Genomic DNA, 72089 nt, shown 5'->3' with positions numbered 1-72089 from the left:
AATAAAGCCTAAAAGATCCGAGAGACCTCAGATCAAAGTACTCGAGCCCACAGCTCGGCAGAGTTTAAACTGTTACACTTCCACTCGGCATTCCGAGGAGAATTTAAGGCAGAGTTTGAAGGATTACAAAATACACTCGGCATCCCGAGGCAAGTTTTTTCATTCCTCAGGAGGAGGAGGACTGGCAGGAGCGACAAATTCATCCAAGTCAATCCCATCCGCGATGCGGGTAGCAGCAGCAATGAATGTCTCCATGAAGTCCTGGAAACTGTGCTTCCTCGTGTTGGCGACTTGGATGGTGGCCAGCTTCTCCTCCCGCACCTCCTTACAGTGGATGCGGACCAGGGACAGAGCCACGTCAGCACCACACCGAGCTGAAGACTTCTTCCACTCTTGCACTCGGTCAGAGATTCCATTGAGTCGAGTCATCAGAGACTCGAGATCATTCTGGAGCGTAGATTCTGGCCAAAGTGTCGGGTCGATCCGCGTCCTGGCAACCTTCAGTCTAGCCAAGTAATCCACGACGCCGTCAACACGAGACTCCAGATGGAGCACGTCCATTGCGGCCTCGTCCTTCACAAGAGAGTTAACAGGGTCCAAGCTCGGCTCCACTCGACTGGTCACCTCATCAAAATTCTGGCAAAACTCTGCATACAAGATTCAAGGATAAGACAATTTTCACAGAATGAGTCGACCCAAACACCAGTCGGAACTGAATGCGCACCTTCAAGCTTAAGGTACAACTTCTTCGCGAGGTCCCCCAAGTAGCTCTCCAAGTCGTTTCTCCCGCGAGCGAGGCCTTCCAGCTTCTCGCTCAGAGTGAGGTTCTCCCTCTTCCAACGTGAACACTCCCTGTTGGCTTCATTCAGAGCAGTCTTGAGCTTGGTATTTTCTTGTTCTAAGTGGTCGACCGAAGATAGCTTCTGTGCGGCCAGAGCAGTCTTGTCTTCAGCCTCCTTGCGGGCAGCAGCCAAGTCCTGATCCTTCTTCGCCAGAGCTTCTTTCAGTGTTTCTGCAAAAACGATGATTGAGTCAGAGAAAGCGAAGAAATACTAACCAGTTGACAAAAGCGTCTTACCTGCGGCGCCATCTCTGACTGTCTGCAGTTCTGTCCTGGCCAGCTCCAGATCAAGTTTCATTTGAATTTGCTGCTTCTCCAAGTCAGCCAAGTGGGTTCCAAGGTCACAAGATTTCTGAAGCCAGAGAGGAGGAGTTAAAATTTCAGTAAAAAGGAAAAAGCAACAAAGGCAGTAAACACTAAGACTACGGTCGACTGCCAGCAGTCCACCATAGTCTCGGGGACTACACCCAGTGGGTGCACTTAGCGTGCCCCCACCGGTTCCTATCCCACCCGACCGACCCCCGAAGTCGAGTCGAAGGCCACCCGACGGACCCCCGAAGTCGAGTCAAAGACAAGTTGCTTCCGAGCAGCTAAGAGATAATAAGCCTACACCCAGTAAAAAAAGAAGAGACAGAAAGCCGTCGACTGCCCGCAGTTGACGGGATACCGTTCCATTCGACATGGCCCGATCAGACAGAGCGAAGAAATTCAACTATGACTCAATTTAAAGACTACAGCCGACTGCCAGCAGCCGACCGTAGTCTCGGGGACTACACCCAGTGGGTGCACTTAGCGTGCCCCCACTCGTCAAAAAAAACACACACATACCCAGTGGGTGTACAAACTTAAAGACCTTCGGGAAAGAGAATCTTCAAAGGACATACCAAAACAGACCAAGTGTTGAAGTCGACTGACCTGGACATTGCTCTGAAGAGCCGAGCTTGCGTCGTAAGCCACCTGGCAAGCCTCCCGAGCCACTTTTACCTGTTCCATCATGACTCCAGCCTGGCGTACAGCCTCCTTCGCAGCAGCCGCTTGGTCCTCAGGGACGGGGTACGCAGCAAAAAGCGAAGACGGATCTGCAGTCGACGCTGAAGGCTGCACACTCGTCAAAGGAACAGCGAAGGTCACGGAAGCCCGAGTGGGTTCGCCATCATCCCGAACTGCAGCCTCAGGCGCGGGAGTGGATTGCGGAGTCTTGCCAGCCAACACCTTCTTCTTCCTCTTCACCCTCAATGGTGTGTCGTCGTCGTCATCCGGGAGGTCGATAACATGAGGAGGAGCTGCAAGGACAACATTCAATCGACCAACACTTCAGTCGACTCGTAAGCAGGACGGCAGTGATCGTACCAGGGTTGGAGGTGACAGCGTCCTCCATCTCTTGGTTGTCGTTCCTGGCAGAGACCTCAGAAGTTGCTCCACTACAAATCAGAAAAGATTAGTCAGTTGGCCCAGGGAATCGACCAAGGATCCGTCCACAGTCGACAAAGGAAAGCAAGTGTTGTCGTTACCCCGAAATGGTGGGAACAGCTATCTTCATCTTGGGCAAGGCCTTGGGCGGCTTAGATGGCGCCGTTCGTGGGTGCTTGGGAGCCTTCCCGGTCGGCGGAGGAGAAAAAGTCCGAGGGCGTTTCGACGATTGCCCGACAGGAGCGGTCGCCTTGCCACGTTCCTGCGCGGGATCGTGGGCGAGCTTGGATCGTCCCTCCGGGCGGGAGGGTTCAGCTTCCTCCTCCTCTTCACTGGAGAAGATGTCGTCGCCCTCCTCTCCCTCACCGTCGGACTCCCACTCGACCTGGTCGTCCCCGCTCTCGCCTCCGCTCCCCTCGCCTTCCTCGGTCGGCCCTTGGGCTCCGTTGGGCGTCGAGTACATCTCAGTGGTAGCCTGGAAGACAACGGACAGGACGAAAGTCAGTCGACTTACACAAAGAAGACTAATACAGAAGATCAGATATCCGACACAAAAACATACCTGATCCACTTCATATGAGTGGTCGAGTGGAATCAACCTTCTGGCTCCTCGGGGGTTGTCTTTATTCCCTGTGATTGCTTGATAACCACCCCTCCAGCATCTCATCGGTGACCTCCTCCGGGTGGATCCGAGTGGTGTCGTCGAGGCCAGAATACAACCACATCGGATGGTCTCGCACCTGGAGCGGTTGGATGCGCCTCTGGAGAAAGACCTCTAACAGGTCCATCCCAGTCACCCCCTCACGGACAAGTTCAACCACTCGACCCGCCAATACCTTGACCTGGGCGCTTTCCTCCGGCGTGACCTTCAGAGAGATAGGCTTCTCGGCTCGGTCGAGTGAAAAAGGAGGAAGACCGGTCGACTGCCCTGGGGTCGCCTGGTCCTGGCAGTAGAACCAGGTCGACTGCCAGCCGCGGACCGACTCCAGGAAGGTGATAGAGGGGAAACAACTCTTCCCCCTCGTCTGGATCGCCAGACCCCCGCACAACTGGATAACTTGCGTCTTCTCGTCACTCGACTTGGCCTTCTTCACCGACTGAGAGCGGCAAGTGAAGATATGCTTGAAAAGCCCCCAATGCGGACGGCAACCCAGGAAAGCCTCGCACATGGAAATGAACGCGGCAAGGTAGACTATGGAATTGGGGGTAAAGTGATGGAGCTGCGCCCCGAAGAAATTCAAGAAACTCCGGAAGAACAGATGGGGAGGCAGAGAAAACCCTCGGTCGATGTGGGTGGCGAGGAGCACGCACTCACCGTCGCGGGGTTGCGGCTCGATCTCCCTCCCCGGGAGACGCGCGGCCTCGTGGGGAATGGCTCCTCCCTCGACCATGTCGTCGAGGTCTTCCTGACGGAGCACCGATGGCATCCAATCACCCTGAATCCAACCCTTGGGCAGGGTGGTCCGGGACGAAGATCCACCTCGCGAAGACTTCTTCCCCTTCCCCGCCGCCGCCGCTTCTTCGCGCGCTCCAAAGCAGTGGTCTTGCCCTTCACCATTGTCGCCGGGGAGATCTCGCACGGGCTCGCGGCGCTAGGCTACGACCGAGGGTCGCAGAAGGGCGGACGAAGGAAGAGAGGAAGAAAGAAAGAAGGAAGCAGAAGAGAGCGCACGGCTTAGAAACCCCGAGCCGGCAACTTATAAGGGGCCGCTCCCGAGTGGCTGGCCGGTAGGCCCAGGCCATCCAGTCAAATCCTGCAACAGACGCGCGCGCAGTACGTGGCGAAAAAGGCGACACGGAGATCGAGGAACTTCCGCTTTATCGCTTCCGATTACTGCGGCCGCTCCCGTCCCGCGCGCTTCCCAAAATCCAAATCCCGTGACATCCGCGGGCCGCAGAACAACTTGCTAAAAAACAGAAGAGCCCGATCGCGCCGGCACTCGGTATGGTACAAACAAAGAAATTCACTCGACGGAAGGCCTGGAATGGATCAAGGCGACTGAAAAAGGTTGGCAACGTCATCCGTGACGATTGTCCCGAAATGAGGCGCTCACGTAGCCCGAAGAACCAGTCGGAAAGATCTCCAACTCTTTCCCCACTCTAACCTTGATCCATTCGGGGGCTAATGATGAAGACATGTACCTAGGGTAGGGACACGGGCCTGACCCAAGAGTCCTACTCTAGGACACCCCTGGGAGAAATCACCTTTCAATCGACTTGAAGGCGTCCCACTCGACGGGCTCAAGACACTCGACCAAGAAGCTATCACTCGACCAAGAAGCTATCACTCGACCGCCAGGAGATCAGCAGTCGCTCTATAGGCAAACGGTCAGCCGTTAAGTAGTCTTCATGGTCATTATAGCACTTTATTAGAGGCGTTACCAGTAACTCCCAATCTTAAATGTACTTTAAACCCTGCATTACTGAGGGCAGGAGGGGGCCGGCGAACTCTATATAAGCCACCCCCCTCCTCAGTAGGAAGGGTTCGCACCCCTGTAATCTATACACGCATAATCCAGTCGACCGCCTCCGGGCTCCGAGACGTAGGGCTATTACTTCCTCCGAGAAGGGCCTGAACTCGTAAACCTCGCGTGTAACAACTTCCCAATAGCTAGGATCTCGCCTCTCCATACTCACCCCCTACATCACTGTCAGGGTTAGAACCACGACAAGCGGTGCTTAGGCGAAGCCCTGCGTTGGTATAACATCATCAACGTCATCACGCCGTCGCGTTGACGAAACTCTCCCTCAACACTCGGCTGGATCGGAGCTCGAGGGGCGTCACCGAGTTGAACGTGTGTAGAACTCGGAGGTGTCGTATGTTCGGTACTTGGATCGGTCGGATCAGGAAGACGTACGACTACTTCCTCTATGTTGTGTCAACGCTTCCGTTTCCGGTCTACGAGGGTACATAGACAACACTCTCCCCTCTCGTTGCTATGCATCACCATGATCTTGCGTGTGCGTAGGAATTTTTTTTGAAATTACTACGTTCCCCAACAGTGGCATCCGAGCCTGGTTTTATGCGTAGATGTCATATGCACGAGTAGAACACAGGTGAGTTGTGGGCGATATAAGTCATACAGCTTACCATCATGTCACACTTTGATTCAGCTGTATTGTTGGATGAAGCGGCCCGGACCGACATTACGCGTAAGCTTACGCGAGACTGGTTTTACCGTTGTGCTATGCACACAGGTGACTAGCGGGTGCCAGTTTCTCCAACTTTAGTTGAACCGAGTGTGGCTACGCCCGGTCCTTGCGAAGGTTAAAACAACACCAACTTGACAAACTATCGTTGTGGTTTTGATGCGTAGGTAAGAACGGTTCTTGCTAAGCCCGTAGCAGCCACGTAAAACTTGCAACAACAAAGTAGAGGACGTCTAACTTGTTTTTGCAGGGCATGTTGTGATGTGATATGGTCAAGACATGATGCTATATTTTATTGTATGAGATGATCATGTTTTTAACCGAGTTATCGGCAACTGGTAGGAGCCATATGGTTGTCGCTTTATTGTATGCAATGCAATCGCCCTGTAATGCTTTACTGTATCACTAAGCGGTAGCGATAGTCGTTGAAGCATAAGATTGGCGAGACGACAATGATGCTACGATGGAGATCAAGGTGTCGCGCCGGTGACGATGGTGACCATGACGGTACTTGGGAGATGGAGATCACAAGTACAAGATGATGATGGCCATATCATATCACTTATATTGATTGCATGTGATGTTTATCTTTTATGCATCTTATCTTGCTTTGATTGACTATAGCATTATAAGATGATCTCTCACTAAATTTCAAGATAAAAGTGTTCTCCCTGAGTATGCACCGTTGCCAAAGTTCGTCGTGCCCAGACACCACGTGATGATCGGGTGTGATAAGCTCTACATCCATCTACAACGGGTGCAAGCCAGTTTTGCACACGCATAATACTCAGGTTAAACTTGACGAGCCTAGCATATGCAGATATGGCCTCGGAACACTGAGACCGAAAGGTCGAGCGTGAATCATATAGTAGATATGATCAACATATTGATGTTCACCATTGAAAGCTACTCCATTTCACGTGATGACCGGCTATGGTTTAGTTGATTTGGATCACGTGATCACTTAGAAGATTAGAGGGATGTCTTTCTAAGTGGGAGTTCTTAAGTAATATGATTAATTGAACTTTAATTTATCATGAACTTAGTCCTGGTAGTATTAGCATATCTATGTTGTAGATCAATAGCTCGCGATGTTGCTCCCCGTTTAATTTTTATATGTTCCTAGAGAAAACTAAGTTGAAAAATGTTAGTAGCAATGATGCGGATTGGATCTGTGATCTGAGGATTATCCTCATTGCTGCACAGAAGAATTATGTCCTTGATGCACCGCTAGGCGACAGACCTATTGCAGGAGCAGATGCAGACGTTCTGAACGTTTGGCTAGCTCAATATGATGACTACTTGATAGTTTAGTGCAGCATGCTTAACGGCTTAGAATCGGGACTTCAAAGACGTTTTGAACGTCATGGAACATATGAGATGTTCCAGGAGTTGAAGTTAATATTTCAAGCAAATACCCGAGTTGATAGATATGAAGTCTCCAACAAGTTCTATAGCTAAAAGATGGAGGAGAATAGCTCAAGCAGTGAGCATGTGCTCAGATTGTCTGGGTACTACAATCGCTTGAATCAAGTGGGAGTTAATCTTCCAGATAAAATAGTGATTGACAGAATTCTCTAGTCACCATCACCAAGTTAGTAGAACTTCGTGATGAACTATAATATGCAAGGGATAACGGAAACGATTCCCAAGCTCTTAGCGATGCTGAAATCGACGAAGGTAGAAATCAAGAAAAGCATCAAGTGTTGATGGTAAACAAAACCACTAGTTTCAAGTAAAGGGGCAAAGGAAAGAAAGGGGAACTTCAAGAAGAAGGGCAAGCAAGTTGTTGCTCAAGTGAAAAACCCAAGTCTGGACCTAAGGCTGAAACCAAGTGCTTCTACTGCAAAGGGACTGGTCATTGGAAGCGGAACTACCCAAAGTATTTGGCGGATAAGAAGGATGGCAAAGTGAACAAAGGTATATTTGATATATAGATTATTGATGTGTATTTTACTACCCCTTGGTATTTGATACTAATTCAGTTGCTAAGAGTAGTAACTCGAAACGGGAGTTGCGGAATGAACAGAGACTAGTTAAGGGTGAAGTGACGATGTGTGTTGGAAGTGGTTCCAAGATTGATATGATCATCATCGCACACTCCCTATACTTTCGGGATTAGTGTTGAACCTAAATAAGTGTTATTTGGTGTTTGCGTTGAGCATGAATATGATTTGATCATATTTATTGCAATACGGTTATTCATTTAAGTAAGAGAATAAATTGTTGTTCTGTTTAAGTGAATAAAACCTTATATGGTTACACAACCAATGAAAATGGTTCGTTGGATCTCGATCGTAGTGATACACATATTCATAATATTGAAACCAAAAGATGCAAAGTTAATAATGATAGTGCAACTTATTTGTGGCACTGCCGTTTAGGTCATATTGGTGTAAAGCGCATGAAGAAAATCCATGCTGATGGGCTTTTGGAATCACTTGATTATGAATTAGTTGATGCTTGCGAACCATGCCTCATGGGCAAGATGACTAAGACTCCGTTCTCCGGAACAATGGAGCAAGCAACATATTTGTTGGAAATCATACATACTGATGTATGTGGTCCGACGAATATTGAGGCTTGCGGCAGGTATCATTATTTTCTGATCTTCACAGATGATTTGAGCACATATGAGTATATCTACTTGATGAAACACAAGTCTGAAACATTTGAAAAGTTCAAAGAATTTTAGAGTGAAGTGGAGAATCATCATAACAAAAATAAAAGTTTCTACGATATGATCGCAGAAGCAAAATATTTGAGTTACGAGTTTGGCCTTCAGTTAAAACAATGTGAAATAGTTTCACTACTCACGCCACCTGGAACACCACAGTGTAATGGTGTGTCCAAACATCATAACCATACTTTATTGGATATAGTGCAATCTATGATGTTTCTTACCGATTTACCACTAAATTTTGGGGTTGTGCATTAGAGACAGCTGCATTCACGTTAAATAGGGCACCATCAAAATCCACTGAGACAACGCCTTATGAACTGTGGTTTGGCAAGAAACCAAAGTTGTCGTTTCTGAAAGTTTGGGGCTGCGATGCTTATGTGAAAAAGCTTCAACCTGATAAGCTCGAACCCAAATCGGAGAAATGTGTCTTCATAGGATCCCCAAAGGAGACTATTGGGTACACCTTCTAGCACATATCCGAAGGCAAGACATTCATTGCTAAGAATGGATCCTTTCTAGAGAAGGAGTTTCTCTCGAAAGAAGTGAGTGGGAGGAAAGTAGAACTTGATGAGGTAACTGTACCTGCTCCCTTATTGGAAAGTAGTTCATCACAGAAATCTGTTCCTGTGACTCCTACACCAATTAGTGAGGAAGCTAATGATGATGATCATTTAACTTCAGATCAAGTTACTGCCGAACCTCGTAGGTCAAGTAGAATGAAATCCGCACCAGAGTGGTACGGTAATACAGTTCGGGAGGTCATGTTACTTGACCATGACGAACCTACGAACTATGAGGAAGCGATGATGAGCCCAGATTCCGCAAAATGGCTTGAGGCCATGAAATCTGAGATGGGATCCATGTATGAGAACAAAGTATGGACTTTGGTTCACTTGCCCGATGATCGGCAAGCAATAGAAAATAAATGGATCTTCAAGATGAAGACGGACGCTGATAGTAGTGTTACTATCTACAAAGCTAGAATTGTCGCACAAAGGTTTTCGACAAGTTCAAGGTGTTGACTACGATGAGAGTTTTTCACTCGTATCTATGCTTAAGTCTGTCCCAATCATGTTAGCAATTGTCGCATTTTATGAAATCTGGCAAATGGATAAACAAAACTGCATTCCTCAATGGATTTATTAAAGAAGAGTTGTATATGATGCAACCAGAAGGTTTTGTCAATCCTAACGGTGCTAACAAAATATGCAAGCTCCAGCGATCCATCTATGGATTGGTGCAAGCATCTCGTAGTTGGAATATACGCTTTGATAAGTTGATCAAAGCATATAGTTTTATACAGACTTGCGGTGAAGCCTGTATTTACAAGAAAGTGAGTGGGAGCACTACAGCATTTCTGATAAGTATATGTGTATGACATATTGTTGATCGGAGATAATGTAGATTTATTCTGCAAAGCATAAAGGAATGTTTGAAAGGAGTTTTTCAAAGAAAGACCTCGGTGAAGCTGCTTACATATTGAGCATCAAGATCTATATAGAGAGATCAAGACGCTTGATAAGTTTTTCAATGAGTACATACCTTGACAAGATTTTGAAGTAGTTCAAAATGGAACAGTCAAAGGAGTTCTTGCCTGTGTTACAAAGGTGCGAAGTTGAGTAAGACTCAAAACCCGACCACGGCAGAAGATAGAGAGAGAATGAAAGTCATTCCCTATGCCTCAGCCATAGGTTCTATAAAGTATGCCATGCTGTGCACCAGACCTATTGTATACACTGCCCTGAGTTTGGCAAGGGAGTACAATAGTGATCTAGGAGTAGATCACTGGACATTGGTCAAAATTATCCTTAGTGGAATAAGGATATGTTTCTCGATTATGGAGGTGACAAAAGGTTCATCGTAAAAGGTTACGTCGATTTAAGTTTTGGCACTGATCCAGATGACTCAAAGTCTCAATCTGGATACATATTGAAAGTGGGAGCAATTAGCTAGAGTAGCTTAGTGCAGAGCATTGTTGACATAGAAATTTGCAAAATACTTACGGATCTGAATGTGGCAGACCCGTTGACTAAACTTCTCTCACAAGCAAAACATGATCACACCTTAGTACTCTTTGGGTGTTAATCACATAGCGATGTGAACTAGATTATTGACTCTAGTAAACCCTTTGGGTGTTGGTCACATGTCGAAGTGAACTATGGGTGTTAATCACATGATGATGTGAACTATTGTTATTAAATCACATGGTGATGTGAACTACATTATTGACTCTAGTGCAAGTGGGAGACTGAAGGAAATATGCCCTAGAGGCAATAATAGAGTTATTATTTATTTCCTTATATCATGATAAATGTTTATTATTCATGCTAGAATTGTATTAACCGGAAACATAATACATGTGTGAATACATAGACAAACAGAGTGTCACTAGTATGCCTCTACTTGACTAGCTCGTTGATCAAAGATGGTTATGTTTCTTAACCATAGACACGAGTTGTCATTTGATTAATGGGATCACATCATTAGGAGAATTATGTGATTGACTTGACCCATTCCGTTAGCATAGCACTTGATCGTTTAGTTTGTTGCTATTGCTTTCTTCATAACTTATACATGTTCCTATGACTATGAGATTATGCAACTCCCGTTTACCGGAGGAACACTTTGTGTGCTACCAAGCGTCACAACGTAACTGGGTGATTATAAATGTGCTCTACAGGTGTCTCCGAAGGTACTTGTTGGGTTGGCGTATTTCGAGATTAGGATTTGTCACTCCGATTGTCGGAGAGGTATCTCTGGGCCCACTCGGTAATGCACATCGCTTAAACCTTGCAAGCATTGCAACTAATGAGTTAGTTGCGAAATGATGTATTACGGAACAAGTAAAGAGACTTGCCGGTAACGAGATTGAACTAGGTATTGGAATACCGACGATCGAATCTCGGGCAAGTAACATACCGATGACAAAGGGAACAACGTATGTTGTTATGAGATTTGACCGATAAAGATCTTTGTAGAATATGTAGGAACCAATATGAGCATCCAGGTTCCGCTATTGGTTATTGATCGGAGACGTGTCTTGGTCATGTCTACATAGTTCTCGAACTTGTAGGGTCCGCACGCTTAAAGTTCGGTGACGATCGTAATTAGGGTTTTTGTGTTTTGATGTACTGAAGGTTGTTCGGAGTCCCGGATGTGATCACGAACATGACGATGAGTCTCAAAATGGTCGAGACATAAAAATTGATATATTGGAAGCCTATATTTGGATATCGGAATCGTTCCGGGTGAAATCGGGATTTTACCGGAGTATCGGGGGGTTACCGGAACCCCCCCCGGGGGGTTAATGAGCCTACATGGGCCCTAAGGGAGAAGAGGAGGGCTGGCCAGGGCAGGCTGCCCCCCTAGTTCGAATAGGACAAGGAAGCGGGGGGGGGGGGGGCGGCGCCCCCCTTTCCTCTTCCCCCCTTCCCCTTTCCTTCTACAACAAGGCAAGAAGGGGGAGTCCTACTCCCGGTGGGAGTAGGACTCCTCCAGGCGCACCCCTAGGGGCCGGCCGCACCTCCCCCGTCCCTCCTTTATATACGGGGGCAGGGGGCACCCCATGACACACAAGTTGATCTTCATGATCGTTCCTTAGCCGTGTGCGGTGCCCCCTTCCACCATATTCCACCTCGGTCATATCGTAGCGGTGCTTAGGCGAAGCCCTGCGTTGGTATAACATCATCACCGTCATCACGCCGTCGTGCTGACGAAACTCTCCCTCAACACTCGGCTGGATCGGAGCTCGAGGGGCGTCACCGAGTTGAACGTGTGCAGAACTTGGAGGTGTCGTACGTTCGGTACTTGGATCGGTCGGATTGGGAAGACGTACGACTACTTCCTCTCCGTTGTGTCAACGCTTCCGTTTCCGGTCTACGAGGGTACGTAGACAACACTCTCCCCTCTCGTTACTATGCATCACCATGATATTGCGTGTGTGTAGGAATTTTTTTGAAATTACTACGTTCCCCAACAACTAAAGGCCTCCCCCTTTAGTCCCGGTTCTTATACGAACCGAGACTAAAGGCCCTCCACGTGGCCGCTGCGTGGAGGTCCACCTTTAGTCCCGGTTGGTAACACCAACCGGTACTAAAGGAAAATTTATGATTTTTTTTTAAATTTCCCGAATTTTCAAATTTCTGAATTATTTTAACCTCTAATCTCTAATCACCCCTCATCACTGCTCCATTTAACCTCTAATATTTAATCACCCCTCATCATTCCAAATCATCTAACTTCCCGGATGCTCACCCATCCTCTCACTACCCTAGCCTGAGCACGCTTAACTTCCGGGTTCTATTCTCCCTCGCTTCCAAGTCTGCACTTGTTGTTTTCCTCACAATAGTAAGATGTCAATCCTATTAACTCTCAGGAGTTTAGCTTGAGCATGAAGTCACACATTTCACTGTTTGAGTTTGAAACTATCGTTCTAAAAAACAATAATTATTTAGTAACACTAATATTTCTTGAATAAGTAGTTTGACCATTATTTGACCACAGTTTGACCAGATTTGACCAAATTCAAAAAAACTGAAGTAATTATTTAGTAACACTAATACTTCTTGAATAAGTAGTTTGAACAGATTTAACGAAAATTCAAAAAAAACTAAAATTTGAGCATAACTTTTTTTCCTTTTAGAATTTGAGGATTCTAAAAATTTGCAAACAGGCTGTAGGCTGTCAAAATCGGATGCGGATTTTCGTGCTGAACATACGTTTTTTTCTGACATCGTATGCAAAAGTTATAGCCGTTTTACATTTTCCCTACACTTTTTGCAAAACATGTCCAAATTTAAGTTTTTAAATTTTCCTAACTAGTAGATGTAGTAACATAACTACATCTCGAAGGATTTTAACTTTTGAAGTTTTTATCATTTTCTTTTGCTTTTTACAAAACTGAAAAGGCGATAGAAGGGGGGGGGGTGTAGAATTTGAAAATTGCACCGGTACTAAAGGTGCCTCAACCCCATTTGTCCCGGTTGGTGGCTCGAACCAGGACTAAAGGTCTAACCTTTAGTACTGGTTCATGCCACGAACCGGTACTAATGGGCATTGCACCCTTTAGTCTCGGTTCGTGGCACCAACCGGGACTAAAGGTCCCATTTGAGCCGGGACTAATGCATGTACCGTGCCCTAACCGCTCGAACCGGGACTAATGCTCACGTTAGTCCCGGTTCGTAATGCAACCGGGATTAATGCTCTTTTCTGGCCGAACCAAAGCCCCGTTTTCTACTAGTGTATTTCTAGCTTTTGCGAGTCATGTTCCATGAAAATAATTGTGTCATGCGCGTATTGTAGTATGGACACCCCCATCCACAAGATGTGGAACTAGTCCTCCTACTTGGCTATTCTCTTTAGCCCGACCGTTAAAAATTGCCAACATATCCGCTACTATGTTGAATAGAACAGGAGACATCGGGTCTCCCTATCTTAAGCCCTTATGCATTTGGAAATAATGATCTATGTCATCATTCACCTTAATCCCAACACTATCTGTTGGAATGAAGGACTCCACCTGTTTCCTCCAGGCCTCATAGAACCCCTTCATGCATAAGGCCTTCTAGAGGAAGAGCCATTTGACCTTATCACACGCTTTCTCCAAATCCACTTTGAAGATAACCCCGTCCAGTTTCTTCGAATGGATTTCGTGTAGAGTTTCATGCAAGACAACAACCTCTTCTAGGATGTGTCTCCCTGGCATAAAATCAATATGAGTTGGTTGCACCACCGAATGGGCGATCCATGTCAACCTATTCATGCCAACCTTGGTGAAGATTTTGAAACTCACATTGAGTAGACGTATCAGCATGAACTGCTAAATGCGCACATCCTCCTCTTCTTTGGCAACAACATTGGTGAAAAGCTGTAAATGGCCATTGAACAAGTCATGGAACATAGGCATAGGACCCCCCCCCCCCCCTAATGATATGCCAACATTTCTATCCTTCAAGTCCAGGAGCCTTATTTTGTTTCATTTGTGTTACCGTGGCAAACACCTCTTCCTCAGTAAACGGACCAGACAAAATCTTGTTTTTCGTCTGTGTTCAGATGAGGTATGCCCCCAACTGCGCACTCATCAAGCAACATAAAATTATCCTTGGGGCTCCAAAAAGTTTTTTACAGTAATGGCTCAAAGATAGACAAACTCGATTTCAAGTCACAGGTCAAGATGACAATGGCAACTCTAACGCCGTGCATCAAATCACACGTGCCAAATGTTGAATGTGTTCGCGCATAAAGGATAGGAGAGTGCCTATCCAATCCTGTGCACCAAATGTCTGCCCACTTTTAAACTGATATCTCACAAAATAGACGAAATTCATGCAAGCAAGACGAAATTTAAGCAAGTTTCATACATTGTATGCAAACTGGATGCTATTTAACAAGTTCAACTTTTTTGAAATAATAAACCGAACTACGCGAGGTACCAGTGACCTCGTAGGCATGGCCGCCATGGCCGCTCACACATCCTCGCCTTTTGTTTCATCATCGTCGCTGATGTTGTTGTCATCCTTTCAACAACAAACGAGCACCCTAGGGTTGCGGCTGCTCTGATCGATCGGTGACGCGCACTCACGACGCATGCGATCGACTGCATCCTGCTGGAACGAAACGCGGCGAGGATTTTGGGTGGGACTGCTCAGACGGGTGCCAACGTGGCCAACGTGGCGGACGTCCGCAAATCTCCTACCGACCCACTTCTGGTTTGTTGGATTTCGAACGTCCGAAATTGGACGTTTGGTGAACGGCGTTGGACGACAATAGGTGTTCGGACAGGATGATCCGGGCGTTCAGAAGCGTTCCGGTGGACGCCGCCGGAGACCGGAGCTTCCTTCATATGACATGATGACCAAACGCGCGCCCGAGCGCTAGTTATTTGTCCACGTCCGACGAAAGCCCTCTTCCAAGAGTGTGGCTCGTGTGAGTGAGTGTGGTACCAGATTGTAGCTGTGGCACGCACAGTGATCCCGATCTTTAGAACTGCTCATGTGGCGCCTTTGGGGCTCGATTGAACTATTCCTGGAACATAAACATCTCTGGCAACTGAAATCAGCACACCAATAAGCTTTATGGGTCAATAAAAATGCTTGTTATCTCAAATAATTAAACCAGCACATCGTTAACCTTCAAACCAACAATTGCAATAGATGATGCAACCAAGGATACCATGCCGAATAAGGTGTGTCAATAGATGTTCCATTCACACAACAGTTGTTTTCCTTTTTGATTTTTGAAGAATGCACGCCACACTATGTTGTAATTTCTAAAAAAAATATGTGCGTGCGAAGGTCGAACTCGCGACCTGCAGGTGCGTGGCAGTGGATCAGACCTGTTACCACTGCGCTAGTACTACTGCCTGGCTAGCCAGGGCCTACTGGGAGTGACGGGTACCATGCCATTGGAGCATGTACCAATGCCGGGGCGCCACGCAACGGACGAGCGGGCCCCGCACCGCACGGCGATGAGAAAGAGAGCACGGCTGCATGCCGATGCCGGCCCCAGGACGGCCAGAGGGAGAAGCTAGAGATCTTCAAGCGAGATACGTACAGAGGAAAGGGAAAGATAAAGAGAGGGAAGCACTCTAGCTACCACCATAGCACAGGGAGAAGGAGAAGAGGATAGGAGAGAAGGGGAAGGGAGCGAGGCGAGCGAAAGGGAGGGATGGGGCGCGGCAAGGTGGAGCTGAAGCGGATCGACAACAAGATCAGCCGGCAGGTGACGTTCGCCAAGCGCCGCAACGGCCTGCTCAAGAAGGCGTACGAGCTGTCGCTGCTCTGCGACGCTGAGGTCGCGCTCATCATCTTCTCCGCCCGCGGCCGCCTCTTCGAGTTCTCCACATCCTCATGGTACCCAGCCACACCTAATTCCGCTCCGATTTGTTTGTTTCAGCCGAAAATCTTCGCCTTTTTTTTCCTGCACCACAAGATCTTCTCCATGCATGCATGTAGATGTAGAGCTAGGCCGCAGGCGGATGGTAGAAATAAGATTTCGCTGTTTCGGGGAGGGAAATAAGATTTGGCTGTTTCGGGGAGGGAAATAAGATTTCGCTGTTGCGTCTTTCTTTCCAATCATCCATCCATGTCCATCGCAGCAACCAGAGTTCGCTCGAAGGTCTCTTCTCTTTTTTTTTTACTGCACCACAAGATCTTCTCCATGCGTGTAGATGTAGCTAGGCCGCTAGGATGGTAGCCTCTCGTCATCTTCTTTTGCTGTTTCGGGCAAAGATTTTGCTGCTGCGTCTTTCCAATCACCCATCAGAGCGCTGGGTGTGAGATGCATGCGTTTCCCCTTTCCTCTTTTGGTGTTCACGCTCCAGATCGACAGATCAGAGCTATGTATGTGAAATCAGAGCTACTACTTGCTTGCCATAGCTAGCGTCTCCAGATCTGGGCAAACGCACATATAGTACTTTTTTCCCATTTCAGACCCGCCCGCACAAACTATTTCATTTCTTCTCTGCTGTCCTATTGCCTGGCTAGCTCAGAACACAAATCAGCTAGTTATTCTCTTGCATAATTGATTCATTTTATACTACTGTACATGTTTGATCTGATCTTCCGTCCATGCATTGCGTTGGGGAGTTCTTGGGAGACCTGGCTCCCTGTCCCTCTCTATCTCTCGTGTGTGCATCGTATCGCTCACTGGCTAGGAGGAGATTCTACTGTTCCATTGGGAGCCAATCCTCCGGATCCTCCAATTCTACTGTTCCATTGAGCCCTCGTCCCACTCCTCTATCCCCGTCTTGTCTGGGTGACTCAGGCCGTTCGCGCAGCACAGCACGCTGAAAACGACAATGCATGTAGTACATCGGTGTGCTCGTCACTTGCACAGAACCCATCAAGGTGCTGTCCTGTGGCCATGGAGGAGCAGTGCCATACTGCCATGTTCTGCGCATGTGAACCGACGAACGAATTCATCGGTTAGTAGGTACCAGCAGTGCGTTTTGGCCGTAGACATTTGGCAGACAGGCGTACGTACGTACCTCATCCCCGTCTGCTGGCGAGAGCTTATCGTCGTAGTACCGGTACCGCTCGTCCTTTCGCGTCATTATTATGCCATAATCGTATGAGGCTCTAAAAATAAGTGTCGTCGTTTTAGTTCGAACGGAAGGGAGTACATGCAGCTTTACGGTTGCGGGAGGAGAAATAATACCACCCATTCCTTCCTAGTTTTAGTTCTAACTACACGTGGCACGGTGTCTAACACATGTTTTTCGCCGTCATTCTTTAATATGTACATGATATTTGAGAAACTAACGAGGGAGTGGTAAGAGATACGGGGGACAAAAAATCATGGCAGAGTTTCATGTTTAGGAAAACATCCTAAACATGAATATGGATCGGAGGAGGTATCAAAATTATGTAGAGAAAAAAAACGTGAATAAGCTAATGTAGTATTTAGTTGTCATGATATCCGGAACCAATGCACATGGTTTTGCAGCTATGACCATTTGCACACCTCAAGTTTTTTAAACATGAATTAGAAGATATCAGAAAAGGTGCACATATCCCCCCCCCCCCCCCCCCCCCAAATATAGAAAAGGTGGACAAAAAAGGTAGAATTGTCATGACGTATAACGATTTTTTAAATAGAAATCCTAGGGTTGAGGTGTAAAAAATAAACCCATTATAATGTTAGTGTTATCATTACTTGTACCCAGAGGGTGTCCACATGTGTAGAAATTCTTGTGGTTATCATCCTGGATACTCTAGAAATCAATCAATTCCTCCTCTTTTTCTTATCGTTTCGCAGAGGGGCTTTTGTTGTTGTTTTTGTTGAGAATTTTGGCGAAAGATTTGTTTCCCTGTCATTTTGTTGGCTGGCTGTTTCCCCTTTCCTTGATGCTTTTTTTTTTGAGAAATTTTGGAGGCCTCCGTTTTTTGCTAACTAGCATCTCCGGTGTGTGTTGCTGGATCTCGTGTGACATGCATGCTTCGTTTTCGCTAGCTAGCTAGCTAGATTGCACTACTATTCCTACTGTTCCATTGGAACCACCCGTTGGGTCCCTCCCCCCACGGATCCAATTCTACTTTCTTCCCCTCGCAAAAAATAAAATAAAAATACTTTCTTCCATCGAGGCCTCCCCCTCTCTACGTCTTGTCTGGCCGGGCGCCGTACGCGCACGCGGCCGCAGCGGCCAGGGGAGAGATATGGACGGAAACGAAAAGTAATCCGAGAAAATGAGATGCATCGATGCGCTCGTCAGGGGTTATCCTCTCCTACGTTCTTCTCCTTGGCATGCATGGGAGCGGATCCTCCGCCGGCTGGTCCTATAGAGCTTTGCATTTGAGTTTGACAGACGGCAGGTGAAATGAAATGTGTAGCCCAGCGTACCCGTCCAGTACAGTCGAGTTAAGCAAAGTACTAGCAAACACGTCGAATGCGCACTGGAACTTACGAGAAATACTAGTCAAAGACGTTCTTATATTATGGAACGGAGGGAGTATTAAGCCCCGTAGTACCCTGGGTGCTTCTACTTTTTCTTTCGGTTGCACTGGGCACGTGAAATCACGTCACAAGCGTACGCAAGTCTTTTCTTTTTTTGAATGGCTAGATGGCATGACAGATCTGAACATGTTTTTCTCTTCCACCTTGCAAATGTGAATAGTTTTCTCTTTTATGTCCTAGCTACTCCCTCTGTTCACTGTTGTTATAAGATGTTCCAACTCTTTCCCGAATCAGATGTATATAGACGCATTTTAGTGTGTATGTTCACTCGTTTCGGTCCGTATTTAGTCCATGTTGAAATTTTCAAAACATCTCATAGGGGTATTTGTGAAAGGAGGGAGTAGTACACAAGGCTACACAAACTTACTGGCCTTTTTCTTTATTTCTAGAATAGCATGTACTTACAAAACAAATTCCGCATTAGAGGTCACGCTATGCTATAGCTGCCATGCATTTCTTGCGTACCCACAATGTGATGTGCCCAATATAATGTCCTAATTTTCTCAATTAAAATTGTTCCATGTCTTTAAATTTTCAGAAAATCGGCCATCTATTCGTTAATGAAAGATATGTTGCAATCTCTACAGTGTGGGCATGTTTGGAATGAGGGCTCTATTTCTAACTCGGTGATCCTAAATACTGATTCTTCATCTAAGGAAAAAGAGGCAGTTAAATGCATATTAATTAGGTTGCACACTTCTAGACCTAGGCCTCTCTGGAACACTGTACTGTAAGAAAAAAAAAAGCAGCAATTGGCTAATGTAGGATTTCTGAAACCAAGGCATGGGGTTTGCAGATGTGGATGGCCCTTTGGATACTTCAAGTCTTTTTAAATATTAATTTTAAAATGTTAGAAAGGGGCATGCATGAAGAATGAAAATTTAAAATTTTAAAATGTTAGGTAGGGGAATGAAACATGAATGTTGTTAGGGGTTTCATTACTTCGATCTAAAGGACCTCTATAGGGAAATTCCTGTGGATTAAAATCCTACAAATTCTTACAAAGCCCTTCAATCCAAAGGGGATCTACAGTTGCATACAATTGTTTAAGTGACATGGTGGCTTAGAAATTAAACGATCTAAAAATGTCCTATTCGTTTGGTCGTGTCACACTACAACGTAATGAAATCCCTCAGTCTATACAAATAGTTTCTTACGTTTATTAGGTTAAGGCATATTTCATGATTTCTCTTCTTTCAAAACTTTCTCTATATAATCCATTTTTCTTGTTGTTCAACAGCATGTACAAGACTCTAGAACGGTACCGCAGCTGTAACTTCAACTCCGAGGCAACTGCAACTCCGGAGACCGAACTAGTAACCTTTTCAACATATGCACTGGATAGATTTAATCTCTCTTTCTTCAAATAAGACATAATATGCCACAACATCAGATATGACAATAACTAATTAACACTGGAGAGGACTTATCCTCTAGTTTCAGTGTGATGTAAATACATTATGTCATGTATTCTAGTAAGATTAATTTGGTAGTACCTTGTAAACAAACGTACATAACTATGGTTTGTGCATAATGTTGTTGTGCATTATAGTCATGATTTCACTCGATTAATCAGTAGACTGTTAATTCTCTTATTCAATCTAGAGCAACTACCAGGAGTATTTAAAGCTAAAGACAAGAGTTGAGTTCCTACAGACAACTCAGAGGTATGTAGTCCCAAGCCAACTGTAAAGAAAATGTTGGAAATATCATATGAATCTTTGCTTAGGTGTTAGATATTTAATCTTGTCATGCAGTTTAGAGTTGAGTCAGTGCCTATAAGTCTGCCAGGGTGCATCATAGGTGACATGGAGTTAGCATGCATGCATAGAGAGAGTTTAGGAATTGGATAGAGCTTGGAGTGATCAGTGAGGAGCTGTGAGATGCAGCACCAACACCACAAAGTGCCTAAAATTACTGATCTTGTGCAGAAATCTTCTTGGCGAGGACTTGGGCCCACTTAACATGAAGGAACTTGAGCAACTGGAGAACCAAATTGAGATCTCTCTCAAACATATCAGGGCGACAAAGGTACATACATCGTCATAATCAAGTTAATTAATTGGTGAGCACATTTCCATATATGTACTTCTCAAGCAGTGGTTCAGAAGCATGCTGTAACATATAAAAATGTTTGAGATCAGATTTATTTAACATGTAAAATGTAATGCTGACCAGCTATTTCTGTGTACACTTGTACAGAGCCAGCAGTCACTTGATCAGCTCTTTGAGCTCAAGCGCAAGGTTACACATGTGACTTTATTGTTCAGCCTTCAGGTTTTGGTCTATATGTATCTTTCAGCATCTAGGCCCTAGAATTACCAATTGCTAATTTGTGCAGGAACAACAACTGCAAGATGTTAATAAAGACTTACGAAAAAAGGTACAATGCACTAATATGAGTGATAAACCTCATCTTTTCCGTCATGGTCTTTCATCATTCTATTTTATTTCCAGCATTGGTTTAGTTAGCCTGATTGTGCCATTTATACCCATACTCTTTTGGTTAATCCTCATTTGGATCTGCATGCTTATTAGGATTTCCATACATAGTACTGTATGTGGAAGCCTCACTGATAGAAAGAAAACATATATATGAAGGGAAAATTAGCACTAGCTGATGTCGTATTGATTTGGTTAGTCCAGTCAATCATCTAGTTTCTTTCTTCTAACTAGTAAAGAATATTCAGGTAGGGAGGGATCCACTGCCCCCGGTGACCGTTCAAAAAACTAATTAAAGAAAGGCCGTGCAACTAAAAATACGAGACATGGTGTGATTAGAAATGTCCTGCCCTTCCAACAATTTTTTTCATTATGTATATTTTTGTTTGTTCGATGGAAATGCACAAGAATCATAGAATTCTTGACAAAAGAAGGTATTTGTATTGTTGTTAAAATTCCATGACAGTTTTTTATGGAACGGTAAATTAACGGGTGAGTTCGGTTACATATCTTCAAAGGAAGTGTGATCAGCTATGCATGTTTCAACATTTATCCCTTTTTGTACCAGATACAAGAAACTAGTGCGGATAGTGTTCTACAGATGTTTTGCCAGGATGTTGGACCAAGTGGGTCTAGTGGCCATGCTAATCAAGCTAATCAACAGGAGTATTTTCATCCTGATTGTGACCCTTCCCTTGGTATGGGGTAATTGTTCTCTTGAGCTATTAATACAAAACTACAAGTATGATACCTACCTTATTAACATTAACTATGTTTTTTTTCATTTTAATATGAATTATCTCAGCAAAAAAGAAAATTCTTATCAGCAACTCATACTTTAGAAAAATATGAATTGATTTATAAACCTTCTTTTTGGACATAGTACAGTATATCTGAACTATAGATTGCCACCATGCAAATACAAAACTGAATAAAATGCAATGTGCATTACCAGCAGAAACTGAAAAATGTCACACTAGAACAGCTTGTGCAGAATTAACAAAAAGTTTCCTTCTCAAATGTGTTTTTTGTCTATTAAACTTTTGCATAACAAAATCTGTTAAAATCACAGGTATGATCATGCTTACCTGGATCACTTGAACAAGGAATGAATAGATGGATTAGTTGACGCCTTAGCGCAGATATCCTGCGCTGGGTCGACTTGATAATATTTCAATCCAATGCTCTCTTTTACCCGTGGTTTCTAGCTTAAACCATACTATTATGTACTACTAATCAGGAGCTCATGTTGTAGAATTACTTTAAATTGAAGAGAAGAGTTATCTGATTATGTTGGGTGCTCATTGGAGGACACAATCTCACATTCTGAATTTCAAGTACACTGAAAGGTGCACCTTGTCAGTGACAGTGCATAGCTATAAACAATAAGTCACCACCTAAGGCACTGACAATCATGCGATGAGATGCTGAGAACTGTTTGTAGAGCAATTTTCATCCTGAATAGACATGCGCGCAATTTGTTTTTTTAGAAAAGGAGGAGGACCCCCGGCCTCTGCATCTGGGCGATGCATACGATCACTTTATTAATTATTCTCACAACACCTTACAAAGTCATACAACAGTAAGACTAAAGCCACAAGCAACAACTGTCGCTACTCCTATCCAAATAATGAAGGGGTGCTGATAGTCTGGGCCTAATACCAAACAGACATCGCAGTCAAACCTAAACATCTAAGACCCGAAGTCCCAACCAGGACGCCTGCCGGGTATGGGGCACCTACCAATCCGACGCACTCCTCAACCAGGACGCCTGCCGAGTATGAGGCCGCCGCTGTTGTTGCCGTGCTGCCCTCGCCCTTGCTCTCTATGTGACGCCGTGGCTCGAACCAACAAGAAAGGGAGATGGATAGAGGTTTTTGCCCGGAGCACGAACTCCGCCCCACCGCGCGAACGGCGTATTATTTCTTCCCTGAGCACGTACTCAGTCTCCCGGCTACATGGCTTACAACACAGCTCCCCCGATACAACACACACTCGAGGCCAGGCCTTTTGTAGTCCCCAGCAGCGCAACGCCCAAGTTTTCCATGCGCACGACGCGGCCAGCTTCACCTGTGGCTGCTAACTACCGTGCATGGCTAGCCCACCAACCAACTGACTCCTTGCATGTAGGCTGCTAAATTAGATCCAGCCAACAACCTATCCAGAAGTCTATCCTACCGGTCATGCACTCACCTAGCTAGCTAAGTCACACCACCACGTCACACATGCGCGCACACACACACACATAGACATGGCTTGCTGCTAACATTTACGCCCCAAGCCATGACCTTGCACATGTCAGGCTCGTCGTCGACGTCGCGCCATGGCTGTCGCACCGCGCCGCTGAGGCCTCCGCCGCGCAGCACCCCACGTCCCGCGCTCCCAGACTCGTGTACACGACGCGCACGCACGCAGTCGCCACGGCCCAAGTCCAGCGCCCTGACGCGGTCAGTTCTCCGCTGCCTTCGTCACGCCACCGTGCCGCCGTGCCCTTCGCGCGCATTCCAGATGTCCTCGCGCTCCCGGCCCGCGCTCCCGCCGCGCACATACGCGATCTGCGCAACCAGGTCCAGCGCCTCGACGCGGTGCACTCCCGCGGTCCCGACGCGTCCGACGCGTCCAGTGCGCACCCATAACATGCACCGGTCACGTCCGACTCGCCGCCGCACTTATTGCCTTGCACCGCTGCGCCGTCAACCGCAGCACAACACCTCCACGGTCGTCGCCCCGAGCCGCCGCGGCCTCTGCGCCACCACGCAGGTCCTCTGCGACCTCCTCGTCTCCGTGACCGCCGCTGCTCGTAGCGCGCATGGCATCACGCCACATCGCCGCGGACTCGCCGCGCGTTGCCGACGCCACGCGCTCGCCGCGCGCACGGCATCACGCCACACCACCGTGGACTCGCCGCGCGTTGCCGACGCCACGCGCTCGCCGCGTGCCGTTGCCAAGACCTTCATATCCGCCGCGGACCGCGCGCGCCGCGGACGCCGCCGCGCGCCACGGCCGCCCCTCGAACCTTGTGGCTCTGATACCAATTGTTGTTGCCGCGCTGCCCTCGCCCTCGCTCTCTATGTGACGCCGTGGCTCGAACCAACGAGAAAGGGAGATGGACAGAGGTTTTTGCCCGGAGCACGAACTCCGCCCCGCCGCGCGAACGGCGTATTATTTCTTCCCTGAGCACGTACTCAGTCTCCCGGCTACATGGCTTACAACACAGCTCCCCCGGTACAACACACACTCGAGGCCAGGCCTTTTGTAGTCCCCAGCAGCGCAATGCCCAAGTTTTCCATGCGCACGACGCGACCAGCTTCACCTGTGGCTGCTAACTACCGTGCATGGCTAGCCCACCAACCAACTGACTCCTTGCATGCAGGCTGCTAAATCAGATCCAGCCAACAACCTATCCAGAAGTCTATCCTACCGGTCATGCACTCACCTAGCTAGCTAATTCACACCACCACGCCACACATGCGCACACACACACATAGACATGGCTTGCTGCTAACAGCCGCAGCCACCTGCCACCAATCCATCTTCAGTGATGTACTGCTGCACCACCTTGCCCGGCCTTTCTGCCATCAACGCCCCCACGACGGCTGATAACGTCACCCTCCTGCGCGAGTCTCTCGCCACACATCGGGCGCCGGGTCTCCAGTGCACCACGCCGCTGAGAAACGCCACCATTAATGTGCAGGATGGAACACCGCTCCACCAATTATTCCATTCACTGGTCCCTTGAGCCCGTGTACACCTCCAAGAATGACGCCACAAGAGGGAAACGACGCAATAATGCCGCCGTCATCCGATCTACTGATCTAGGGTACCCCCGGAGGTAGCAGATAGTGGCCTAGAACTTCTCAATAGCGATGCCTTCAACAAGGGAACGACACCGAATAGTGCCGCCATCGCCGGCCTCAGCTGCAGCCGCGAGCAGGTCTTCACCCAGATCTGTTCCAATGGCCTCCATCAAGCGTCTTGTGCACGGATCGTCCACCACGGCGGCCGCCGCGTCGCCTGTCACGAGTCCACAGCCGCCAACACATTCTCCGCCGTCCGGGCCGCCGCCCCGGGATCCAGCCCTCGCTGGCCACCGGAACGAAGCCACCGGGCCCCATCAAGGGCGGCCAACGGGGGCGAAGAAGCTAGATCCGGCCTCTCCCCGCGCTGAAGCCACTCCCGCGGCCCTGCATCTCGCCCGCGCCCGAGGCAATGCAGGCAGCGCATGCGCGCGCAACGCCGCGGAGAGGGGAAACGCCCCGCCGCCACCTTCCCTGGGGCACGCGCGGACTTCGCCAGCGGCCCCTCCAGCGGCGGTGAAGCGAGGGAGGGGGCAAGGAGGATCTGGCGGCGATGGCGCTAGGGTTCCCCCGTGTCCCCCGGGGGCGACGCACAATTTGTTCAGATTTTACTGTTTACCCGAGTCATAAGAGCTCCTGTGCATTTTGTAATTCCAACTGACATGTTTATGTTTATAATTGTTTGTACAAGAGAAATGTAGTTGACTAGGGCACATACAAGAGTAGCAATTCATGTCCACTTGCATATTGAAAACAGAAAGTTAAAATTAGATATTTAATATACCATAATAAAATGAGAAACATGCTTAGAACAGTAGTTTAATATATAATCAAACACTTCATTTTGAAGCCATACAAACACACATGGTCTTATTTACCGACTTTTATTATGTCAATATGCATTCCCATAATACATGTCCCATAATATACTGTATATAGAACATTCAGAAGGTTGTCATACTATATATAGAACACTCAGAAGGTCGTCATATTATCTATAAGTAGCATGTCCCATAATCACACCACAAGGTCGTAATATTACCTATAAATTGCAAGCATATATGATAATGTCACCGATCAAGTTCTTGCCCACTAGCCGCAAGTCTGTGTATGGGTGACCAGCTCAACTAGATGCGTCTCCTCCTTCACATGCACAGTAATTTCAGCTGGACCCCGTGTCACGAATGGCGATGATCCAGATTCATTGCTTACGAGTGTGTCATCACACCACGCCATCTCCATATCTATCTCATGGTCAATCTTAATAGTGTAGTCCATATGGTTGAAGATATAGTCCATGTCAACATCATCATCTATACTAGAGACTAACGCGCGCTTCGCAGCGCCATTCTTCACACGCATGATTAACTCTTTTGTATCTGGTAGATTATTGTGATCGGTTTTTTGTTTGAATTTTATCCTTGTTGGCTTGTGTTTTAGTTATGTTTCGGTGGTGTTTTTTCTCGTTTGTATATCTCATGTTAGGTAGCCTCCGGAGATAATATTTGTTCCGAGAGGAGAGTGGAGTTGTTTGATGTGTGATTGTGATTGTGATGTATTTACATGTTTCGACCTTGATATCAGTCGTTGGTGTTGTTTGGGCCTCTTGGGAGCTCCTATACCATGCCAGAAACCGTGAAATTGGTGCTATAACACTTGCATATGGGCCGCCCCATGAAGCTTTCGGTTGCTTAGCTTCTCTTTCGGCTCGTCCTACTGCCAGCTCCATAATAATTGGTTATCTTTTTTTTATTTGCATGTGTTAATTTAATTAAAAGATTTTCAAGGATTTAAAAATGTTGCAAATTTAAAAATCATTGATTTTAGAAAAAAATTCTCGAATTTCAAAAGATATTCACAAAATAAATAAGGTTTCAAATTTAATATGTTCACAAACATTAAAAATGACCGTGAACTTAAAAATATCCAAAAATTTAATAAATAATAATGAATCTGAACAAATAGTTAAAAAAAATTAAAATGTTTTTAATACTCACATTTTTTCTCATGAATAATAATGTGAAAAAAGAGAATAGGAAATAAAACTAAATAAGTAGCAAATAACCTTACATGTGGGGCCCTTAGCGACCCCACAACCCCCAAAGCACCACAATGCTTCAAATCATGGGAGCTTAGTATCTCTATAGATATGTTGTAAACCGGGTACTGCGCATCCTCCTTTGAATTTTATCCTTGTTGGCTTGTGTTTTAATTATGTTGTAAACCAGAAGCTTTAGTATTTCATTTCTTATCACTTCTTTCATCTTAGGATTTAACAGTCGTTGGTGATCAACAACTGGTTTAGCATCATGCTCCAAATTAATTTTGTGCTGACATAGAGTGGGACTAATGCCCTTAAGATCATCAAGAGTATATCCAATAGCGGCACGATGCTTCTTCAGAGTTTTCAATAATTTCTTTTCTTCATGCTATGAAAGGTTAGCACTAATAATAACAGGATATATCTTCTTTTCATCAAGATAATCATATTTCAGAGTATCAGGTAATTGTTTAAGCTCAAACACGGGATCACCCTTGGGTGGAGGAGGATCCCCAAGGATTTCAACAGGCAACGAGGTTAGCGTTTCTTTCTTGAGTTTGTGTTCTGGGCTCTGATCCTCCTCGAGTTTGTCCATCTAGACGTAGTCGATGGAGCTCCCGCATAGATTCCTACCATCTCCTTGGGGCGGCGAGGTTTGGGTTTTTCATTGTGCATGCGCAATGGTTAGATTCTGCTTCAGATTTATTCAAGGATAAATCAAGGGTTCACCGACGAAGACTGTGGCTCTATGGCGCTAGTCTTCAGGGGCACGTGCACGGAGACTATCTGGCCGTTATTAACAAGGTGAAGCCGGCTTCGGTGGGGAAGCAGCGACAGTGGAGCGTCGACTGCTTGTCCTGGCGGCGCCAGTGGCTGTCCGATGGTCTAGAAACCTTGATGTAATTGCACTTATTATCATTGGCGAATCTATGGGGGAGGGGGTACTTCGATAGGCTTGAGCCCCCACCCCCTCCGAAAATTGAAAAAAATACTAGTATTCAACTCAGCCTCGTATCAAATTTTAACCTTATTTGAAGTAAAAAAGACGGAGAGCTAGCGGCTTTTTCTTCACCTTTGAGCCCCCCTTCATTTTCTTTCAATTTCGCCACTGCTTATGATGAACTCTTATTATATATCTGAATCATTTTCCAAGAAAAACCAAATGTACCTTTACGGCAGCCACGAGGAGGCCCTAGGAGAGCTTTTATTTTTTCTTTGAACCGGGCATTACCCCTTTCCATTACTATGACATAACGGAAATACAGAGTCCAGGTCTTAAGGAAACTGGAAAGGGGAAAGCGAGTTCAAGACACCACTGGGAAACCCACTGCAAGCACTCGTCATCGAGCAGCTCACCATGGGGCGAAAACCCGGTGCCATCTAAAACCACCTATCCTAACCAGAGCAAAAGCGAGAAATCCGGAGGTAGTCTCCACATTTAAGGGGAACGGCTCACATTTGAGCATCAGGAAAAACCCACGCAGGGGCGAAAGTACCAAATGAAACAAGTGCTAGGAAAATAACAGTAACAGGGGGGAAAGCAGGTGAAGGCAGAGTCAACGGCTGCATCCTCAGTCCATTGTTGTTCCAGCTGGGGCCGCGCAAATCCTCATCATGGCAGCTGCGTTGGTCTTGAGCATCTTAGCGCCGCGCTCCATCGCCTCATGATCAGCTCCCTCCATCATACCTGCCCAATAGTTCATGTAACCACATGCAGAGAAAACCACATCAAAAGGAGTTCTCAATTTTTTGCATTCGAAAGTGGCCCTGTTACGACAGATCCACATGGCCCAGCAAATCGCAGCCAGGCCGAAGGTATAGAATCTAGCACCATCAGGTAAAAAGGTATAGCACCAAGAGAAATATTGCCATAGGTTATCAGGGCACAAAACTGTGCCAAACACACAGCCAACCATTCTCCAAACCACCCTTGCAACTGGACAGGTGAAGAAGAGGTGTTGAGAAGTTTCCCTGCTCTGACAGAAGGAACACTTCGGGTTACCAGCCCATTTGCATCTTTTCATGACATCTCGTGTCAACACCGCATCTTGAAACAATTGCCAAAGGAAAATTTAGATCTTGAGAGGTAGCTTAGCTTTCCAAGTCCACCTATAATCACACCCAGCGAGGCGGCTTTCCAGATGATTATACATAGATTTGGTTGTAAAGTGCTTGTTTTTTCCAAGGTTCCACACAACCTGGTCTGGTTCATCGGAAATCACCAAGGAATTCACCATATTTTTCACCTCTTCCCATTATTTTGCAAGCCGAGGATGTAATCGTCTTCTAAAGAGATCTGGGGTCCCCTCGCCCTTGACTTTGGCCACAGTAATCTCTTGGTTGTTACAAACATCATACAGCTCTGGAAACTTGTTTCGCAAAGGGGGATTTCCCTCAATATTGTCAAACCATAGCCTAGCCAGGTTGCCAGCTTTCAGATTCACCCCCCTCCCAGCGAAATAGTATTCTTTAACTTTCATAATGGCTTTCCAGCTCGGCAGTCACCAAATCTGCATCGAACCGAGGCAACAGAATCTCTCTTCAAGTACTTGGCCCGAATAACATCCTGCCATAGCCCTTGTTGTGTCTCAAGTTTCCACCACCATTTAGCTAATAAGCCGATATTGTTTCTATGGAGGTCTTTCACCCCCAAACCCCTTTTTTCTTTGATCTACAAATCCTGGTCCATTTGACAAGGTGATAGCGTTTCCTGCCGTTGGTTTCTTGCCAGAAAAACTTTTTGCGATGTTTGTCGAGTTTGTAGATCACCATCTTAGGGAGTGGGAACATTGCCATGCAGTAGTAAACAATACTGGACAGAGAGGAGTTCAGGAGAATGAGTCCCCCCCGATGAAGCAACATTTCCAATCCAAGTTTCACAGCAATTAAGGAATTTATCATCAACAAAGTTCCAATCCAGGTTGCGCAAAGTTGAATAGCTCACAGGGACCCCCAAGTATTTCATTGGGAAGTGGCCGGTTTGACAGCTAAAAATGTCCGCATAAGTTGCCATGATGTTGTTGTCTCCACCCACGCACATGATTTCACTCTTAAGGAAGTTAATCTTTAAGCCAAACATAAGTTCAAAGATGTATAAGAGAAGTTTTAGGTTGACAGCAGCTTCTTCTTCATGTTCAAAACAAATAACCGTATCATCGGCGTATTGCAGAATAGCAACGCCATTTTCAATGAGGTCTGGGGCCAACCCAGTTATCATCTTTTCCTTTTGAGCATTTTGAATCATCTTAGACAAGGTTTCCATCACAATGTTAAAAAAAGGGGAGTGAGGGTCGCCCTGGCGCACCCCTTTGTGGCTTTGGAAATAAGGCCCAGTCACGTTATTCAACTTAATGTTGACTGTGCCATTACTTAGTATCTTCTTCACCCATCCACACCAGGTTTCACCAAAGCCTCTATTACTTGACATTCAAGGAGAAAGTCCCAATTAATTTTGTCGTATGCTTTTTAAAAGTCCAACTTTAGGACCACCCCAACTTTCTTTTTATCGTGTGTGTGGTGTAAGATCTCATGGAGAGTGAGGATCCCATCCATGATATTTCTATGTTTAATGAAAGCATTTTGGTGTTTGCTAATAAGCTTATCAGCAAAGATGGTTGCTCTATTATCCATCACTTTAGTGATCAGCTTGTATGGACATCTAAGTAAGTAGATGGGACGGTACTGTTGTATTTTCTTAGCACCATTGGTCTTAGGGATCAGGGTGATCACCCCATAATTCAGACGCTCCACATCCAGGGTGTTGTTGTGAAAAGCGTGAAACAAACACATAATATCTGTTTTAACAAAGTCCCAGCAGTGCTTGTAGAATTCAGCTGGGATGCTATCTGGGCCAGGGGCCCTATTGCTATCCATGTCGAACAAAGCCTTTCTAACCTCCTCCTCCGTGAATTCACTGGTCAGGAGTATATATATTATCCTCCACCGTTAGTTTTTCTTCTTCCGACCAGGTATCCGCAAATGAATGAAAAAAATTTCCCCTGGCCGGGCCGAAAAGATTCTTATAATAAGTCGTGGCATGAGCCAACAGGTTATCTGTGCCCTCAATCACCGTCTCGCCATCCGTGAAGGAGTGAATTGTATTTTTTTCGTTTTCTACCATTGGCCGCACGATGAAAAAAGGTTGTATTTTGGCCCCCCTTCAACAACCACCTCTCATTGGATTGTTGGAGCCAGAAGAGCTCCTCATTAGCCAATATGTCATCGAGTTCCATCCGCAGGTTTGTTCTATTTTCATAGGTTTCTGAGTCAAGGGGGCTCTCTTCTTCTAAGGTCTCAATCTCTTCCAACTCCTTTTGAATATCTTTTTTTCTTTTCTTCGCGTGACCAAACAAATGGGAGCCCCACCCTTTGAAATATTTTTTCAGCCTTTTGAGCTTGATATTAAGGATGTCAATGGGGTCATCAGAGGCAACTGGTTGCTCCCGTATCTTCTTAGCTATAGGATAGAAATCTTCGTTTTTAAGCCAACTGAGTTCAAATCTAAACTCACGTTGTCGTGTGGATCTTGCTACACACGAGTTAGATGACAGTAGGAGAGGATTATGGTCTGACACGTCCCGTACCAACTTCCAGACAATGACCAGGGGAAAGAGGTCCTCCCATTCAAAACTCATAAGAACTCTATCGAGCTTTTCTAAAGTAGGGTGTCTTTGGTGGTTGGACCAGGTGTATTTGCCCCCTCCCATATGTATCTCACGAAGGTTCAGAGATTGAATGATGGAATTGAATTTATCCATGTAAAGGGACCGATTTAAATTCTTATTTTTCTCACAACTTTCATGAAGAGTGTTGAAATCCCCTCCCACAATGTAAGGGACCTGGAGATGGGAACACATGGATGCAAGTTCACAAAGGAATTCCTCTTTCTTATCATCCTGTGCCGCACCATAGATAACTATAAGGGCCTGTCGGTGTCAAAACCGGCGGATATCGGGTAGGGGGTCCCGAACTGTGCGTCTAGGCCGGATGGTAACAGGAGGCAGGGGACACGATGTTTTACCCAGGTTTGGGCCATCTTGATGGAGGTAAAACCCTACGTCCTACTTGATTGATATTGATGATATGGGTAGTACAAGAGTAGATCTACCACGAGAACAGAGAGGCTAAACCCTAGAAGCTAGCCTATGGTATGATTGTATGTTGTGATTGTTGTCCTACGGACTAAAACCCTTCGGTTTATATAGACACCGGAGAGGGTTAGGGTTACACAAGGTCGGTTACAAAGGAGGAGATATCCATATCCGTATTGCCTAGCTTGCCTTCCACGCCAAGTAGAGTCCCATCCGGACATGAGACGAAGTCTTCAATCTTGTATCTTCATAGTCTAACAGTCCGACCAATGGAGATAGTCCGGCTATCCGGAGACCCCCTAATCCAGGACTCCCTCAGTAGCCCCTGAACCAGGCTTCAATGACGATGAGTCCGGCGCGCAGTATTGTCTTCGGCATTGCAAGGCGGGTTCCTTCTCTGAATACATCACAGAAGAATTTGAAAACGAGGATAGTGTCTGACCCTGCAAAATAAGTTCCACGTACCACCGTAGAGAGAATAATATTTTCGCAGATCTAATTTGCTGGCTTGTTTTGGCAGCATGACGTTACGTCATGGCCCGGTGATTATTCGAACCGTTTTTCTTCAACCAGCTCCACACATAACGCGAGGCGGTTTCTTGACACGTCCTGTCAAAGCAAATATCGTGTTCCCCCTATTACGGGATTCTCATTAATGCGGTCGCGGGTAACCCAACCGTGTCTAGGACTCCTAGATTATAGGCAAGTCCTAAACGGCTACGGAGAGGACGCTTGATATTCACCCTCTTTATAAAGGGACAAGGTTTTCGCTTTCTTCCTCCCGTGCTCAATCGAACCCTTCCCCCGCCTCGAGTTCCAACACCCAAAGCCCAGGTTAGGTGCTCCGGATCTTTAATCATGTCCGGATCCAGCCTTCAAGGCCGATGGATGCCCTCCTCTGTGACGGAAGAGGACATCAAGAAGTTGAGGGAGGCCAGATACCTGACCGCCGAGGTTTCGCCTCGGCTTCCTACTCGAGGGCAGGTCGTCCCTACTCCCGAACCTAACGAGAACGTCGTGTTCGTCTCCCACTTCCTCCGAGGCCTAGGCCTCACTCTGGATCCCTTCGTCAGGGGTTTGATGTTCTATTACGGGCTAGATTTCCACGATCTAGCTCCGGACTCCTTTCTCCACATCTCGACATTTATTGTCGTGTGTGAGGCCTTCCTCCGCATTACCCCTCACTTCGGCCTGTGGCTCAAGACCTTTGAAGTGAAGCCGAAGATGATCGAGGGGCAACATGCAGCGTGCGGAGGTGCATCAATAGGCAAGATGGCAGGAGCTCCATGGCCGAAAGGTTCCTTTCCATAGGTGTCCGAATTATGGCAACGGGAGTGGTTTTACGCCACAGCTCCCAGAAGTGCCAAGTGGGCGGCTTCCCCCGCTTTCTGCTCGGGCCCCCCACCACGACTAATGTCATGGATTAGCAGAGGTCTGAGCTGGGGTCTAGCCAAGGACGTGCCTATACTGCAAAGCCGCATTCGAGATCTCTTCGAGGGAGATTTTAATTTGGTAGTGGTAATACAAGTTATGCTGGTTCGTCAAGTCCAGCCTTGCAAACGCCGGCCCCTTCGCTTGTGGGAGTTCAACCCAGAAGGACCGCGTGCCATTCAAAGTTTCCTTGGCCTGACGCACGAGGAGATGTACAAGTCATTCTTCGGACCTCAAATAGAGTGTCTAGATGCTACTGAGGACGTGGGCCTGAGCAGTAACCGCACCGCCGAACAAGTAAGAAATCCTCTAGTCGAACACACCGCCTTTTATTCATCATGAAGTTATTTCTGAGAGATCGCTCTTTGACCAGGACTGGCTAACAAAGGCGAAGATGATTCGGTGTTCGGCCCCCCTCCCTGAGGGTTTGGAAAATCCGGTATTGGAAAAGATGCTCGAGCTCGCAGCTTGCCCGGAGCCCCCGAAGGAAGATACAGGGGGGAATAATATGGGCGGAAGCGGGCCCCCATCGCTGCCAGTTTCAACCGAGGGAATGAACGCCTCCTTAAAGGAGGATAATCGGGGGAGGTAGAGGACTGCTTCCGAGGATCCAGAAGCCGAGGCCTCCAAACGAGAGAAGAAGTCTCCAACAGAGGGTCCTGCCTCGGGGGGGTGCTCTTGCCGCACAAAGTCTGTGGGGGGACCAGCCCTCCAACGAGTCGTAAGTGATCCAAAAAATACTTTAATAGTGAGGGTATACTATCTTTCTTCTGAGAAAATAACCGCCGCATATATCTTGTAGTTCGGGTCTTAGCCCTTCTCAGCTGAGCTCGTCTTGGGGGGATGTTCTTCCGGAGATGATGGAGAGTGAAACGCCTCCCCCGGACTCCTCCGCTCAAGAAGCGGGCGACCCCAAAGTGTCGCCACAGAGGGCCTCTCCGGATCCGGTGAGGCCAGAAGATAATCCCATAGATCCTCGAAGTCCCCAGCGTCTGACTCCCGAAGAGAGCAAACAAAAGAGTCCGGCACCGTTTGGTATGCGGTCGGACGTTCTGAGGGAGCTGTTGGGGCGAGCGGCCATCTCAGAAGAACACCGTACGCTGATGGGTATGGTGATGGAAAGAATTTCGTCCGCCGAAAGAGGATTACATGAAGCCTTTATTAGTCTACTGACAGGCTTTGAGGTACGTGAAATAATATGTGATAGTACCACACATGTTAGGTGTGCCCTGTGTAGATAGTAGCCCCTGAGACTCTGGTTATTGTCGAGAACAGCGGCGAACAGAGGATCGTAGTCCCAGGCAATAACCAGACTGCCTTTATGTGCAGGTAGTGGAAGCTCCGGTGGCTAGCCGGACTAGTGACTTTGCCGAATTAAAACGGCAACTGGATGCGGCAGACGCCGACATCGAGCTTGTTAACAAGCGGCTTGACGAATCACAGGGTAAGTAATGTTTTCTAGTGAATGTCACACAATAAGAGCAGCATGATGCCAGTATCTTTAATATGTTGTGACTGCAGACAGAGCTACCACCGTGGAGACCCTTCGGCGGAACTCGCCCGAGCCAAGGAACAAGCGAGGGTTAGTAATGCGGCTGCTTTGAAGGCGGCCGAAGAGTTAAGAGCCGAGAAGGCCGCCCATTGCAAAAGCAAAGAAAAGATGGCCAAGATGGCCATAGAATTAAAAGGCACTGCCGACCGTTGCCAGTTCCTTGAAGAAGAAAACCGAGTGAAGGCAGTGGACCTTGAGAAGGCCACTATGGTGACCAAAGACAGTCGCTCTGCTATGAGGGCGAAGAAGGAGGAGCTGCACGAAGACGGGGATATTGTGGCTGGGAAGCCCTTTCTGCTGCGGAGGAAGTTCGGAGATCCGCGGTATGCCCCTCTAGATCGGCTGTGGAGTTCGGCAGACGCATATATGGACTTGGCGGCGAGCGCTGTCGATGCGGTCGAATACTTCCAAGATCAATCAGATCGTGAGTGGACAAGCTATTCTGGTCGCAATTCAACGTTCCAGAGCGTCCGCTTCCCTTGACTGATCAGCTAGCCGTATGGGCCGAACTTAATAGGTTGTCCGGACTCGCCATGAGGTGTGTTGTAGATCATTTGTGGCCGGAGAAGCCAAAGCCGAACAGCTATTTCAGCTTAGTGTAGCAGTTCCTTGGTGCGGTGCCGCGCATCAATGCGATGAAGAGGTCGGCGTGCATAGAAGGCTCGCGGATTGCCTTTTCCCGTGTCAAGGCATACTGAGCGGCGATGGATGCTACCACTGTTGCGGCGCAAGGTTCGGCCATAGGCCGAGTAGCTGCCGAGCACTATTTTGAAGAGGTTCTTGAGGGTGCTCGTTTGACAGAGTCCCAGTGCTCGAAGAATATTATGTTTGAATGACATGTATTCCCATTGTAAACACAATGCTTTTATGAAATATAGTAAGGCTATATTTATACTTTTGCCGGGAAGTAATGTGATGCCTCCTGTGCGGCCGTTTGTGTATATATGTATATAACCTGAAAGATTGCAGTTGTCGGCTTCAACCCCCACGCATATAATGCAGAGGTGGTCGCAAAAAACGCGTGTTCACACTTAACCCAATGTCTTGGTCCTATTAAGGAGGTGACAGCGCAGCGACCGAGGCAATCGGACTATAATGCTTTAACACTTTCACTTAGCCATAGGAGTTTGAGAGTGGAGCTACTAGATAGCCCCTGGTGGCTCCGCACTCTCCCGATCTCGGGGTGCGTACGTGCCTGGCTGGAAAACGGCACTTCGTTAAGGCGGAGGAATTCTAACATTTCGATAGGTCATCGAGTGGTTGACCAGTCTCACGCTATATCATGACAGTCAGTTTTCGGCTTTCTCTACTGAGGTGCTTGTCCGGATGAACCAGGGCACAATCGCAGTAGTTCTCCTGGTGTTGCCTTAGCCGATAAAGCGGAACATAAGGCACCAAAACATAGGAGCCGGGCAAACCCAACATTTGACCAAAGACAATGATTCGGAGCTGATGCATATAAGGCCAAACTCGCGATGCCGAACACTCCCTAAGGTATTCGGTCTTTACGGTATAAACCAGGCCTAAATAGTGCCCTTTGTAAGAAGCCCCTTGTGTCCAGGTACGTGCATTATTCTGACGTGGCCACATGCCAAGACATCAGCATCCTTCTCAGCTGTGCTGAGAATTCGGTGGATGTGTATCAACAAGAGACAGTAAAAAAGGTTTACGCAGGGTCTTAATTTAAAAAGAATCCTTGGAGCGGGTCCCTGCTGCATGTCTGTGCCTATGTCTCCGTTGTGCCGTATCCTGGACGGGTGTAGCACGATGATCATCTGTAAAAGAGAGGAACTTAGGTGAAAAAGTTGTCGTGCAAAAAGATAGTTTTTAAAGAAACCATGTATAATTCAAGATGAGTAAAAATTGCCACTTGTCTGCGCGCGTTGAGCCCCTTGTATTTGTAATACGGGTGTGACCATTGATCCGGTATGAATTACATATAGCTGCGCCGGACTCGTCTAACTGTGTCCGAGGTCTTGACGACCTGTTAAATGCTTTAGTTGGTCAGGCCGTTTTTAGTGTGCGGCTGCCAAGGTAGCCGCACTCTCTTCGGCGCGCAAAGATCGCTTAATACTTCTGTTCACTGTAATGATGCCACATGGACCGGGCATCTTGAGCGTCAGGGAAGCGTAATGTGGTATTGCATTAAAGCGAGCAAAAGCTTCGTGTCCAAGTAGTGCTTGATAGCCGCTTTGGAACGGAGCGATGTGGAAGGTTAAATGTTCGCTACGGAAGTTATCGGGGAAGCCGAATATAACCTTTAGTAGCAGGGATCCCGTGCAATGAGCCCCTGGGCCTGGCGTTACCCCTATAAAGGTAGTATTGCTATGGCAAATTTTCGTTGGGTCTATCCCCATTTCGCGGATTGTATCCTGGTATATCAGGTTGAGACTGCTGCTACCGTCCATCAGGACTCGTGTGAAGTGGTGTCTGTAGATTATTGGGTCTAATACCAGGGCAGCCCATCCTGCACGCCGGATACTTGCTGAGTAATCACGATGGTCGAAAGTGATCGGTTGAGACGACCAGTGGCAGGGCTCCGCGGTGATAGGCCCTTGGGCATATTTTTCTGGGAGTGCCGTTTTGTTTCTCCCCTTGATCACGTGTAACACGTTTACTGTTTTGACTTCGGGTGGAAATTTCTTTTGTTCCCCAGTGTCTTGCTTGAGAGGCTCATCCTCGTCTTCGCTTGGTGCATCCCCCCCCTTGTGTACGGCGTTGAGCTTGCCGGACTGCTTGAAGACCCAACATTCTCTGTGGGTATGATTAGCTGGTTTACAAGGGGTGCTATGGATCTGACATATTTGGTCCAGAATTTTGTTTAGGCTGGACAGTTTGTCTCTGGCGCCTTTAGAGGGTGGCTTTTGCTGACCTGGCCAAGAGCTTTTGAATACGGCGTTTACTGCCGTGCTCTTCGTGCTGTCTTCTTTATTCCGGCGTTTGTTATTACTATTGCGCCATGATTTCCCGTTTCCATCTCTAACTTCAGATGTACTGGGGTCGCTGGTGCTGCATCTGGCTAGCCAGCTGTCCTCACCCGCGCAAAAGCGGGTCATGAGTCTTGTTAATGCTGCCATTGTTCTCAGCTTTTCTTGGCCGAGGTGTCTGGCAAGCCATTCGTCACGGACGCTATGCTTAAAAGCTGCCAAGGCTTCGGCGTCCAGACAGTCGACAATTTGGTTCTTTTTAGTAAGAAACCTGTTCCAAAGCTTTCGGGCTGACTCTCTAGGCTATTGAGTTATATGACTCAAATCATCCGCGTCCGGAGGTCGGACATAAGTCCCTTGAAAATTTGCCCAAAAAGCGTCTTCGAGCTCTTCCCAGCTTCCAACGGAGTTTTCGGGGAGGCTTTTAAGCTAGTGACGAGCTGGCCCTTTGAGCTTGAGAGGTAAGTACTTGATGGCGTGGAGATCATCTCCTCGAGCCATATGGATGTGGAGGATATAGTCCTCAATCCAGACCCGAGGGTCTGTTGTTCCGTCGTATGCCTCTATGTTTACGGGTTTGAATCCCTCTGGAAATTCATGGTCCAGCACCTCATCGGTGAAACATAGGGGGTGTGCGGCACCCCTGTATCTGGGTGTACCACGTTGTTCAGATGTTTGTTGTGTTACATCGTATGCTGGGGCGCGCTTGCGTGGTCCATAGATGGATCTGGTTGCGCCGTCCTTTTGGTGCGAGCCCTCGCGTGGATCGCGTATTGGCTTGTGAGTGGCGTTGTTTGCCGCTCTATGTTGGCCGTGAGGTCGTCTATCCGACCAGGTGGCTGTTTTGATTTTTGGTTGTGGGGGGTCTGAGGCCTCCTCATCGAATTCAGGTAGCAACTTCCGCTTTGGGTAGCTCTTGGTGGGGCGATTGTCACCGTACTTCGCTGCTGTGTTGAGTACTTTACTCCATCCGATTTGGAGTGTGTCCTGCGTAGCCTTGAGCCTTTGCTTCTGCTTTTTCAGACTCCTCGCGGTGGCAACAAGCCTTTGACGGGCATTCTGCTGCTCCGGGTGCCTGTCCGGCGTTATGTCGTCCGGACTATTATCTTTGACAGAATTGGTTTGTTCGGTTTGATTCTCCGTATTGCCGTGGTCCGGCAGTGGTTCGCCCTGCTCCAACGCTGGGGCTGTATGGTCGTTATTTCTGCCGAGGCGGGATTTGCGGCGGCGCTTGCGCCGCCGCTTTGACTGCTTCTCGAGGGAACAAGCCTTCGGTGCGTCCTTCTGTTCCTCGTCGTCGTCTTCTTTTGGTGTGTCCACCATGTATACGTCATATGATGAGGTGGACGTCCAGCGCCCTATGGGCGGTGGTTCCTCTTCGCCTCCCGCATCGTCGTCCATATCGTCGATGTCTTTGTGGTCGAAGTTGAGCATGTCGGTTGAGTCATCGACAGTGGCTATTAAGTGGGTGGTGGGTGGGCGTCGAATTTCTTCGTCGTCCGCATCCCAGTCCTGTTGGCCATAATCCGGCCAGGGCTCTCCTGACAAAGAGAGAGACCTTAGTGAATTCAGAATGTCGCCGAAGGGCGAGTGCTGAAAGATATCCGCATCGGTGAATTCCATGATCGGCGCCCAATCGGATTCGATTGGCAGGGGCGCAGGCGGTTTGGAGTCAGAAAAAGAGTCTGGCACCTTGGAGTCACGGGCTGCGCAGAGGATTATGCTGGTGTTTGGCACGATCGCCGTTGAGACTGCAGCCCCTGAGGCGGTGTCTAACCACCCGTCCTCGATTGGCGCAGTTGGCTCCGAGCTAAGGGTCGGAGCTGATGCGGGCGCGGCCTCTGGGGTACTGTTCGGCGGCAGAGCTAGGTCATACTCATCACGACAGTGCGACGCGCCCGGCTGTGGCTCGAATCCGTCGAAGATCGAGTCTCCGCGGGTGTCGGCCGTGCAGTTCAAACTTCCAAATCTGACCTGACGGCCAGGGGCGTAGCTTTCAATCTGCTCCAGATGGCCAAGCGAATTAGCCCGCAGTGCAAAGCCGCCGAATATGAAGATCTGTCCGGGGAGAAAAGTCTCACCCTGGACCGCATCGCTATCGATGATAGTAGGAGCCATCAAGCCTAACAGCGACGACACAGAGGAATTCTCAATGAAAGCACCAATGTCGGTGTCAAAACCGGCGGATCTTGGCTAGGGGGTCCCGAACTATGCGTCTAGGCCGGATGGTAACAGGAGGCAGGGGACACGATGTTTTACCCAGGTTCGGGCCCTCTTGATGGAGGTAAAACCCTACGTCCTGCTTGATTGATATTGATGATATGGGTAGTACAAGAGTAGATCTACCACGAGATCAGAGAGGCTAAACCCTAGAAGCTAGCCTATGGTATGATTGTATGTTGTGATTGTTGTCCTACGGACTGAAACCCTTCGGTTTATATAGACACCGGAGAGGGTTAGGGTTACACAAGGTTGGTTACAAAGGAGGAGATATCCATATCCGTATTGCCTAGCTTGCCTTCCACGCCAAGTAGAGAGTCCCATCCGGACACGAGACGAAGTCTTCAATCTTGTATCTTCATAGTCTAACAGTCCGGCCAATGGAGATAGTCCGGCTATCCGGAGACCCCCTAATCCAGGACTCCCTCAGGGCCCACACACATTTAAGGTTTATATCAAAAAGGGTTGCTTGCAAGCAAAATTTGCCCACTGTCCAGGAAACAACTTCCAGAGTTTCTCTTTTGATGCCACAAAGGATGCCACCGGATTTGCCAATAGAAGGCACCCAGTTCCAAGCAAATCTATCATAGGGGTCAATCTTGCGTAAGAACTTAGGAGGAATCTCTTTCTTTCTGGTTTCCTGCAATCCTATGAAATCAAGGGAATGATCTTTGATAATGTTAGAGAAGCAGGTAGTCATTCCTTTTTTACCTGCTCCTCGACAATTCCAAAAGACCCCGTTCATTTGATGATGGTGTTCCTGTTGGGGAACGTAGCAGAAATTCAAAATTTTCCTACGTGTCACCGAGATCTATCTATGGAGAAACCAGCAACGAGGGGAAGGAGAGTGCATCTACATACCCTTGTAGATCGCTAAGCGAAAGCGTTCAAGAGAACGGGGTTGAAGGAGTCGTACTCGTCATGATCCAAATCACCGGAGATCCTAGTGCCGAACGGACGGCACCTCCGCGTTCAACACACGTACAGCCCGGTGACGTCTCCCATGCCTTGATCCAGCAAGGAGAGAGGGAGAGGTTGAGGAAGACTCCATCCAGCAGCAGCACAACGGCGTGGTGGTGGTGGAGGAGCGTGGTGATCCAGCAGGGCTTCGCCAAGCACCGCGAGATATGAGGAGAAAGAGAGGGATAGGGCTGCGCCAAGAAAGAGAGAAACTCCTGTGTATTGGGCAGCCCAAACCTCAACTATATATAAGGGGAGGGGAGGGGCTGCGCCCCCACCTAGGGTTCCCTCCCTAGGGGTGGCGGCAGCCCCCTAGATCCCATCTAGGGGCGGCCAAGGGGAGGGGAGAGGGGGAGGCGCACCGGGGTGGGCCTTAGGGCCCATCTTCCCTAGGGTTTGCCCCCTTCCCCTCTTCCTTGCGCCTTGGGCCTTGGTGGGGGGGGGGCGCACCAGCCCACCTGGGGCTGGTCCCCTCCCACACTTGGCCCATGCAGCCCTCCGTGGCTTGTGGCCCCACTTGGTGGACCCCGGGGACCCTCCAGTGGTCCCGGTACGTTACCGATAAAACCCGAAACTTTTCCGGTGACCAAAACAGGACTTCCCATATATAAATCTTTACCTCCAGACCATTCCGGAACTCCTCGTGACGTCCGGGATCTCATCCGAGACTCCGAACAACATTCGGTAACCACGTATGTCTATTCCCTATAACCCTAGCGTCATCGAACCTTAAGTGTGTAGACCCTACAGGTTCGGGAACCATGCAGACATGACCGAGACGTTCTCCGGTCAATAACCAATAGCGGGATCTGGATACCCATGTTGGATCCCACATGCTCCACGATGATCTCATCGGATGAACCACGATGTCAAGGACTTAATCAATCCCGTATACAATTCCCTTTGTCTAGCGGTACTGTACTTGCCCGAGATTCGATCGTCGGTATCCCGATACCTTGTTCAATCTCGTTACCGGCAAGTCTCTTTTACTCGTTCCGTAACACATCATCCCGTGATCAACTCCTTGGTCACATTGTGCACATTATGATGATGTCCGGGCCTAGAGATACCTCTCCGTTTACACGGAGTGACAAATCCCAGTCTCGATTCGTGCCAACCCAACAGACACTTTCGGAGATACCCGTAGTGCACCTTTATAGCCACCCAGTTACGTTGTGACGTTTGGCACACCCAAAGTATTCCTACGGTATCCGGGAGTTGCACAATCTCATGGTCTGAGGAAATGATACTTGACATTAGAAAAGCTTTAGCACGCGAACTACACGATCTTGTGCTACGCCTAGGATTGGGTCTTGTCCATCACATCATTCTCCTAATGATATGATCCCGTCATCAACGACATCCAATGTCCATGGTCAGGAAACCGTAACCATCTATTGATCAACGAGCTAGTCAACTAGAGGCTTACTAGGGACATGGTGTTGTCTATGTATCCACACATGTATCTGAGTTTCCTATCAATACAATTCTAGCATGGATAATAAACGATTATCATGAACAAGGAAATATAATAATAATCAATTTATTATTGCCTCTAGGGCATATTTCCAACAGTCTCCCACTTGCACTAGAGTCAATAATCCAGTTCACATCGATATGTGATAAACACTCAAGGTCACATCCCCATGTGACTAACACCCAAAGAGTTTACTAGATTCAATAATCTAGTTCACATTACCATGTGATTAACACTCGATGAGTTCTGGGTTTGATCATGTTATGCTTGTGAGAGATGTTATAGTCAACGGGTCTGAATCTTTCAGATCCGTGTGTGCTTTACAAATCTCTATGTCATCTCCTAGATGCAGCTACCACGTTCTATTTGGAGCTATTCCAAATAATTGTTCTACTATACGAATCCAGTCTACTACTCAGAATAATCTGGATTAGTGTCAAAGTTTGCATCGGCGTAACCCTTTACGACGAACTCTTTTACCACCTCCATAATCGAGAAAATTCCTTAGTCCACTAGTTACTAAGGATAACTTTGACCGTTGTCCTGTGATCCATTCTTGGATCACTCTTGTACCCCTTGACTGACTCATGGCAAGGCACACTTCAGGTGCGGCACACAGCATAGCATACTGTAGAGAGCCTATGACAAAAGCATAGGGGACGACCTTCGTCCTTCCTCTTTCTTCTGCCGTGGTCAAGCTTTAAGTCTTAACTTCATACCTTACAACTCAGGCAAGAACTCCTTCTTTGACTGATCCATCTTGAACACCTTCAAGATCATGTCAAGGTATGTGCTCATTTGAAAGTACCATTAAGCGTTTTGATCTATCCTTATAGATCTTGATGCTCAATGTTCAAGTAGCTTAATCCAGGCTTTCCATTGAAAAACACTTTTCAAATAACTCTGCATGCTTTCCAGAAAGTCTACATCATTTCCGATCAACAATATGTTAACAACATATACTCATCAGAAATTCTATAGTGCTCCCACTCACTTCTTTGGAAATACAAGTTTCTCATAAACTTTGTATACACACAAAATCTTTGATCATCATCAAAGCGTATATTCCAACTCCGAGATGCTTACTCCAGTCCTTAGAAGGATTGCTAGAGCTTTGCATACTTGTTAGCATCTTTCAGGATTGTTAAAACCTTCTGGTTGTATCACATACATCCTTTCCTCAAGAAAATCGTGAGGAAACAATTGTTTTTGACATCCTATCTGCAAGATTTCATAAATAATGCAGTAATCGCTAATATAATTCCAACAGACTCTTAGCATCGCTATGAGTGAGAAAGTCTCATCGTAGTCAACTCCTTGAACTTGTCGGAAAACATCTTAACAACAAGTCGAGCTTTCTTAATGGTGATACTTACCATCATTGTCTGTCTTCCTTTTAAAATCCATATGTACCTAACAGCGTTACGACCATCAAGTAGTTCTTCTAAAGTCTACACTTTGTTTTCATATATGGATCCTCTCTCGGATTATATGGCCTCGAGCTATTTTGGAATCCAGGCCCACCATCGCTTCTCCATAGCTCGTAGGTTTATTGTTGTCTAGCAACATGACTTCCAAGACAGGATTACGTACCACTCTGAAGTAGTACGCTTCCTTGTCATCCCACGAGGTTTGATAGTGGCTTGATCTGAAGTTTCATGATCAATATCATAAGCTTCCACTTCAATTGGTGTAGACACCACAGGAACAACTCCCTGTGCCCTGCCACACACTAGTTGAAGAGACGGTTCAATAACCTCATCAAGTCTCCACCATCCTCCCACTCAATTCTTTCGAGAGAAACTTTTCCTCGAGAAAGGACCCGATTCTAGAAACAATCCCTTATTGCTTTTGGATTTGAGGCAGGAGGTATACCCAACTGTTTTGGGTGTCCTATGAAGATGCATTTATTCGCTTTGGGTTCGAGCTTATCAGCATGAAACTTTTTCAAATAAGCGTCGCAGCCCCAAACTTTTAAGAAATGACAGCTTAGGTTTCTCTAAACCATAGTTCATACGGTGTCATCTCATCGGAATTACGTGGTGCCCTATTTAAAGTGAATGTGGTTGTCTCTAATGCCTAACCCATAAACTATCGTGGTAATTCGATAAGAGACATCATGGTATGCATCATAGCCAATAGGGTGCAGTTATGATGTTCGGACACACCATCACACTATGGTGTTCCAGGCTGTATTAGTTGTGAAACAATTTCCACAATGTCTTAATTCTGTGCCAAACTCGTAATTCAGATATTCATCTCTATGATCATATCATAGATATTTTATCCTCTTGTCACGATGATCTTTCAACTTCACCCTGAAATTACTTGAACCTTTCAATAATTCAGACTCGTGATTCATCAAGTAAATATACTCAACATCTACTCAAATCATCTGTGAAGTAAGAACATAACGATATCCACTACACGCCTCAGCACTCATTGGACTGCACACATCAAAATGTATTACTTCCAACAAGTTGCTTTCTAGTTCCATTTTACTGAAAACGAGGCTTTCAGTCATCTTGCCCATGTGGTATGATTTGCATGTCTCAAGTGATTCAAAATCAAGTGAGTCCAAACGGTCCATTTGCATGGAGTTTCTTCATGCATATACACCAATAGACATGGTTCGCATGTCTCAAACCTTTTTAAAACGAGTGAGTCCAAAGATCCATCAACATGGAGATTCTTCATGCGTTTTATACCGATATGACTTATGTGGCAGTGCCACAGGTAGGTGGTACTATCTTATATCTTTTGACATGAACATGTGTATCACTATGATCGAGATTCAATAAACCATTCATTTTAGGTGCAAGACCATTGAAGGTATTATTCAAATAAACAGAGTAACCATTATTCTCCTTAAATGAATAACCGTATCGCGATAGACATAATCCAATCATGTCTATGCTCAACGCAAACACCAAATAACAATTATTTAGGTTTTAATACCAATCTCGATGGTAGAGGGAGCGTACGATATTTGATCAACCTTGGAAATCCTTCCAACACATATCGTCATCTCACCTTTTAGCTAGTCTCCGTTTATTCTGTGGTCTTTTATTTCGAGTTTACTAACACTTAGCAACCGAACCGATATCTAATACCATGGTGCTACTAGGAGTACTAGTAAAGTACACATTAACATAATGTATATCCAATATACTTCTATCGACCTTGCCAGCCTTCTCATCTACCAAGTATCTAGGGTAATTCTGCTCAAGTGGCTGTTCCTCTTATTACAGAAGCACTTAGTCTCGGGTTTGGGTTCAACCTTGGGTTTCTTCACTAGAGCAGCAGCTGATTTGCCGTTTCATGAAGTATCCCTTCTTGCCCTTGCCCTTCTTGAAACTAGTGGTTTCACCAACCATCAACAATTGATGCTCCTTCTTGATTTCTACTTTTGTGGTGTCAAACATCGCGAATATCTCAAGGATCATCATATATGTCCCTGATATATTATAGTTCATCACGAAGCTCTAGCAGCTTGGTGGTAATGACTTCAGAGAAACATCACTATCTTATCTGGAAGGTCAACTCCCACTCGATTCAAATGATTGTTGTACTCAGACAATCTGAGAACAAGCTCAACAATTGAGCTTTTCTCCCTTAGTTTGCAGGCTAAGAAAATCGTCGGAGGTCTTATACCTCTTGACGTGGGCACGAGCCTGAAATCCCAATTTTAGCCCTCGAAACATCTCATATGTTTCGCGACATTTCAAAATGTCTTCGGTGCCTCAACTCTAAACCGTTCAACTGAACTACCACGTTGTTATCAAAATGTGTATGTCAGATGTTCGCAACATCCACAGACAACGTTCGAGGTTCAGCACAATGAGTGGTGCATTAAGGACACAAGCCTTCTATGAAGCAATGAGGACAATCCTCAGTTTACGAACCTAGTCCGCATAATTGCTACTATCAACTTTCAACTAATTTTTCTCTAGGAACATATCTAAACAGTAGAACTAAAGCGCGAGCTACGACATAATTTGCAAAATCCTTTTGACTATGTTCAGGATAAACAAGTTCATCTTATGAACTCCCACTCAGATAGACATCCCTCTAGTCATCTAAGTGATTACATGATCCGAGTCAACTAGGCCGTGTCCGATCATCACGTGAGACAGACTAGTCAACATCGGTGAACATCTTCATGTTGATCGTATCTTCTATACGACTCATGCTCGACCTTTCGGTCTCTTGTGTTCCGAGGCCATGTCTGTACATGCTAGGCTCGTCAAGTCAACCTAAGTGTTTTGCGTGTGTAAATCTGGCTTACACCCGTTGTATGTGAACGTAAGAATCTATCACACCCGATCATCACGTGGTGCTTCGAAACGACGAACTTTCGCAACGGTGCACAGTTAGGGGGAACACTTTCTTGAAATTTTAATGAGGGATCATCTTATTTACTACCGTCGTTCTAAGCAAATAAGATGTAAAAACGTGATAAACATCACATGCAATCAAATAGTGACATGATATGGCCAATATCATATTGCTCATTTTGATCTCCATCTTCGGGGCTCCATGATCATCAACGTCACCGGCATGACACCATGATCTCCATCATCGTGTCTCCATGAAGTTGTCTCGCCAACTTATTACTTCTACTACTACAGCTAACGGTTAGCAATAAAGTAAAGTAATTACATGACGTTTATGTTGACACGCAGGTCATAAATAAATTAAGACAACTCCTATGGCTCCTGCCGGTTGTCATACTCATCGACATGCAAGTCGTGATTCCTATTACAAGAACATGATCAATCTCATACATCACATATCATTCATCACATTCTTCTTGTCCATATCACATCACATAGCATACCCTGCAAGAACAAGTTAGACGTCCTCTAATTGTTGTTTGCATGTTTTACGTGGCTACTATGGGTTTCTAGCAAGAACGTTTCTTACCTACGCAAAAACCACAACGTGATATGCCAATTGCTATTTACCCTTCATAAGGACCCTTTTCATCGAATCTGATCTGACTAAAGTGGGAGAGACAGACACCCGCTAGCCACCTTATGCAACTAGTGCATGTCAGTCGGTGGAACCAGTCTCATGTAAGAGTACGTGTAAGGTCGGTCCAGGCCGCTTCATCCCACAATGCCGCCGAATCAAGATTGGACTAGTAACGGTAAGCATATTGAACAAAATCAACGCCCACAACTACTTTGTGTTCTACTCGTGCATAGAATCTACGCAATAGACCTAGCTCATGATGCCACTGTTGGGGAACGTAGCAGAAATTCAAAATTTTCCTACGTGTCACCGAGATCTATCTATGGAGAAACCAGCAACGAGGGGAAGGAGAGTGCATCTACATACCCTTGTAGATCGCTAAGCGGAAGCGTTCAAGAGAACGGGGTTGAAGGAGTCGTACTCGTCGTGATCCAAATCACCGGAGATCCTAGTGCCGAACGGACGGCACCTCCGCGTTCAACACACGTACAGCCCGGTGACGTCTCCCATGCCTTGATCCAGCAAGGAGAGAGGGAGAGGTTGAGGAAGACTCCATCCAGCAGCAGCACAACGGCGTGATGGTGGTGGAGGAGCGTGGTGATCCAGCAGGGCTTCGCCAAGCACCACGAGATATGAGGAGAAAGAGAGGGATAGGGCTGCGCCAAGAAACAGAGAAACTCCTGTGTATTGGGCAGCCCAAACCTCAACTATATATAGGGGGGGCTGCGCCCCCACCTAGGGTTCCCTCCCTAGGGGTGGCGGCAGCCCCCTAGATCCCATCTAGGGGCGGCCAAGGGGAGGGGAGAGGGGGAGGCGCACCAGGGTGGGCCTTAGGGCCCATCTTCCCTAGGGTTTGCCCCCTTCCCCTCTTCCTTGCGCCTTGGGCCTTCGTGGGGGGGGGGGGGCGCACCAGCCCACCTGGGGCTGGTCCCCTCCCACACTTGGCCCATGCAGCCCTCCATGGCTTGTGGCCCCACTTGGTGGACCCCCGGGACCCTCCCGGTGGTCCCGGTACGTTACCGATAAAACCCGAAACTTTTCCGGTGACCAAAACAGGACTTCCCATATATAAATCTTTACCTCCGGACCATTCCGGAACTCCTCGTGACGTCCGGGATCTCATCCGGGACTCCGAACAACATTCGGTAACCACGTATATCTATTCCCTATAACCCTAGCGTCATCGAACCTTAAGTGTGTAGACCCTACGGGTTCGGGAACCATGCAGACATGACCGAGACGTTCTCCGGTCAATAACCAACAGCGGGATCTGGATACCCATGTTGGCTCCCACATGCTCCACGATGATCTCATCGGATGAACCACGATGTCAAGGACTTAATCAATCCCGTATACAATTCCCTTTGTCTAGCGGTACTGTACTTGCCCGAGATTCGATCGTCGGTATCCTGATACCTTGTTCAATCTCGTTACCGGCAAGTCTCTTTTACTCGTTCCGTAACACATCATCCCGTGATCAACTCCTTGGTCACATTGTGCACATTATGATGATGTCCTACCGAGTGGGCCTAGAGATACCTCTCTGTTTACACGGAGTGACAAATCCCAGTCTCGATTCGTGCCAACCCAACAGACACTTTCGGAGATACCCGTAGTGCACCTTTATAGCCACCCAGTTACGTTGTGATGTTTGGCACACCCAAAGTATTCCTACGGTATCCGGGAGTTGCACAATCTCATGGTCTAAGGAAATGATACTTGACATTAGAAAAGCTTTAGCACGCGAACTACACGATCTTGTGCTACGCCTAGGATTGGGTCTTGTCCATCACATCATTCTCCTAATGATGTGATCCCGTCATCAACGACATCCAATGTCCATGGTCAGGAAACCGTAACCATCTATTGATCAACGAGCTAGTCAACTAGAGGCTTACTAGGGACATGGTGTTGTCTATGTATCCACACATGTATCTGAGTTTCCTATCAATACAATTCTAGCATGGATAATAAACGATTATCATGAACAAGGAAATATAATAATAATCAATTTATTATTGCCTCTAGGGCATATTTCCAACAGTTCCCTCCCCCTCGTCTAGTATTTCTACTAGGAAGCAGAGTAGGTTTACCATACCCCTTTTTTCTATCCATGGAAGTTTTATCCTTTTGACTCCTAGTCACAGGTCTAGAGACAACAACATTAGGTTTTCTGTCTTTTTTTCTGGAGCACACCACAGTGAATGGTTCCTCCTCACTCATATTCTCTTCCTCCCACCTCATATCTAATGGGATTTGGTCCCCTTTTCCATTGGTTAGGATGAGAGCCCCTCCTTCATAAGGTTGACCTACTTTCTCATTGACAGGCTCATCATTACGAGTTTTCTCAAGTTCTCTAATAATGTCAATGCAAGTAAAATCATTGTCAGGTATGTCAACCCCCATTTTGACAGCTTCCAGGATAAGAGTACTATCAGATAATGCATCAAAATAATTGGAGTTCTTTTGTTGTACCTTCCATATTTCTTCTTTTGGCCACCGCAATCGCCTTGTCGTCCACTCGCTTCATCTTGCTCTGCACATAGGGCGAGCTTAAACGCAGGTTTTCCTCAGTGACAAGAGGAGGAGTAGGAATCACCTCAACACCAACAGTTAACTCCGGGGACTCCACAATGTAATCAGTGGTCGCCTTGATCCCAGCATCTTGTGAGTTACTCGCCTCCAGCACCTACTGGGATGTTCTCACCACATCAGAGTAGGTTTTCTTTTTATTTCATTAGACAGGGAAAACTCATCAGGATTCAGATCTTTTTTACTTACTTTGTCATCACACGCCATCTGATCGAACACCATGGTCTCAATCAGGAGCAAGTTATGCAGCGAGCCATCAGATTCCAGGCTCTCTTGTGACTCCTGAATGGGGTCAGACACCTCCCTCGGGGAATGGAGGAAGATTTCCCCCCAAGCCCGGCAAAGGAGCTGCCCATCTGAGCTCCAGGAGTCATATGCGCCCCTCGGTCTGTAGGATTTTCTTTTCCATACTTAGGGGACACCTGCACAACATTTTTTTCTTTCTGGATCTCTCACAACAACTTGATCCACTTCATAAAGGAAGCCATAGAAGTGCCCACTCAGGACAACTTCAGCAATCACAGGAATCGCGTCCACATTACGGCATCCCAATTTAACTCTAGTAGAGGCCGGACGATGAAGAGTAGCCGCATCAATTTCAAGTGGTACCCCAACAAGAGATGCCAGATAGGCAAGATTCCTCTCACTCCTCTTGTCCAAAGGAACATTACTGATTTTAACCCACGCTACTTCCATAACCCCTTTTGATCCCACAGCGGATGACCAAGGGGATGCATGAATCACCACCCCAGTGGTCTTGAGAGTTACCCGTCCCAGATAGCAGATTTGAGCAACCGAGCGAGGATTAGGGAAGCGAACCACAAAGACCCCAGGACCAATGGCATGGGCAGAGCAGCGCCATCCAGTAGCCAGATAGTTAGTAAGATCGATCTCCATTTGGCGAGTAGAAGTTTCTCCCTCAACAATTGTGACGACCACACTATTAGATCTCTCTCTAAGCTGATTGGCAGTACAGGAATCATGGATATAGTAGAACCCCTGCTCTTTGGATTGGAAAGCACATATGGGGGCAATACACTCCCAAGGAAGAAAGGTTGTGCAAATAGAAGCAAGGTGGCCCAAGGTATTGCAACGTTCACAGAAAGCTTGCCGGCATCGAACAGGAAGATGTTCATGAGATTTGCAAATAGGGCAGGGTTCAAGGTTACTGGAAGAAGGCACCTGGCGAGGATTTTTTCCCTGAGGACGACGAGGTGGTGGGGACGGATCTTGTCCTCCTCCATTGCCCCAAGAGCTCGAGGATCTCTGGTGTTTCTCCACCCAAACGCCTCCCTCCTTGGGGTCGCGACGCGTCGGAGCCGTCGTCGCCGCCGCATCCCACCTCGAGGTGTCGCTCGAGCCCGAAGCCGTGTTGGACGACGACGAGATGGTGCGGTCGCCGCCGTTGTCGCGTTTCCAGGAGTACTTGCTCCGCTCTCCTCCCCGGCCATTTCCTCGGCCCGAGCTCCGCCCCGCTCCACGGCCTGCACCCGCGCCTCCGCGCCGCCCCCCATCGAAGCCGCGACCCGCATCCATGGTGGGGAGTGGAGGGGAGGCCGCTACCGCTGCGAACGAGCGCATATCTCCTCCCACCTTGCCCTTCCACCACCCGTAGGAGATCGGGGGAGTCGATCTAGGGTTTCTCTCCGTCGTCCAGAAGTGGGAGAAGGCAGTATCTAGGTCAAGGACTGGGCTCGGTTTAGGTTTTATACTCTCACCGCGAACCCCTGGCTCGGAATGGAGGATCGGATGCACCCCCACGTGTCGCACATCCGCCATGGATGTGTAGGTGAGGGAGCTCGGGCCCGCATCAGCCCACGTCGGCGCGCTTGCACGCCGTGCCGTGTACCGCCCGTGTGCCGCATCCTTGTTGATCGATGCCCGCATCGGCGACGGCACCGGCCTCGTCGGCGGCAATCGATTTCGAACCCTCGCAAAATGGCAAGGAAAGGATACGATGTCTCCGATGTCTATGGACTCACCATCCCGTAGGAAGCGCGCATCGATCGTGACGCCGCGTACGTCCACCAGCACCGGACGAAGAGCCTCTCGTCGGAGAAGGAGAGCCTCGTCGGAGAAGGTGAGCTTGCCCATCACGAGGTCGGCGGCGTAGGAGACGCGCCATCGCACGTCGTTCGCCGGGTCGTGCGCCATCCCGTTTATAGTTCCCTTCTTTTCGCTTTATGAAAACCAATTGGTTAGATACCAACGGACCAGGCAGCAGAAGCCACAGCTGGAAACGCGACGCCGGGCCCTGCATGCATGGCACTGTTCCGACCGACCGATCTGATTTGCTAGTACAGTATTACGTAGTAGTATATACTATCAGACGGGAAAAGAACGGCCCGGCCGCTGTTCTTTCAAACAAAAGACAGCCATGGAATCTTACAGCGACCGGCGGGGAAAAGTTTTACTGGCCAAAGCCACAGCTCGCCGCAGGCGCCGGGAACGCCGATGGTGCTGCATGGCACTACTTTTTTTTTTTTTGAGCAGGGTGCATGGCACTGTTTGTAGTACTACAGGCCAAGGGTGATAAAAATAAAAGAGAAGAAGAAGATCCCCTGCCCCTGCCATGCTGCTCCACCTTCCCGTAGACCCCACCCAGCAGAGCACCAGGGGTGGTGGCGTCTGGTGCCCTGACGCGGGTGGTACGTGGGATGATGGATGCGGGCGTCCCGGCCCCCCTCGCCCAGACCCCGGTCGACACGTGCCCGCCCGCAACAGTGCCCGCCGCTCGGTGCTCTCTGCCGCGCGCGTCGCTTCGCCGCTCGCGCGCCTCGCGCCCCGCGTCCGTCCGGTCCGGTCCAGAGCGTGCTACAGTGGGCAGTGGCCTGCCAGCAACCGGGCCGGTGGTACGTAGTGGTTCATTCAAGGCGCTGCGTACGCGTACGGGTGCTCCGGCCCGGTCCGCCCCAGGCGTGCCCCGGCTTTTTTGTTTGTACCACGTTGCCAACGGGCAACAGGAGCATGCATTCATGCGCGCCACTACTAGTCTACGTGCTGACTGACCCCGGCAGAAGAGAGAGAGATGCCAGCAGCCAGGTCATGTTGAGTACTACTATTGCCAGACGGCAGGCAAAGTCTGTAAGCATTATTAGGGTATCTCCAGCCGTTGGCCCCGGGGGCAAAAAATCGCCCCCTGGGGCGCACCGGCGCTAAACCGCGCACTGGGGGCGTGATGTCCCCCCAGTCGCGGTCCCCCATGGATTTTTAAAATGTTCAAATTCGGCGCAAACACAATGCAAACACGGGCGAGTTCGTTCAAATTTAAACATATTTTACAAAAAAAAAACTACCGCGGGCTACCCCGGCCGTCTCCCTCGCCGCCCGCCTCGCCGCCCGCCCACGCGGTTCTACATGTCGAGGAGGCTGTAGAACCGCGTATAGTCACCGTCGTCGTCGTCGCCCCCGCCCCCGCCTCCGCCGTCCCTGCTGCATCCCTTCCCTGGTTGGCGCGGCGGGTTGGACGGTCCGGGGGCGTCGCCGTCGTCGCTATCGAGGACGATGACACCGTCCCCGTCCTCGCGCCCACGTTTGCGGGCGGCGATCTCCTCCAGGGCCCGGCGCTGCCGGACCATCTCCTCGCGCACGTAGTCGTCGCGCGACCACCGCATCGCGTCCTCGTCGGAGAAGCCGCGCCGGGCTATCTCCTCGTACTCCGGGGGGAGGCTGGACTCCACCTTGGGCTCGACGAGGGCGCCGGAGCTGCGGGTACGCGCGCTGGCAGGCGTGTCCTGGGGCTCCGGCTTGACGGAGCGGAGGTGGAGGCAGGGAGAGCCGCCGGAGCTGCGGGTACGCGCGCTGACAGGCGTGTCCTGGGGCTCCGGCTTGACGGGGCGGAGGTGGAGGCAGGGAGAGCCGCCGGACGTGGAGGAGGACGCCCCGCTCTCCATGCGCCTCGGCGTCCAGGAGCTTCCCCGGCGGCGTGAGAAGGACCGGGGAGCGGGATACTCGAGGCGCGGCGTGTTGCCGCCCTCGATGTACTCGAGGATGGCCTCCAACGTGCGGCCGGGCACGCCCCACCACCGGCGCCGGCCATCGGAGTTGAGCCTGCCGGAGGGCACGACGCCGTTGGTGGCCTCGAGCTGCTCGGCGTGACGGCGGCGGAAGTAGGGCTCCCAGAGCGGGCTGTCGGGGACGTACCGTGGCCCCTCCCTCGCCGTCCGCGGCAGGGACGCGTGGATGCATGCGATCTCCGCACGCCGCGTCGCCCCGGTGGGTGGTGGTGGCACCGGCACGCCGTCGGCGCTGATCCTCCAAGCCCTGGGCACCCGCATGTCTGGCGGGACCGGATACTCGGCCTCGAAAAGGAGGCGAGCCTCGTCCTCATGCAGATGACGGCGCCCGAATCCGTTCGCCGCCGCGCCATCGCCTGGGAAACGCTTGGCCATGCTTTCTCAACTGGTGACGGCGAGAGGAGGAAAGGGGGAGAAATGAGCGCGTCGTCGGTGGATGATCGGGGTGAGTCTCTCCGGTGCGCTTGTAGTCGGCTTTTATAGGCGGAGGCGCCGCGTGGTAGGCTTGGCCGGCGCGTTACGCATGGCGTGATTGCGTGGCGGCCGAGGGACGCGCCGCCCAGCCTTCACTGCGCCGCCCGTGAGGCATCAATGGAGGCTGACCGGCACGGCAGCGCGCGACAGCTTTGGCATTGATTCGCCGCGGGAAACGAGGCGATGAGGACGACGAAGGGGGCGAGAAGAGGGTAGAGTCACTGACGCGGCGGGCCCGCGGCTCTTCGCGCCAAAAACGATTCGCCCGGCGCCCCCGAGCGACCCCAGCGCGCCGGGTTCGGGTTGGGTCCGCCGGCGCCAATTTCGGCCCGAGCCGGCGAAAACTGGGCTCTTGGGAGCGCGACTGGGCCGATTTTTTGGCGCCAGCGGACGAAAAGACGCCTGGGGGGCCTTCTTGGGGGCGCGGCTGGAGATGCCCTTAGTGCTGGTCTGAGAAAATGGTACCGGTATGAGATAATACAAAGCCCAGAGCCTACAGGTTCCCTTGGGAAAAAATATGGGCTTGTTTGGTTTTACAACCTAAGGTTATCACGCCTAACCCTAGTCGTGCCCCAACAACTTAGACATGTGTTTGATTTGTTGTCACACTTATGACATGCCACACTTTTCTAGCAAACATGGTCCACATGTCATGGGCTCAATTTTTTGCCAAAACTTGCCACATTTGTGGTGACCATTTTGTTAGACAGACTTTTTGTGGTAGCCACACTTTGCTAAGCTTAGTTGTGGCAAAATTAGTCATGAACCAAACAGACCCTATATGTGCATGTGCCCTCAAGAAACAGTGCCCCGAAGCCACAGTCGTTGCCGTTGAACCTTTATATCAATCTGAAAAATCTGACGACAAATCCCGCCGTGGCATACACGCGGCGAGAAATCAAAACCTCGCGGCCCCGAGGAGCTGGCAGGAATCTACGCGGGAGCTCCGTCTAATCCGTCCCGACGGACGAAATTGAGGAGGATTGGAGTCTGGAAGACTGACTTGAAGAAGAAGCGCCGCCATCTGCCCGAGTGTCGCTCCCGCGAGGGCTAAAACCCTACGTCTCTAATAGCCAGAGCCGAGGCACCAGGATTCCCCCACCTGCCGCAGGCCGTCACCAATGCGGTAGGCAGAGAGATGGCGAACCCACGGGCTCGCCGGGAAGGATTGAGGGGAGGAAAACTTTGCCCTGGTCGCCTTGACAGAGGGGAAAAAAGGCACACTTATTGCACTGATATATTAACATCTATAATACCAAATTAGTCTCTAGAGAGGTTCAATGTAAAATATATTTTTTGACTATGTGTATTTGGTGATGTAGATCTTTGTACATTTTTCTAGAGACGGTCAAACTTAACCAAATTTGACTTGAGACAAACCTAGAACTACAATTATTTTCAAGAGTAGATGCGCACCGAGAAATCATGCCCTAATGCCACACATTGTCAAATTTGGGGTTCGGTAGCTAACATACAATCGCAACTTACTAACTACCCAAGCACATATTTTGGTGCGAGTGATGTTGCTACCTACTCCCTCCGTTCGTATTTATCGGGGTTAGAGAGTCAAAAGTCTCATACCAAGACTTGGAGAGAGGAACAACTTACTTATCTCACCATTTTCACCAGAGAAGCATGGTTATCAGTATAACCAACAGCCGGTTATATGGAGTTGTCACATCACTTACTAATTATACTGCCATTAATATAGGGCCCACATCTTTCTCTCTCACAAAGGATGTTGGAGCCCGTGCTACAGCTAGGTGTAAATTTTTAGCCCACTTCTTTTCTCTTTCATTTCCTCTCTCCTCCAACTAAGCACAAATCGGATGGTAATTGCTCTAAGGTTGGTCGTAATGGTAGTATTATAAGGGGTATCATGCATGCCAACTAGACTATTTGCATGATATGGCACATAATTAAATAAGGAAAGAGAAGGTGTGGTATCATATCATGATACCGTATCATATTAAATGTTATGCTACTTTGTGTCATACATGAAAATTAATAAGGCAATCTAAGATACTAAGTTATGATACTATGCATTACGGAGGTAGTATCATATACTAGTATTATATGCATGATACTAGTATACAATACTCCTCACTACAACCAGTCTAACCAATCAATGCATGCAGGCCTACCACCATTCATACCTCCAGCACTAGTTAATTCTGATGCATGCACCACTTCCCTAAATAATTTCATTGCATTTGGTCTAATAAACCATGACATGGCAGGATGACCCGATGGCCTAATAAACCCGAACAAAGGGAGTATATGTCGGATGCATGGCTCAAAAATCAGACAAACTCTAGTTCGAAGTCACCGGTCACACTAGTAGAAAAAGGGTCAAATGTGAAGCACATTAGTGCCGGTTTGAATTTGAGCCGGCACTAATGTGACCATTAGTGCCGGTTCCGATGGCTAGGCGGGCGGACATCATTAGTACCAGTTCGTGGGCAACCTTTAGTACTGGTTCATGCCACGAACCGGTACTAATGAGGCCAGTGCGGCTGTGGTCAGGCTGGGGCCCCACGAAGACCTTTAGTAGCGATTCATGGCATGAATCGGTAGTAGAGTTTCTTAGTAAGCTGATTTTTAGTCCCACCTTGCCAAGAGAGAGGCAGTATGGGCGGTTTATAAGCCGTGAGTGCAGAGACAATGACGAAGAGGTGTAATGCTCACCTGCACGTTTCTTAGCATCAAGCCTTTCGGAATAGCATAGATTGCACTGAGCTATGTGAAGGAAATATGCCCTAGAGGCAATAATAAAGTTATTATTTATTTCCTTACATCATGATAAATGTTTATTATTCATGCTAGAATTGTATTAACCGGAAACATAATACATGTGTGAATACATAGACAAACAGAGTGTCACTAGTATGCCTCTACTTGACTAGCTCGTTGATCAAAGATGGTTATGTTTCCTAACCATAGACATGAGTTGTCATTTGATTAACAGGATCACATCATTAGGAGAATGATGTGATTGACTTGACCCATTCCGTTAGCATAGCACTTGATCGTTTAGTTTGTTGCTATTGCTTTCTTCATGACTTATACATGTTCCTATGACTATGAGATTATGCAACTCCCTGAAAGGACATGCGGTGCCCCCATGTGTGGTTTTGATAATTGATGACAATCTCTATGGACTAACGGTTGCCTTGAGTTATATTTGAAGGATTTGTCCATAGGATTGTCTTGAAGTCCATGTGTTGGTTTCAAGGAGTTTATGAGATGGCCAAAGTGCTTTTCGAGGAATTATCCAAAGATTGGTCATGTGTGAGTTGAGATGGCCAAAGTGCTTTTCAAGGAATTATCCAAAGATTGGTCATGTGTGAGTTGAGCTTATTGCAAGCATGTCTTGAAGAAGAAGATTGTGTGATCATTCATGTTTACCTTCAAGACATCATCCAAATGAAGAGAGTTGGAAAGATTCAATGTTGATCAAGACTAAGTCAAGAGTGAATCAAATTGATCAACTCACAAAGCGTATAAGAAGTACCGAGAGGGATCAAGTGATCCCATGGTATGGTAAGCATTGTCCATTACGCTTTGTGTACTAACCCATGGTCTACGTGAGAGTTCTTTGTGGGGTTAGGTATGTTTCCATGGTCTTGCATCAAGAGGAAGATCTCATACAACCCATGGAGGATGTCATCAAGTGGTGATCGTCATCAAGTTTGCAGTGTGCAAGTTCAAGTGGAGCAACTCGAACAGTGGCTCACCCATAATGGAGTATGGGGGAGCAATCAAGCTTGAAGCTTGCCGTCCATTGTGGTGTCAATGGAATTGTGAAGATGTGCCAAAGAGTGGCTCACCCATAGTGGAGTATGGGGGAGCAATCAACTAGTCTTCATCGAGCCAACACAATCAAGAAAGGTGGTCCAACTTGAGGAAGTCAAGATCGTCATCATCTAGCTCAAGTGGACTATGTGCAAGGCAAAGGTTTGCCCTTAATAGGTTTTCTATTTTACCGGTCTCATAGTGGTAGTTGGGAGACCGGGTTGTAGGATCGATTGCCCTACTATCAAGGGGGGCTCTCTAGGGAGTAGCTTGATCGTATCATTCGTCGAGAGCTCAAACCATTGCATCCTTGCATTATCTTTCTTGGTTCTTGTTTGGTTCCATTTGTGAGTCTTAGAGCTTATGGTCATCTTGATGACAAGCTTGAGTTCATAGAAAACGGAGTTCGCATGCATCTTCTATGATGTTTTCGGTGTTGGAGGTTTTACCGGTCCTATCCGAGGAAGGGTTATCACCATTTTATTATGGTCCTTTTCTCATTTGCTTCTTATTGATATTTATCTCAAGATTGTGTTAGCCCTTGTCGTTAGCTTTCCAACAAACTTGATTTCGTCAAATTCGGAGCTCGTATGCGAAAGTTGTGGCTGTTTTGATATTGCTTGTTTTACACAGAGAGGTTGTACCGCCCCATGGAGAGGTTGTACCGCTTGACCAGTACAACCGGTGTTTGGAGCAGTTGTACCGCTCCAGAATTGGTCCGAAGGTTGTACCGGTCATGTACCGCTCTACCACCGGACTGGTCTCTGTTGTGGTGCGGTTGTTGGGCGGTTGTGGGCCAATTGTACCGCTTATTGCCTGTTAACGGGTGTACCGGTGCTCATAGAGGTTGTACCGCTCCTATGTTGTTCTGTACATAACGGGCAGATTCGTGGGGACCTATTTAAGGGGGTCTTCTTCCCCAATGGTTCCCTATCTCTTGAGCTCGTTTTTCCCGCATTGTTGACCTTCTTTGAGCTTGCTAACTCTCACCTCCTCCATGGATTCTTGCTAGTTTTTGAGGGAAAAGAGAGAGGAGATCTAGATCCACACTTTCACCAATCACTTTCTCCTCTATGTGAGGGAACCCCATGGATCTAGATCTTGGAGTTCTTGGTGTTCTCCTTCTTGTTCTTCCTCTCACTCTCCTCCCTAGCATTAGTTGCTTTGGTGGGATTTGAGAGAGAAGGACTTGGGCACTCTATGTACCCTTGCCATTGCATTTGTGCATCGGTTTGAGTTCTCCACAGTGATCCGTGGAAGTTACAAGTTGGGGAGCTTATTACTCTTGGGTGCTTGGTACCCTTGAGCTTGTTCCTCTTGGGTGTTTGGGCGCCCTAGACGGTTGGTGGTGTTCGGAGCTCAATCATTGTGGTGTAAAGCTCCGGGCAAGCGTCGGGGTCTTCAATTAGGTTGTGGAGACCGCCCCGAGCAATTTGACGGGTACCGGTGACCGCCCCCAAGGGTTTCCAAAGTGTACGGGTTCGGTGACCGCCCCCAAGGGTTGCCATTTGTACGGGTTCGGTGACCGCTCTCAAGGGTCCCTTAGTGGAGTCACGACATCTTGCATTGTGCGAGGGCGTGAGGAGATTACGGTGGCCCTAGTGGCTTCTTGGGGAGCATTGTGCCTCTACACCGCTCCAAACGGAGATTTGCATCCGCAAGTGTGTGAACTTTGGGATACATCATCGTCTCCGCGTGCCTCGGTTATCTCTTACCCGAGCCCTTTACTTATGCACTTTACTTTGTGATAGCCATATTGTTCTTTGTCATATATCTTGCTATCACATAGTTGCTTATCTTGCTTAGCATAAGTTGTTGGTGCACATAGGTGAGCCTAGTTGTTTTAGGTTTTGTGCTTAGAAAATTAACCGCTAGGTTTATTCCACATTTGTTCGAGTCTAAACCGTAATTATTTTAAAGCGCCTATTCACCCCCCCCCCTCTAGACGACATCCTCGATCTTTCAATTGGTATCAGAGCCTCTTCTCTCTTTATTAGGCTTTACCGCCTAGAGAGTAAAGATGTCGACTAGGGGATTAGGATTCTCTGACACTCTTAGTTTCGATGGCACAAATTTTGATGTTTGGGTAATTCGCATGCTTAATCTCTTTAGGGTCATGGACCCAAATTTAGAGTGAACTGTAGATATGGGTTTTTCTCCTCCAAAGGATCCCCAAAGATTATCTTTAGAGGATGAGAAAAACTCTTATCTCAATGCTCAAGCTTCTAATGTGCTTTTTGATGCTTTGAGCAATGTAGTTATATTTCAACTCATGTCGTTCTGGGATGCTCATGAGTTGTGGACAAAGCTTCAAGATAAATATGGCGTGTCCAAATTTTGTGGGGATGATTGTTCTCCCTCCACATCTGGTCGTATAGTCTTCTCAACTTCTTCTACTTCACCTACATGTGGTTTGCCACAAGGTAATGATATGGTGAGTAGTGTTGGTCATTGCAATGATGATAGTATGTTTATTGTGGATGATCCTTCATCACTATCTTATTGCAATGCTCCTTCTTTGGGCTTTAACACTTCGAGCACTCCAAATGTTTCACATGCTTGTGTTGATAGTCCTTGCATATCATGTAGAAATTGCTTGACTAAATCTCATGATGATATGTTTACTATGTCTTATTGCCATGATAAAAATGTATATATGTCCTCGAATTGTTGTGATAACAATGTAGAGGAAACCCAACACCCCATGGAACAAGATGTGGTCTTGAATGGTGCTTCAATGGATCCTACATCATCATCTATTGCATTTTGCCTTATGGCCAAGGCTTCAAAGGTATCTCCCACTTTGAATCCCAATATATCTTGTGATGATGGCAAGAGTGATTATGATGAAGAGAATGATAATGTTGCCTCCTTAAAAATTAAGGGAGAAATGATTTTTAAAGCTCTTCACAAAAATAAACTTGCTCGTTCCAACTTCATGGAAATCATGTCTATTGCCATTGAAGGCAAGAAATACATTGAGGAGTTGGAATCTCATCTAGAGGAGCATGAGGTCACCATTGAGAAAATGGAAGCTCATGAGCATGATTACGCAAATGAGATCGCGGAGCTATCTCAAGCTCTTGAACATGAACAAACCTCATCCGAATCTCTTGAGGAGACCTTTGCTATAGAATTATCTAGAATAAAGGAATCTCATGATAGAGCACTCGAGGTAGCCAACGATTTCAAAACTAAAAATGCTAAGCTTGAAGTTGCTCATGCTAGACTCCTCGAGGATTTTGAGCACCTCGAAAATGGCTCAAGGGTCATCAAGGGTGAGCTCATCAAACTCACCGAGTCTCATGCTCAACTTGAAGCTTCTTACTTAAAAGAGCTTGCCAAGGTGTCCTCTCCTATTGCTGTTAATGATGATTCTTGGGATACTAACTCTATTACTTGTGAAGCATCCATTTTGAAGGAGAATGTTGAGCTTCGGGCTCAACTTGAGTTGCTATCTAGCAATTATGGGAAATTGGAAGAAAACCATGAAAAGCTTTCAAGCTCTCATGATGATCTTCTAGTATCCCATAATGAGCTAAATATATCTCATGAGGCCATGATTTCTAAGGTAACATCTAGTGAGCCTCATGTGGATACTAGCACTAATTCTAGTCAAAATGCTATATTGCCATGTGCTAGTCCTTGTAATTCATCTACTCACAATGTTGGTACATCTTGTGATGAATTGCTTTCCTTGCCTTGTTGCTCTAACGATGAAGCTTATACTTCCTCTAGTACTTGTGTTGAGACTAACCATGTAGAGGAAATCAAAGAGCTCAGGGCCCAAGTCACTTCTTTGAAGAAAGACTTGGAAAAGAATCATGAAGGGAAATCCACACTCAACAATATCTTGAGTGTGCGAAAATCCCCCAATGAAAAAGGTGGACTTGGATTCAACTCCAACAAGAAGAAGAAGTCCAAGGTGAACAAAAGGAAGGGCCAAGAACAAGTCAAGAATTTGGCCAAGATTGTTTGCTTCAAGTGCAAAGTAGAAGGGCATCATGTTAGATCTTGCCCATTGAAGAAGAAACCCATTAGTGACAAGCAACAAGGGAAGCGGCCACAAGTACACTCTCATTCTCAACCTCAAGTTGAAGAAAATCCTCTTACCAAGAAGACTCAAGCTTATGCTTCTCGAGTTGAGAAATCAAGTGAGAAGAAAGTGAAGAGTAGACGTTGCTACCTATGTCGCGAGAAAGGTCACCTCGCCTCTTCATGCACTAGCAGTAACTTATCCAACCCAATTATTATTGATGATGTCTATTCTCTTGGGAAGGATAAGGTTGGCAATGTGGTTGCCAAGTTTGTTGGTACTCAAAGTGGTTTGAAGCAAAGAACCATTTGGGTAGCCAAGCCTATTGTGACTAACCTCATAGGACCCGACTTGGTTGGGGACCAACAAGCTCAAACTTGATCAATAGGTGATGTTGGAGGTCATTGGAGACTTGGCTACATTATGAAGAATTAAGGGGACTTCATCATTCTTATTGTCTCAAGCCAAGTCAATTGAATCATCAAGATTATATCTTATAGCCAATGTGCCTCCTTGCGGTAACTTGTACCTCAATTGCTTACATTGAAAGTTACTTGCCCCCTTGCATGTTTTGGTTTTGTTCCTTGCATGTGTTTGTATATGTTGTGCTTCCAACTTGATTATCTTGAGCAATCAAGTATGTGTGTGTTTGTTTGCACATCATGTACGTGTGTGTCATGCGTTGAGCCTTTTGCACCTTGTTTATTTCTTAGTTGGCTCTTGCGAGAGATTAATGGAATATCCCATTATGGGGGAGTGATGTGCTTTGTGCACTTCGCAATCCTATAAAGGTGGGTACATGGGGAATACCACTTAGTATTGATATTGCAAGCTTATCTAGTCACTATGTGGTATGTCTTCTCATGAGAAATTCAAATTCTAAATACTCCATTAATTATCTCTTGTTGGATCCTTTAATTGCCTCTTGTCTATCTTTAATTGGTATCACATTATGGGGGAGTAATATGCTATGTGTATATTACTAGCCTAGAAAATGTGTACATTTGAGATATTGTCATCTAGAGTTGATATTTTAAATTATCTTGTTCCTAGATGGCATATTAGCTCTACAAGTTGTAATTTGCTTTTTGTATGGTGTGAAGATGATGTCGGATATCCTTGCTATCTACCACCGGGAATTATTTCCATTTACTTCTTGTCTTTTGACAATTGGTACTCACTTTTGTGGTAGAATTTATTGATCATCTTTACATTGGCTTTTGTTTTTTATTTGCCTTTTCTCTTGCCAAGGATTGTATCATCTCCCTTTGTCTTCCATACCACTTGTGGATCTTGTTTATTTCTTGATCTTGTTTAGTGTTTTCTAGATATAGTGAAAGTGGTGATCCCACCTTGTGCATTTTGTATTCAAATGCAAATTCTCTCAATGCACTAGTCTTGGGGGGGGGGGCTATCCTATTTTCTATAAAACACTCGTCTTGCGATCCTTATCAAGTGTGTGTTGGTGGAAGGCAAGCCGTTTTTATTTTGGTACTTTGTGCCATCATGAAACTTTGTAGAGAGCTTGGTTTGTTTGGAACCATCCTCTCTTTTGGGAGTTTGATACCTTTTTTTAGTGTATCAATGGATATCTCATTCCTTGATGTATCTTTTATGGACATCCTCCAAGTGATGTTTTATTCATTTGGTATCTTTTCTTCACTTGGTTTTTCTTTGTCATTTGGTATCGGTTCTTGAAAGTCTTGAGCATGCATATTAACTTCATGTAGTATCTTTGGCATGCTTTCTTTCTTCGACCCAATATATAGGGGAAACTCCACCAAGTCTCAAATTGGATGATATGCGCATGAATTTCATTTCCTTTTCTCTATGCACATATTTATGTGGAGTTTGTCATATGTATTGTTGGTGTTTCTAACTCTTTGGTCCCAATGAGTTTGGGTATCATTTTGTTTGTGTTGTTGTTCTAGGAACAATTGGAGATACATTGGATGCTCGGCTCACTCACAAGGAAGGTGTTGTCGTCATGTGCTTATTGGAGTCGAGCTAGGATGATCAATGAACTACTATCTACCTTCAATTGGTATCTACTACATCCTTCCAATGTTAACTCGGTAACAAGTATCTTCATATTCTTCATGCACACATTTCTTGCATCAACCTTGTGTAGTTTGTACTCCCTCCGTAAACTAATATAAGAGCATTTAGATTACTATTTTAGTTATCTAAACACTCTTATATTAGTTTACAGAGGGAGTATCATGGCATGTTATTCATTCATTCTTGTGATACTTGTTTCCTTTCTCAAAGCATCCCAACAATGATCTCTTGTTGCTAGTTGTGATGTCTTTGTTGTTCGTGTGTGGACTTCATTTATATACAATAAGACCATATCTAGCCATGTGCTATGCTCCCAAGCAAATATCTTATTGGTATATGTATGACCTCCCTTTGGATATCTTGTTCCTCGTGTTGTAACTATTTCGGGTGTACATCCTTCTTTGTAGATATATGCTACATCTTGAGCTTGCGTTGGTTTTCCCCGAAGAGGAAGGGATGATGCAGCAGAGTAGCGTAAGTATTTCCCTCAGTTTTTGAAAACCAAGGTATCAATCCAGTAGGAGCCCACGCTCAAGTCCCTCGTACCTGCACAAAGCGATAGCTACTCGCAACCAACGCGATTAGGGGTTGCCAATCCCTTCACGGTCACTTACGAGAGTGAGATCTGATAGATATAATATTTTTGGTATTTTTGGTATAAAGATGCAAAGTAAAAAAGTAAAAGCAAAGTAAAAAAAGCAAAGCAAGATTAAAGTGATGGCGATTGATATGATGAGAATAGACCCCGGGGCCATAGGTTTCACTAGTGGCTTCTCTCAAGAGCATAAGTATTCTACGGTGGGTGAACAAATTACTGTTGAGCAATTGATAGAATTGTGCATAATTATGAGAATATCTAGGCATGATCATGTATATAGGCATCACGTCCGTGACAAGTAGATCGGAACGATTCTGCATCTACTACTATTACTCCACTCATCGACCGCTATCCAGCATGCATCTAGAGTATTAAGTTAAAAACAGAGTAACGCCTTAAGCAAGATGACATGATGTAGAGAGATAAATTCATGCAATATGAAATAAACCCCATCTTGTTATCCTCGATGGCAACGATACAATACGTGCCTTGCTGCCCCTTCTGTCACTGGGTAAGGACACCGCAAGATCGAACCGAAAGCTAAGCACTTCTCCCATGGCAAGAACTACCAATCTAGTTGGCCAAACCAAACGGATAATTCGAAGAGACTTGCAAAGATAACCAATCATGCATAAAAGAATTCAGAGAAGATTCAAATATTATTCATAGATAGACTTGATCATAAACCCATAATTCATCGGTCTCAACAGACACACCGCAAAAGAAGATTACATCGAATAGATCTCCACAAGAGAGGGGGAGAACTTTGTATTGAGATTCAAAGAGAGAGAAGAAGCCATATAGCTACTAACTATGGACCCGAAGGTCTGAGGTAAACTACTCACACTTCATCGGAGGGGCTAGGATGATGTAGAAGCCCTCCGTGATGACGGCCCTCTTCCGGCGGAGCTCCGGACCAGGCCCCAAGATGGGATCTCGTGGATACAGAAAGTTGAGGCGGTGGAATTAGGGTTTTGGCTCCTGTTCTGATCGTTTGGGGGTACGTGTGTATATATAGGAGGAAGGAGTATGTCGGTGGAGCACCGAGGGGCCCACGAGGCAGGGGGCGCGCCCTAGGGGGCGTGCCCCCCACCCTCGTGACCACCTCTTTGATCCCTTGCAGTAGAGTCCAAGTCTCCTGGATCACGTTCGGTGAGAAAATCACGTTTCTGAAGATTTTATTCCGTTTGGACTCTGTTTGCTATTCTGTTTATCCGAAACACTGGAATAGGAAAAAAAAGCAATTCTGGGCTGGGCCTCCGGTTAATAGGTTAGTCCCAAAAATCATATAAAAGTGGAAAATAAAGCCCAATATATTCCAAAACAGTAGATAATATAGCATGGAGCAATCAAAAATTATAGATACGTTGGAGACGTATCAGGCATCCCCAAGCTTAATTCCTGCTCGTCCTCGAGTAGGTAAATGATAAAAAGAGAATTTTTGATGCGGAGTGCTACTTGGCATAATTTCAATGCAAATCTTCTTAATTGTGGTATGAATATTCAGATTAGAAAGATTCAAGACAAAAGTTTATATTGACATAGAAAATAATAATACTTCAAGCATACTAACAAAGCAATTATGTCTTCTCAAAATAACATGGCCAAAGAAAGTTATCCCTACAAAATCATATAGTCTGGCTATGCTCCATCTTCCCCACACAAAGTATTTAAATCATGCACAACCCCGATGACAAGCCAAGCAATTGTTTCATACTCTAACTTTTTCAAAACTTTTTCAATCTTCACGCAATACATGAGCGTGAGCCATGGATATAGCACTATAGGTGGAATAGAATGGTGGTTGTGGAGAAGACAAAAAGGAGAAGATAGTCTCACATCGACTAGGCGTATCGACGGGCTATGGAGATGCCCATCAATAGATATCAATGTGAGTGAGTAGGGATTGCCATGCAACGGATGGACTAGAGCTATAAATGTATGAAAGCTCAACAAAAGAAACTAGTGGGTGTGCATCCAACTTGCTTGCTCACGAAGACCTAGGGCGATTTGAGGAAGCCCATCATTGGAATATAAAGCCAAGTTCTATAACGTAAAATTCCCACTAGCATATGAAAGTGACAACATATGAGACTCTCTATATGAAGAACATGATGCTACTTTGAAGCACAACATATGAGACTTGCTATATCATGGTGCTACTTTGAAGCACAAGTGTGGAAAAAAGGATAGTAGCATTGCCCCTTATTTATTTATTTATTTATTATTTTTGGGCCTTCTTTTTTTCTTTGCCTTTTTTGGGACAATGCTCTATTGAATGATGATCATCACACTTCTATTTATTTACAACTCAATGATTACAACTCGATACTAAAACAAAGTATGACTCTATATGAATGCCTCCGGCGGTGTACCGGGATATGCAATGAATCAAGAGTGACAAGTATGAAAGAATTATGAATGGTGGCTTTGCCACAAATACTATGTCAACTACATGATCATGCTAAGCAATATGACAATGATGGATGTGTCATGATGAACTAGATGGTGGAAAGTTGCATGGCAATATATCTCGTAATGGCTATGGAAATGCCATAATAGGTAGGTATGGTGGCTATTTTGAGGAAGGTATATGGTAGGTGTATGATACCGGCGAAAGTTGCGCGGTATTAGAGAGGCTAGCAAGGGTGGAAGGGTGAGAGTGCGTATAATCCATGGACTCAACATTAGTCATAAAGAACTCATATACACAAAAATTTAGAAGTTATCAAAGCAAAGTATTACGCGAATGCTCCTAGGGGGATATATTGGTAGGAAAAGACCATCGCCCGTCCCCGACCGCCACTCATAAGGAAGACAATCAAAAAATAAGTCATGCTCTGACTTCATCACATAACGGTTCACCATACATGCATGCTACGGGAATCACAAAATTCAACACAAGTATTCTTTAAATTCACAACTACTCAACTAGCATGACTTTAATAGTATCACCTCCATATCTCAAAACAATTATCATGCTTCAATCTTTTCTTAGTATTCAACACACTCAAAAGAAAGTTTCACAAATCTTGAATACCAAGCATGTTATTATTAGGCAAATTACCATGCTATTAAGAGACTCTCAAATTAATTAAGTGAAGCATGAGAGATCAATAGTTTCTTTAAAACGAATCCACCACCGTGCTCTAAAAGATCTAAGTGAAGCACATAGAGCAAAATTATCTAGCTCAAAGGATATAAGTGAAGCACATAGAGCAAAATTATCTAGCTCAAAGGATATAAGTGAAGCACATAGAGTATTCTATCAAATTTTAATTCATGTATGGCTCTCTCAAAAGGTGTGTACAACAAGGATGACTGTGGCATACTAACAAACAAAGACACAAAAAATACAAGACGCTCCAAGCAAAATACATATCATGTTGGTGAATAAAAATATAGCTCCAAGTAAATTACCGATGGAATTGGACGAAAAGAGGGGATGCCTTCCGGGGCATCCCCAATCTTTGACTTTTTGGTGTCCTTGGATTATCTTGCGGGTGCCATGGGAATCCCCAAGCTTAGGCTCTTGCCACTCCTTGTTCCATGATCCATCAAAAGAATTCACCCAAAACTTGAAAACTTCACAACACAAAACTCAAGATAGAAAACTCGTGAGCTCCGTTAGTGAAAGAAACCAAAAGACCACTTCAAGGTACCGTAATGAACTCATTCTTTGTTTATATTGGTGTTAAACCTACTATATTACAACTTCTCTATGGATTATAAACTATTTTAATAGCCATAGATTCATCAAAATAAGCAAACAACACACGAAAAACAGAATCTGTCAAAAACAGAACAGTCTGTAGTAATCTGTAGCTAGCGCAAGATCTGGAACCCCAAAAATTCTAAACTAAATTTATGGACGTGAGGAATTTATCTATTAATCATCTGCAAAAAGAATTAACTAAATAGAACTCTTCAAATAAAAATGACAGCAGTTCTGGTGAGCGCTAAAGTTTCTGGTTTTTACAGCAAGTTCAACAAGACTTTCCCCAAGTCTTCCCAACGGTTCTACTTGGCACAAACACTAATTAAACACAAAAAAACACAACCAAAACAGAGGCTAAATAATTTATTTATTACTAAACAGGAGCAAAAAGCAAGGAATAAAAATAAAATTGGGTTGCCTCCCAACAAGCGCTATCGTTTAACGCCCCTAGCTAGGCATAACGAGCAAGAATAGATGTAGGTATTGCCATGGTAATAAGATAGATTGGTGAAACTCATTTCATATTCTCTACGTTCGGCAGCAAGTTTTCTTTGAGGCAAGCAAACTTAATCAAAAGGATTAAATTTAACGGGACAAAAATCCCCAAGATTAACCTTGGGAGGTATAGGTTCCTCCTTTGGTCCTTCATAATGCACCACCAATTCATCATTATAAGCATTCTTTTGACAGAACTTTGTGAGCCTATATTCAAGAGAATATCCTAGTTCATTATTTCGAATAGCCAAATCATCATTAAGATCATAAATTCTATCAACTAAAACATTGGTTGGAACCTTTCTTCTAAGATTTTCATTGAAAGCAACATAATCTAGAGATTGAAAACGCATTATTTCTTCTTGATCAAAGAGGATAGCCTCCATGGGAGGACAGCAAGCGTCCACCCTATAATGCGCAAAGATTTCTTTGGCTTCTCTTATTATGAATCTAAACTCATGAGCCAAAAAGATAGTAGCGGCACGCTTAACAAAAGAATGCTCAATATTAGAAAAATCCTTTGTATAGAAGGATGCATGTGCATGAATTGTATTTAAAGTTCAACTACAAGCATGGCAATAGCGTCCGCAAGACTACTAGTTCTGTGAAGGATAGAACTACCCATAGATGGTAAAGCACCGGCACAAGTAAACAAATCTTGAATAACTCCTTTTCCAATACTATTACCACTACCAACGCGAAATTTTTTTGTATGAAAGATGGTAGGTTCTTTAGCAGGAGTATCAGAATTTTCCATGATATTGTTATCGCCCAAATTGGCGATAACTTTCCCAGTTTCATACATAACAACAAGCAGGAAAACAAACTAACACACAAGCAAAAAGGGCAAATAGAGAGGGAGGATAGAGAGAGTGGGCGAATAAAACGGCAAGGGTGAATTGGGGGGAGAGGAAAATGAAAGGCAAATGGCAAATAATTTAATGCGAGAGATAGGGATTGTGATGGGTACTTGGTATATTGACTTTTTGCATAGACTCCTCGGCAACGGCGCCAGAAATCCTTCTTGCTACGTCTTGAGCTTGCGTTAGTTTTCCCAGAAGAGGAAGGGATGATGCAGTAGAGTAGCATAAGTATTTCCCTCAGTTTTTGAGAACCAAGGTATCAATCCAGTAGGAGCCCACGCTCAAGTCCCTCGTACCTGCACAAAGCGATAGCTACTCGCAACCAACGCGATTAGGGGTTGTCAATCCCTTCACGGTCACTTACGAGAGTGAGATCTGATAGATATAATATTTTTGGTATTTTTGGTATAAAGATGCAAAGTAAAAAGTAAAAGCAAAGTAAAAAAGCAAAGCAAGATTAAAGTGATGGAGATTGATATGATGAGAATAGACCCGGGGGCCATAGGTTTCACTAGTGGCTTCTCTCAAGAGCATAAGTATTCTACAGTGGGTGAACAAATTACTGTTGAGCAATTGATAGAATTGTGCATAATTATGAGAATATCTAGGCATGATCATGTATATAGGCATCACGTCCGTGACAAGTAGATCGAAACGATTCTGCATCTACTACTATTACTCCACTCATCGACCCCTATCCAGCATGCATATAGAGTATTAAGTTAAAAACAGAGTAACGCCTTAAGCAAGATAACATGATGTAGAGAGATAAATTCATGCAATATGAAATAAACCCCATCTTGCTATCCTCGATGGCAATGATACAATACGTGCCTTGCTGCCCCTTCTGTCACTGGGTAAGGACACCGCAAGATCGAACCGAAAGCTAAGCACTTCTCCCATGGCAAGAACTACCAATCTAGTTGGCCAAACCAAACGGATAATTCGAAGAGACTTGCAAAGATAACCAATCATCATAAATGAATTCAGTGAAGATTCAAATATTATTCATAGATAGACTTGATCATAAACCCATAATTCATTGGTCTCAACAGACACACCGCAAAAGAAGATTACACCGAATAGATCTCCACAAGAGAGGGGGAGAACTTTGTATTGAGATTCAAAGAGAGAGAAGAAGCCATCTAGCTACTAACTATGGACCCGAAGGTCTGAGGTAAACTACTCACACTTCATCGGAGGGGCTAGGATGATGTAGAAGCCCTCCGTGATGACGGCCCTCTTCCGGCGGAGCTCCGGAACAGGCCCCAAGATGGGATCTCGTGGATACAGAAAGTTGCGGCGGTGGAATTAGGGTTTTGGCTCCTGTTCTGATCGTTTGGGGGTATGTGTGTATATACAGGAGGAAGGAGTACGTCGGTGGAGCACCGAGGGGCCCACGAGGCAGCGGGCGCGCCCTAGGGGGGCGCGTCCCCCACCCTCGTGACCACCTCTTTGATCCCTTGCAGTAGGGTCCAAGTCTCCTGGATCACGTTCGGTGAGAAAATCACGTTTCCGAAGATTTTATTCCGTTTGGACTCTGTTTGATATTCTCTTTATCCGAAACACTGAAATAGGCAAAAAAACAGCAATTCTGGACTGGGCCTCCGGTTAATAGGTTAGTCCCAAAAATAATATAAAAGTGGAAAATAAAGTCCAATATAGTCCAAAACAGTAGATAATATAGCATGGAGCAATCAAAAATTATAGATACGTTGGAGACGTATCAATATATATCATCATGATTTCGTATACCTAGAATCTTATACACTTGAGAGAAGTTGCATATCTAGTTGATATCCTTTCTTTCACGTCCACCTTGTCTTTCTCTTGTTATTTCTTTGGTGGCTCCATGAAAGCTTTTGCCTTGAGTGCGTGTCTTATATTGTTGCATCTTGATGCACTCTTGTGTGGTGAAGATTATTTTCCTCATGCTTATATTTATGAGGCTTTTGCCATCTTAATTGGTATCCCTCGTCTTGATGAGGCTT

The 72089-nt window shown here is 46.5% G+C and overlaps 1 protein-coding gene, 1 long non-coding RNA gene and 1 pseudogene across 4 annotated transcripts; 1 reads left to right on the top strand and 2 right to left on the bottom strand.

Annotated features, from left to right (window-relative positions):
- The first annotated feature begins 15551 nt into the window (after positions 1 to 15551).
- On the top strand, positions 15552 to 22388 carry LOC147958230 (MADS-box transcription factor 5-like). Of its 3 annotated transcripts, none has more exons than XM_087535574.1 (8): positions 15552 to 15934; positions 19777 to 19852; positions 20142 to 20203; positions 20468 to 20567; positions 20739 to 20780; positions 20878 to 20919; positions 21547 to 21720; positions 22051 to 22388. In XM_087535574.1, the coding sequence occupies exons 1-7, from the start codon at positions 15750 to 15752 to the stop codon at positions 21685 to 21687; spliced, it is 648 nt and encodes a 215-aa protein (XP_087391700.1). In that variant the 5' UTR covers positions 15552 to 15749; the 3' UTR covers positions 21688 to 21720; positions 22051 to 22388. The 3 variants fall into 3 exon arrangements, with proteins under 3 accessions (XP_087391700.1, XP_087391699.1, XP_087391698.1); XM_087535573.1 differs by having other exon boundaries at positions 21547 to 21676; positions 22051 to 22386; XM_087535572.1 differs by having other exon boundaries at positions 21547 to 21683; positions 22051 to 22384.
- A 26030-nt stretch (positions 22389 to 48418) lies between these two features.
- Positions 48419 to 50642, bottom strand: LOC147958229 (uncharacterized). Its single transcript, XR_015610681.1, has 4 exons — positions 50232 to 50642; positions 50050 to 50139; positions 49926 to 49986; positions 48419 to 49806 (listed from the first exon to the last, which is right to left on the bottom strand). It is a non-coding gene; the product is annotated as an uncharacterized LOC147958229 (long non-coding RNA).
- Positions 50273 to 52196, bottom strand: LOC147958228 (uncharacterized; annotated as a pseudogene).
- Between the last annotated feature and the right edge of the window lie 19893 nt (positions 52197 to 72089).

This window comes from Triticum urartu, chromosome 7A, assembly GCF_056163025.1.
Source record: "Triticum urartu cultivar PI428250 chromosome 7A, HENAU_Tu73, whole genome shotgun sequence".
NCBI classification, from domain to species: domain Eukaryota; kingdom Viridiplantae; phylum Streptophyta; class Magnoliopsida; order Poales; family Poaceae; genus Triticum; species Triticum urartu.
This window is presented reverse-complemented; position numbering and strand designations above follow the sequence as displayed.

What these genes read in the sequence shown, in the direction of transcription:
- LOC147958230 (XM_087535572.1), top strand. Translation starts at nt 15,750, where the DNA reads ATGGGGCGCGGCAAGGTGGAGCTGAAGCGGATCGACAACAAGATCAGC. An exon ending in CAACTCCGGAGACCGAACTA is followed by an intron (nt 19,853 to 20,141) that starts GTAACCTTTTCA and finishes TATTCAATCTAG; the next exon opens with AGCAACTACCAGGAGTATTT. An exon ending in ATAAAGACTTACGAAAAAAG is followed by an intron (nt 20,920 to 21,546) that starts GTACAATGCACT and finishes TTTTTGTACCAG; the next exon opens with ATACAAGAAACTAGTGCGGA.